The sequence below is a fragment of the Scomber scombrus genome, chromosome 15 (genome assembly GCF_963691925.1).
Source record: "Scomber scombrus chromosome 15, fScoSco1.1, whole genome shotgun sequence".
Lineage (NCBI taxonomy): Eukaryota > Metazoa > Chordata > Actinopteri > Scombriformes > Scombridae > Scomber > Scomber scombrus.
In genome coordinates, this window is record NC_084984.1 from 3,305,646 (window position 1) to 3,366,593 (window position 60,948).

A 60,948-nucleotide genomic window follows, 5' to 3' on the forward strand; every position below is an offset into this window, starting at 1 on the left:
TTAAGGATTTTAATTGAACTTTTTTGTGGAAAAACCACATCAGACACACATTATTATCCAAAGTAGGTTATTTTATATACATATTAAAGCATGTCTGGAGGGACCTTTAATTATTTGAAAGAATATATTCGGATGAAACCCTTTTGCAATCACCAACATTTTAATTAGTGACTTTAATTTAATTATATATTTTTTAACCAGTAACTGTAACAGATTACAATTACATTTATTTTGTAATTTAACTACGTAATGCTGTTACATTTAACTACCCAACACCGTATACTATTGGCAGATTCACGATAAGCTACATATTTGTGCACAGGCATAAATGTTTATATAACAATGGCCAATAAAAAAAGTGTGCACTGGATATAGTTTGGGATGAACATGTGATGCATAGTTTCTAATATCTTTGCATCTGTAAAATCAGATTTATTTGTATATTATTATTAGTAGAGGCCCTATAACTTTGTTATCTATAAATGTGACTAATAATTTTGATATTTAGATTGACTTTTCCTCTCTAAACTGTTTCTCAAACATGCTAACATGATACTGTGGTGTGCTGCATGCTCTTGAACCATTGTTCCACAGCATAAGTGGATTATTAAACTGTTTTCATAGTAATTGTATAGTAACCTTATATTGCAGACTTGTGAAAAGGCCTTCTTGTGAAAGGTCCAAATGTTTTTTTGAGATACAAACAAACAAACAGCATAAATATGATACTTACTAACAGTATACTAGAAAAACAAATGTAAGGCAATGTAAAATAAAAATTGTTTTTTTTTTGTTTGTTTGTTTATGATTTGCTTAATAAATAAAATCAGCTCTTTGCACCATATTTAATTGCATAGCATCATTCTCTTGCATTGTATCGTGTTGAATCAAATTGTGTCGAATTGCAATGCATGACCATAGGGGTGAATCATATTTTTTATTCATTCATTCATTTATTCATTTAATCAATCGTATCATATCGTGTTGGTAGCTGCTTGTGTGTTGCCTGTCACATTTCCACGCGGACATGCGCAGTCGGTGCGGTGTGGGTGGAGAGACGTTTGTTTATTTTCGTGGCCAGCTAACCAGTAAATGTGTTGACGTTAGCTTACAATACATATATACATATATATTTATAGATGTAGCCTAGTGTAATATAAACGAGAACGCGTTTAGCTAATGTGAGAGTGTAATCTCTCACGAGGTAGCTGATTATAAAAGAAGAAGGTCAGCTGATGAATGTTTTAGCATTAGCAGTTAGCCCAGCTAGTCAACATAACAGTAACGCAAGCTAACGATAGATAGCGTAGCAACATTTAGGCAGCTAAAGCCACTCTCTTATCATCGCCTACCACCGGTCCCCATTGCCCTACTGGTTGGAGAAATCACTGTAAGTCCACAAATCAGTGTGTTTGGTTCAGGTTATCAAACATGCATCAGCTAGCGTTAACGTTACGGTGTTATGGTTTAACTGGTGACTGTTTTATATGGTGACTTTCTCACATTGCATTACGTTACAAGAGGTGAATGAGACTTCTGAACACACCATTTATCTTACTAAGTTAACTTAGATATAAACCGATGAATGTGTGTTTTTTTGGAAAGGGTTAAGCTCCAATTTAAATGCTTTAAAGTCACCAGTTAACACGGTCACCAGTTAAACCGAAACATACGGCTGTTATGGTTTAACTGGTGACTGTTTTATCTGGTGACTTTCTCACATTGCATTACGTTACGAGAGGTGAATGAGACTTCTGAACACAATATTTATCTTACTAACTTAACTTAGATATGAAATGATGAATGTGTGTTTTTTTGGGTTAAGGGTTAAGCTCCAATTTAAATGCTCTAAAGTCACCAGTTAACACGGTCACCAGTTAAACCGAAACATACGGCAAGCCCAGTGATGGCTAACGCTAACAGATGGCCACTTAAAATTAGCTCGGTGATGTTAGTTATAGTTAATACCACTTTTACAATGGATGTGTATTAATTTGATCGAATATACATAAGTAATAACAGTTTTCAGTTCAGTGTAGATCATGTTGGGTTGCACACTACTAACGTTATCTGAAGCATGGTGAAGAGAGGACACGCTAGGTTACCTGTGCAGCTCTGGTACCCATCAAAGCTAATGTATGCTGTAAAAAAAAATGCCATTAAAACCCTCACGTTAAGCTTTTTTCTACTTAACGTTCATCTCAATATAATAAACCCACTTGAGTAACATTATTTCATTTTGCATTTTGGACAAGATGTATTGGCCATATTTGTGGATGAGGGTAACTGAGGGGGTTCTGCTTGCATAAATGTGAACTTTATTGCAATGTTTGCCAGTTTTAATGTATATTTATGCTAAAGCAAAAGTTCCTTTTTATGTAAAATGTCATGACAAGCAGGAAAAAAACAAAAAATATAGTATATTAGTTATTGAGAGTTACCTGGGTATCTTAAGGTACAATAAATTGACTTCAAAGAGCGTAATTATGATTAAGCAGGTCTCTGAAATAAGTGATGGTGGTACACAGATGCATTGTAAAATTTTGGTCAGCAACTCATTGTTATGTCTGCTTTAGGTTGTTAAGCTCACATTATATCAACAGTAATTCCACCTTGCCACCTCCTTTCTGTAAAGGCATAGAGGATACAGCTGCAAAGCCTCCCCAAGGTTGAAACCTAAGGAGCAAGATGTCAATCACGAACACTCCCTCAAGTAACGATGCCTGCTTGAGCATTGTGCACAGCCTGATGTGCCACCGGCAGGGAGGGGAGAGCGAAAGCTTTGCTAAGCGAGCCATCGAGAGTCTTGTCAAGAAACTGAAGGAGAAGAAAGACGAGCTGGACTCCCTTATCACAGCCATCACTACAAATGGAGCTCATCCCAGCAAGTGTGTAACCATACAACGAACTTTGGATGGACGCCTACAGGTATAGTATCAGATAAACACCACTGGATTTTGTGTTTTTTGCGTTACACTCCTTGTAATTGTAAGAGAGTTTTTATCGGTGTATCTCATTCAATCTTCTTCTCTGTGCTTTAGGTTGCAGGGCGGAAAGGTTTCCCCCATGTTGTCTATGCCCGGCTGTGGCGGTGGCCTGATCTACACAAGAATGAATTAAAACATGTTAAATATTGCCAGTACGCCTTTGACCTCAAATGTGATAACGTGTGTGTCAACCCATACCACTATGAAAGGGTTGTCTCCCCAGGCATTGGTAAGAATCACTGGTTTGTTGGACTAGAGTAGATCTTTTTGTTTTAGATGATTAAATTCATTATTGGGATTCGACCTACATCAATGTATTTAGTGATTTATGTGTTCCTCTGAATGTTTTCACAGACTTATCAGGACTGACCCTTTCCAGTTCAGGTAAGGATGTGCCACACTTTTTTTTATCTTTTCCATTTTGATGGTTTGGTGGACATAAAACAGTTTAACTTATGTCTGCTGTCTCCTGCTAGGACCACTCATGGTAAAGGATGAATATGACTATGATAACCAGCCATCTCACTCCAGCTCTGAAAGCCACCTGCAGACTATTCAGCATCCCCCGTCAATGCCAGGTCCACCAGAACCCTTCATCAGTCCAGCTCTACTCACCCCGTCTGATGGCACTGGTTCAGCTTCAACCTCTGCTTTTTCTTCCATCAGTGCCGGACCCTCAAGTGAGACACTGCATAAAAGCACAAACCAAAGTGAAACCAAAATGTTATGAAAGTTTTAATTTTGTGTCATTATTTGATTTGGTTTAGGTCATTTTATAATGGCTTTATTTAAAAAAAAAGAAAAAAAGAAAAAAAGGGATTACCTGTCCACAGCGAAATTGTTTGAATTTTGAAGTGGACAAACCTACTTGTAATGCAGTAAACATGTATTTTTAGTATTAAGCTCAGACCAACAAAACAGACTTAACATTGGCAACATAGACAGTATATAAAATGGACGTAACATCCGTGACGTCACCCATTGGTTTGTGGACTGCTGCTTGGAAGCGAATAGTATCGGATCTGAGCAGCGTCATCTTGAAAATTTCCGGTGCATGCTGGGTAAAAAAACCCCCCACGGATTCTACTTATATGGGCATCAGGAGGAGCATGAGGCGCCCTCCTGAACCTGTGAACCAATCAACCTGTCAATCACGACGTAGCCACGCCCTAATGCATACCCTGCTTTATCGTCACATATAAAATCAGGGAGGCCAAAATGTCCCAAATGAACATCATACTGCATTGAAGAAGGCTTTAAACTAGCGATTGAGACCATAAACACATTTTGAAAACGTTTACTGATGTTAGAAATCAAGTGAGAAGTTGGTGAATTCTCCATTGACTTGTATAGAGACGGAAGTCCTTTTGACACCAAAACGGTCGCCCCCTGGTGGCCTTTTGATAGAATGCAGTTTTAAGTTACTTCCACGTTGGCATCATTTCAGAGGACCGGAACTCCCCGCCTGATTGGCACACATTTTGCAACTTTGAATTTATATTTACAGATCCTCCCCCAAACTGGAACAGAAACAGCAGCTTCACCCCTGCAGGGCCTCAACATCAGAACGGGCATCTACAGCATCACCCGCCCATGCCTCACACAGGGCATTACTGTGAGTACATGGAAAACTGCAAAAATCAAGCCTTAAAAAAAAATAGTCCACAAATACTTCTGTGGCTTGAGAACATTATTAACCTGTTGTACAGCACAGAGCTAAGAGTTCACCAGTGAGGGATTAGAGGGATTTTCCCAGATATAAAAATTGATTGAAAAATGGGTAAAAGTGATACCAGCAGCAAAAAAACATCACTGGTTTACTTCAAAATATTTTTTTCCAACAGACTTTCTTATGTTATGAATGCATTATACTTTTCCAGACCAGAACAGAATTTGTAACTGTGGCCAAAGTGAAGACCAGCCATAGATATTAAGTCAACCTCCACCCCTGACAACTCATGGAATTACTAATAGACAATTTGTGGTCATTTATAAATTATATTTTACGTCTTTAATGGCATGGTTCCAAAGTTTCTTTTGCATAATTAATTTTGACATGTTATTGCAGGGCCTGTTACTAATGAAATAGCGTTCCAGCCCCCCATATCCAATCACCCTTGTAAGTATTGACCACATCTTAATGTATCACAAAACTGTAACACAATTTGTGCAAAACAAGTTGACCTGATGTTGCTCGTTGCTTTGTTCCAGCCCCAGAATACTGGTGCTCCATTGCGTACTTTGAGATGGATGTCCAGGTCGGGGAGACGTTTAAGGTGCCATCCACATGTCCGATAGTGACTGTGGATGGCTATGTGGATCCCTCGGGAGGAGATCGTTTCTGTTTGGGCCAGCTGAGCAATGTCCACAGGACAGAGAACATAGAAAGAGCCAGGTACTCAGCCACATGCTTAGAGACATTACAATGATATAGCTCACTGAAGCAATGATTGTTATATGTATGACTTGAGGTATGATAAGCGATTGATAGTCATGGAAAGTGTATTTTATGTCACTCTTGTCTGACTGTGTTAGCTTTTCCCTCTGTCCTCTTTTTTCAGGCTTCACATTGGCAAAGGTGTGCAGCTGGAGTGCAAAGGTGAAGGAGACGTTTGGGTGCGCTGTTTGAGTGATCATGCAGTGTTCGTGCAGAGCTATTACCTGGACCGAGAGGCCGGACGTGCTCCTGGAGATGCAGTTCACAAGATCTACCCCAGTGCTTACATAAAGGTGAGACACAGAACCATGCTCATACAGTGAAAAGCAGAAATGTTTCAAATAATTCAGTCATAAAGCGATTTCATTTCTAAATTAAGGAAGGTGTTGCCATTTTAATATCAATTATGCTCACAGTAGGAGTAACCATAATCACAGTATAATATGTGGAGCATCCCGTTGTTTATTGTATTATATATTCATTTTTGCCATTTAAGTCCAATGCTTGGTGTTCATTCCATACCATGTGCCCTCGCCAGGTGTTTGACTTGCGTCAGTGCCACAGGCAGATGCAGCAGCAGGCAGCAACGGCTCAGGCAGCAGCTGCAGCCCAAGCTGCGGCGGTGGCTGGGAACATTCCCGGGCCTGGCTCTGTGGGAGGCATCGCCCCTGCCATTAGTGAGTGTTCCTACTGCTGCACTTACCCTTCAGCAAGTGTATTATTATTGCTTTTCATTATCATCCTCCAAGGGTATTTTCAGTCCAAATTAATACAAGGGACTTACTTATTCCACTTACTGGCAGCATTGTGAGCGAGAGAATTATAGATGTGCACGGGCAGAAGAAAAGAAACCAGCAGTCAGTGTCAGTTAAACGTGGGATTAATAGTCTAGCTATGCTTCAGCCAAGATGTGCAGCTGTATTATGTTGCAAAATATAAATATTGGTTAGGAATGTGTTGTCAACATATATACAGAAAAAAAATATATTAGACTGCGAGATATGGCTAAAGGGCTGGATGTTGTCCAAAATGTACAAGGACCAGGGTGTGAAAAGTAATAAATTAGCCTTTACATGGCATCAATGTTTCTTTCATTTTTTACAGTGTTGACAGTGAAGCCAGTCAGAAAGGAAGCCGATGTGGCAGTTTGCGTTAATATGATTATAAATCATAAAAGTTTGTGAGATATGTTCGATAATATTTAATAAAAAGTAATTAAAAACAAAAGTAACACAATGTTTAGCAAACAGGAAAATGTAGTTATTGTATAGCCACAAGCATAAAGGCAGGAAGTTGAAGTTATGGCTTTAACAAGCTTAGCCTTCCTTCAGTACTCTGTTACTGTTGCTATACCTCAACTATGGACCTGAATGTATTATGTGACCACTCCAGTGTTAAAACCAATAAAGACATTTCTGAGAAAAAAAAAAAAAAATTCAGGCTTGGCATGCTTATCAATGACTTTCAACGTATATCTGGTATATAAGGGTCAATGACGTATAAGGATTTACAACCGTTGTGTACCTGAAAATTCATATTACAATTTGAAAGTGATTTTAGTGGGTTTTTCAAGATTAATTGGCACTGGCCTTAAAAAAGTCATGTGGTGCGACCATGATTCATCTTGAAATAAATTAATTTACTTAACACGCTTAACATCTTCTTTTTTTTTTTTTTTTTACAAGTTTTCAGTAATATAAAGTGTTTGGAAACAAAGTATTTGCATTTTTTTTAAAACATTTTTGTAAATGATGATCTTTTATTTATATAAGATATTTCAAGATGAATCATGGTCGCACCACATGACTTTTTTTAAGGCCAGTGCCAATTAATCTTGAAAACCCACTAAAATCACTTAATTTTAAATTTATAATATGAATTTTCAGGTACACAATATTCTCAATGTTTGAACTACTGCATTAGATATGCTTGTTTTTATTATTCTAAAATTGAGTTGTTGAAAATCCTTATACGTCATTGACCCTTATATTCTAACTCTTACTGCAACAGTAACTTTGCTAACATGTCTCTGCAAGGTTTGGCCTATACGTAGTTACACATCGATTTAATCGCTGCTGCCTGTAATTCCCCTGAAGGTTTGTCTGCTGCCGCCGGTATTGGGGTTGACGACCTGCGTAGGCTGTGCATCCTGCGGATGAGCTTTGTGAAAGGCTGGGGGCCCGACTACCCACGGCAAAGCATCAAAGAGACACCCTGCTGGATTGAGATCCATTTACACCGAGCTCTGCAACTACTGGATGAAGTTCTGCACACCATGCCCATAGCTGACCCTCAACCTCTTGACTGAGTTTGAAGACATAAACTGTACAAAAAACAAACAAACAAAAACAAACAGACAAAAAACTCTTGACTCTACTTTTAACAGACTACTCCACATATAGGCTTGGAGTTGAAGGAGGACCGCAGGGAAGCCTAGCTGAGAAGGTTGTAGGAGTAGAAACAAGGACATTAAAGGCCGGCAGTATACTCCGAACACACTGCTTTAAAACCCAGCACTATGAGCAGTTCCCACTATACTGAGCGAGACTCCAGGTCTGTGAATTCAGTGTCTGTGACTTCCAAACAAAAGCTGGAGGAACATGCGAGTCCACACGGGAAGGAGTCGTGGTACACTGGAAACATACTGCCAAGAGGATGCACATGAAAAAGGAAGGAATTGCATAACAGCATGAAGTGAAAATCTCAAGTTTGATGGAAGAATACAAAAACACTATGACACTCACATGAATTTAAAAAAAACGTGTCCACACTGAAATTAAAAAGGTGCAAAAAGTGTCTCAATAATTGAACCGTAGTGCTGTGCAAAAAGCATTGCATCATTACAGCAAAGTGTTAAGTGTCAAACCAGAAATTATTCACTGTTGTGTTCTGTGGATCATTTATTCAATATTTCATTTTTTCATGCATAGAGTCCCCACAACCTTTACTTTTCTGAACTATTTCTTATAAATAGGGCAAACTATTTAGCTTAAAAGGCAAAGCTTTGTATTAAAACTGATCATTTACTCTGTCTGACAAAAGAACATTTGATTTCAGTTGGAGTATACTGCCGGTCCAGTCGTCCTTCATCGGCTCTTGGGCGCCGATATGGCTTCATGTAAGTGGAGTTTTTTTCCCCCTTCAATGATCAGGACATTTATGTAAAATCATGTTATTCATTACTCATGTTATTGTAAGGGTGTAATCAATATTTTTCATTTCTCACAGTCCTTGTTTGATGTTTAAAAAAAATTATTATCCCCATTTGAATAGTCATTTTTAATGAGAGGCTGTTATGACTTTATCAAATGATGTTTTCTATGGACGTTTTTCAAACCCCAAAGTTTATTCAAAATATTTTCAAAAAGTAAAAAGTTGACGAGACACATCTGTGTAATATCATTATTTGTAATAGTCATTTCTAAATTAGATGCCCACATAGTGTCCATTAGCACTTTATTAATTTCTTAAAGTATTTTGTCTTGTTTCATACTGTAGTCTCATGTGTGGTTACTTGTATCCATATAATCTCTCTTAGCATAGTTTAAATGTATTTTCTTGCTAATGATGATCTTGGTGAGATCCATAAATCCAAAATTGTGGCTCAAAGTGACACACTGCCCAAAATATATGTTTTGTGGTTAATCCTTTTATTTTAATTTTATACAGATCCCTTCATTTTCAACTAATTTTCTGAAAAAATGTGATAGTAATTTGTAACAGTTAATCTTTTAGGACATTTTACAAAACATTTTGGTGCAATTTGGTACAAATGATAAAATGATAAATGATATATTAGCATATGAGGTGGTTTCTTAAAACTGCTACGAGTAAGCATCTATGAAGAACTTTGGTAACATTTACTTTCCTGCAAAATTTTCTAGGACATTTTTCCACAGTTTCTTAAAAGTAGCTTCAGTGTAATGGCTTAAATCAAATATGCTAATATCTTGTTTGATACTTAAAACCACACAATGAAAACTGGTTTCCTGTCAGTCAAGACTCTAATTAATTTGCAATCTTTTTTTGCAAATTAACAGCTACATATTAATTTAGTTACTAAACCAACTAAGCCCTTTTTAATGTTTTTATATTTCCTTATATTTAAAGAAAAATTGCACCGCCCTTTCTGTAAATGCCTTAAAAATACATTCTGACAAATTACACAATTGACAGAAAATGAGTATAAAATAAAGGGACCTGCAAACTATTTTGTGCATCAGACACTCATACACTGCAGGTTTGAAAGGTTTGTTCAGCTATATTTTGGTAAAATAGTTGTTCTTACTTCATGTAAGATTTACCTACAATTTAACGACCACCTTTCAAACTTACATGGGGCTGAGTTTTTGATACCCAAAGACATCTTTTTGGGTAGAATGTCGCTTTAACATGGCTCACTGCCACCGTTTTTTAAATTTGAGTATTACTTGGATGACACTACTCTGGACAACAGCTGAGCAAAGGAAGCGAGGAATGAACTGTGAGAGGAAGCGTAAGCCATACTGATGCCAAATATACCCTTATATGAAAAGTGAAAAGGTTATCAGATTGCAGTCATTTCAGTGTTTTGTCTCTTGTAAAACTGAATGATTTTTTAGTTTTTGCTCAGCACTCTTTATCAAACAATATTTTTGGTATTTGGAGCTCTGTTTGTTTACTTACAGCTGTTGCAGTATTTTATACTCTTTTTGCTACCTTTACATTAATGAACCACTCTGGTCATGACTGAAAATGATTTTAAAACAATGCTGTACAATTTTCAGGAAATGCAAGCTCATGCTAATCTTTACAATTATGTCATACATTCTGAATCTGAATGATATTGGTGTTTATATGTATGAATATGGTTGAATAAAATTGAATGGGCTAACACTATTGTTTAGCAGCTATTAAATCTTTAAAGTGGAATTTGATTCATGCACAGAAGTTAAGAGAAAGGACGCCGACTTTGAACAAGAAAACGTTTATTACTGCAAAGACAAGTCACAAATTTTAAGAAAACAACACTAAGAAGCTAGCCTGAGCTGAGATCTGAAATATTCAGAAAACCAAACTACATGTGTCTTTAATAGTTTCTATATTCATCAATACGACACACTAAATGATAATGTCTTTATAAATATAAAAGTCCCCCAATTGTCCTCGTTTTTTTATGTAAAATACACAATACAAATCACCCTACACGCATTGTTTGCTTGCCAATTTGAAAAGATACAGTATATGAAGAAAACTTAACGGCACACAGAAAGAAAGTCACATGAAATTTGTGTGTATATATTATATCAGATACTTTACATTATCCAAATAAAAAGAGGAAGAAAAAAAAAAAAATCACACTTTAGCCAACATATCTGATAAAATGTTCACCAAAAGAACAAATCAAATAATTAGGACACAAATAAATATACCTTTTCAGTTTTTGATATATACATATTTTTGTCTAGGGTGAATCAAAAATAAGAAACCTTCCCCAAATGCCTCTGCCAAATGCTTGTGCTTGCATTAGAGCGCGCTACAGATGGCCACGACTCACTAGACTGTCAAATGGCACTTGAAAACATCCAAATACAAATCTCAAACAGGTCACAGCATTCAGAAAATATCATTTGACAAAAGAAACCACGATCATGAGAAAAACAAGTCATAAGAGAGCGATTTTTTACTTACAGTGACTCTCCTTAATTAACCAATAGTTCTATACAATAAAAAGCCGTTTTCAGGTAATCTACCACGTGTAAACTACTAAGTGTTTGTGTCTGTCTGTGGTGTCGCGTCCAGTTAAGAATAAATAGTCCAGTCTAAAAGGACAGATCTGTATGCTTCCTCAGCCCTGGTGTCTTCTCAGTGGCAGCACCTGTGCAATGAAACGTCTGCTCCGATAGTCTCTATCTGTAGCCCACCAGAGACCCAAGAGTCACCCAGGCCGTCTGCTCTGGCCGGGGCGAAATTAAAGGCACTGGAGTCTGCTATGGGTCAGTGAAGCTGCCATGTTTTCCAGGTGAAGAGGCATTTCGTACGCTCCTATGACAAGTTAAGGAATAGCTTATGTTTTTTTTTTTTTCTTTCTTTTTTTAAACGTTTTCTGTTTGGAAATGAGCTCATTTGCAAACAGCTTTTACAAAAAAAAAAAAAAAATCTCAATTTTAAAAGACACTGAGAAATAAAGTACAATTGTGTTGGCAGCATTAACATCAGTCCAGTGTTAACCAGGCAGGCTTTGAGATGCAGAAAGCTAAAACTGTCTGGCACGAAAAGTGTATGTAAAGTAAAAAAAAAAAAAGAAAAGAAAAAAAGACAGTTTCTTGCAGCACATGTAGGCGTGCAAGACCAGAAAGCACATTTGACCCTAAAGCACATAATTAAGATTAAAAGAAAAACATTTTATAAGCCATTTTCACTTAAAAGGCTCAAAAATAATACAAGTTACCATCTACAGTGTTGTAGTTACTTATATGACAAGGGAGCTGAGATTGAAATGTAAAAAAAGAAAAAGAAAAGCTAGAGGAAAGAAAGAAAAAGTATCCTGTAAAACCTTCATTTGTAACCAGTGCACTCTACCCAGATTTACGACGCATTTAAACATTTTAACTTACAAAGAGAACCCCATCACTTTTTACAACTGCATTTTTAAAATTTCAGTGCGCGTTGGGAGTCAGTTAAGAGAGGCGTAGCTCATTTTTCGCAGTCATGTGAACCCAGACTGATGTGAGGGGTCTAGAGAAACTATAAGAAATGATCTAGGGCTTAAGTTTTTGTATCCATCTCTTTTTATTGGATATTTTTTTATTACTTTCTCAGTTTTCTCCCAACTTGCCGTCAACAGTTTTATACCAAGAGTCAGGGATTAAATCTCTCATGCAAATTAATTATGGTCACAGACTGATGTAAACAAGATGCCTCCGATCGTAAACTATCAGCTACTTAAAGTTCATCGACCTTTTCATGCAGACTTTTCAAACTGTCCTTGAACCATGTACAGTAACAGGAAAGCTAGATTTGTGTTTTTAAGTGTGTGTGCTCAATTTCTACAACTCCACACACATCACAAACTAAGGCTAGTTTGTGATGTGTACCGTACGCTGTGGTTTTGGGCTTGTCAGATGCCCCAGAGTGTGATGTGTCCAAAGACCCACTAACCCAAATGACATGCAGTATTTGCACATTCCCACCCTCCTTCACTGTCAAGCACATTTTCTACACAGGCACATACCCTAGATTAAAGAGAAAATGGCAAAAATCCAGTGTACTGCTAGTATCTAAAGGATTTTTTTGACTATTGATATGCCTAAAAAGGACTGATTACAGCAAATACAGTGCCAACCCTTTTTAAAAACAAACCCTTAATCAACCTTCATACATGACTTAGAAAGAAAGAAAAAACTAAAAATCTCCCAGTCCTTCTGTACAGTAGGTCTGCTCTTTGCAGTGGTAGAATTAATGATTCATTATCATTACCCATCATGACATATGCATAAGCATCTAGGCCGAAACGTAACACAATAAATATCAATAAATAAACATTTATGCAGAGAAATGTTGCAGACCATTTGAAAAACAAAAAAAGGGTTTAACAACAAAAAAAATTTTCATGACAAATTTTCCTATTCAGAGGATTAATCTCAATATTCTCCACAACATAGGTTAAAACAGTTCAAGTATAGACGTAGTCTAATGAATCAGAAGTTAGTCCCCATGCCGTCCCCCATTTCACAGTCTATGAACTAATTACATAGGAGCTACCAAAAGAAACAATCACATAGAAACAATCAGGTCAACCACATAAAAAGCAACAAATATATGTAGTGTATCATCATTATATATACTATACATATATATCTATATATCTCTTTGAATATCAGAAAATATCTACTTTTGGTCCACTGTACAAAGATGATCGTTCAACAGGGAACAAAGGATGAAGCAATTTATGGGCTAAAAACGGAAATGAAAATGTAATCAGAGGTGAGAGAAAAGCAAAGCAGATTTTCTCTATCGCGTTGAGATTTGTGCAGTACAGTGGTGTGTGTGCAATAAGGTTTGGACAGACTGTGCTGCACGCGTCAAAAGGGCTGGCACCACTGGTTTGAGGTAGGGTGACTGATGGATGTGTTCCAACACATACACACAAGCACGCAGACACACACACACACACACATAAAAACACAGTGCAGACCAATGCATCCACACATACACACACACACGCATACACACATTTCACCCAATATCGAAGGCTAATGCAAGAATAGGCCTCAAGAGGGCAGAGTGAGGGCAGGAGCAAGGCTAAAGACCGTGATTCTGATAAGTAAGAAGCTTAGTAGAGCTGATCCAGAGAAACAACAACAGGTGTGTCTGTGCCTGCATCCCTTAGTCTCAACACTGATGAGCCAGCCCAAATCCAGCCACGAGTCACCAGAAAGCCAAATCTGTGGCTGGGACAATGCAGAGGGGCTGTGGGCTCTCTACACCACACAGTCAGGACTACAAGGACAGCTGCATTTAAGGATAAGGCACTATGATAAAGCCGAGGTACATTAAATCCCTGACATTCCTTCTGCTCTGCAACATGGCACTGTGGGACAGGAAACAGCTCTTGGGTGGCCCAAATGGCTCACTCTCAGCTTCCTCTTGTTGGTTTGTTTTTGGTCCTTTCACGAACTTAAAAAGTTTTCATTAAGACAGAAACTGCGAAAAACAGGGGAATGTGTCCAGTACGTTGTTTTCAAGATTACAGCTCATCACATTAACCACACTACAGAGCATCTAAAATGAACAAAGGCAAGCGTTATGCACGGAGTGCATAGAAAAGCTAACATTGAGGAAGAGGTTTTGTACAGCCAGTCTTCTCAATCTCATTTCTATTTACAGAAGTAGCAGCACAGATATTACTTTCAGGGTTTCTTTTTCTGTGGCTAAAAGCTATAAGTGGTTTTCAGTGGGTGGCTACCATATCATTTTTTCAAAACAGAACAGACAAAACTGCCCCATGATCCTTTTTCAAATGTCATACATACAGCTACATACAATACTCAAAATATTTTTGTTCAGCCAAAAGTTTATCAGCAGTTCGAATGCATGTTTACATAAATCATACTAAAATAACTGGAGATTTAAACAAATAAAACACAATGATAGCACCATGAGTTTTGGGTAATACCAATTCAAAGTACAGCAAAACTATGTACAATAGGCAAAGCTCTTGAGTCAATCGATGCTCCACTGGGACTAGTGACATGGATTTGAGCTCTGAGACATCAGTAGTTTGAAGAAGTTTAACTTTCCTTCATGATAAACTCCGTCGGTATAGACAGACAGATGCGGTAAGTCATGTCTAACCAGGGAACATTTAACGGGTCAAATTAGTCCTTTTCCTCCACGTCCCTTCCACCAGCTGCCGCATGTTAATAGAGCACAGACTCACGGGATGACACCACATCCAGAATATAAGCAGTCAGACACGGACAGCACATCTCGGCCAAAGTATCATCATTTCAGCACTCCTCCACTGACCAGGCTGGATGGTGTGAGGAGAGCGTGTCCACACCAGTGCAGACAGAGACAATGCATGAAACAGACGGAAACATCTAGACTTACAGAGAGAAAGATATGTGGAGAGTGAGAAGGCGAAAACAGGCCAGACAAGGTCAGACGTGCCCTCAAACAGAGGCGTAGGTGTTTCCTGTGGCGCTGCAGTGGCGGATGGTCGGAGTACCGGCAGAGGGGGTTAGGATGTGCTCGGAGTGGTCTTGCTGGGGCTGGGGCAACGAGTGGAGGACACCTGGCTGGACGACCCCGACGACAGGGTGAGATCCGTCCTCAAGCGCCCCGACCTGAATCACCTGGATCACCTCATGCTCTGACTTCTCCCGTTTAGCAAGAGGTTCCCCGGATTCCTCCGTGTCGTCTTCTAAATCGCTGTCCATCCCACTCGTTTCATCTAGACAGGAAGAAGCCACAAAAACACTGTCACTAAGCCCAAACACACTCCACTGCTCTGGTCTGTGCATGTCAATACTTGGTTATGAGCTGTCATTTTGCTTTTTTCTCTAGCATATATACATTTATGCTTTATACATTTTGCCACATACCTTTATCAATGTTACTGAGAGATAAGGTGTTCAGGCTGTCAAACTGAAAACAGAGACAAAAATCACAGTTAGATGAGCCATTAGTATTTCACATTGTTTCACGGTTTTATAATCAAAATAAGAAACTTCTCTTCTATAAAAAGGCCAAACAGAGATCATTTCATATGACAGAACACATAAGATGCCACAGTTTTACCTCCCCCATGACACCAATGGGTGTCTCTCCAGTAGCTTGGGCCACACGATGCTCGACAAGGTAAAACATGTACTCGTCATACAGCAGGCGGATCAGATGGAAAGAACCAAAGCTGGCAGCACTGCGCAGGGTCAGGTCCCTTATCACCATAGAACTGATGGAAACACACACGCACAAAAAAAACAAACAAAGTAAGTGTCTTTGCTTCTTCAATGATGCAGCACACTCACAGACGTGTTTCTTTGCAGACCTGTAGAAGGACCACTTGAGCAGGAACTGTCGAGCCGCCCGGGGGAAGCTGGGCCGATGCTCGTAGGGCTTGAGCACTTGAGTGACCACGTTGTCCAGCCAGGCTGCCCATTGCTCCAGAGAGCTTTGCTGCTGTAGCGTGGCCTTGAAGTCCTGCTCCAAGTGCTGAACCACTCCCTCCTCACACTGACACACCCATGATGCCTGCTCCTATACACCAACATGAAGACAGAGCAGCAGGTTCACACTTGTACAGTGAAAGTGAAAGTACAGAAATATATCACATGAATCAGAGTACACATATAAAAAGCATCACAGCTGCATCATAGCGAAACACAAAGACCTGTTCTGACCTGTACGTTGGCAAAGTCAACACGGTTGAGATCACTCAGCATCTGGTTGATCTGTGACGTGTTTTGCAACACGGCACGTGCCGCCTGAGCCAGGTGGTTCAGAGATGTGTATCTGCGCAGTGTTTGCGCAAAGGCACTAACAGCGGCAATCTATGAAAAGAATGCACACAGAAGCCCAGGTATTATCTACTTTAACCTTTCAAAACACACAGTAAAACTATATACTCGTGTATTAATTACATGTTTTAGAAACAGTAACAGGCGACTTTTCTTTGCAGCATTTTGCAAAGGTCGACTCGGTATTAAGGCTGTAAGGCTGTTTACCTTAGTCTGGATCATTCTCTGTGAAATGGCATTCATGGCATTATTGAGCCAACCTTCCAGGCTTTTGGCAAAGTTGCGAATGGCTTGAGTCAAGGCACCTAAAAATATAAAAACAAGGAAAACCAAAAACAAAAATTGATGACATAACAAGCATTAACACAGCAAACAAGTAAACATGAGAGGTGTCTATGACTGTGGCTCACTGGGAATGGGTCTCAGGACATCAGGAATGAGGATCTCCACAAGGGACTGGTACATTAGGTGGTCACAGGTGCTCATCCATTTGAGCACAGCCTCGTTTCTGCACAGCGCCAGCAGCTGTGAACGGGGGAGCCGCGCTTCAATCTCACTTATGCTGCTGCAGAATGAACAGAAAGATGCCTTTGAAATCAGATTATCATGAAATGAATTAAGTTGAAACTTTTACAGGTTAAATGTAAGTTTTATGTCTTTTTGGTAAAACAGTAACAGATCTCAGCAAAGAAAACAAATGTATTTTTTCTCTCGCTTGACCTCACCTGTTTTCTGTTACAGTGGCACCCTCTACAGAGTCAGGGGGAGAATAACGCCAGAATGTTTGCCACAGCTTCTCAATTAGACTGAACTGGAGGTTGACAACCACATCCAGGATAGCCTGAGACGAAAGCAGAGAATAAACACAAACAGTGAATTATTTTTCATATTACTTTCTAAAAAGAAAGAGAGAGGTCGGTAGATTATTCAGAGAAACCAGCATATTGTCAAATGTCAATTTTCACTGTGGTGAGAGGTGCAACTTAAATTCTATTCACCTCCACTGTATTGAAGCAGCAGGATAAATATTATACATGGACATCTATAGAGCTTGACCCGTCAACCTCAAACTGTATTGTTAGGCAGCACTAGGAGTGTGTTTCTTTGTAATTTGGGTGAATTCCCCCTTTAAACATAACAACAGTGTAGACACTTTCTAATTTTGTGTGGATGACCTGATCCTTACTTTTCCAGACACTGGGAGACTTGTGATTGAAAACTTCACAAGATAAAGAGAAAATTCTGTTCCAAAATGCCAGCGGCTGGCATTTACGAATCTCTGTCGCTATAAACACACATGACCTTTCCCAAAGTTTTCACACTCTTCTCTCTTTCCACACTTTTCTCATTAAAGGTAGCTTAAATAAGATTAAACAACTAAATTGCCATCATGATAGATGCAGGTAGATTAAGGCATATATACTTATTGAGGGGAAAAACATGGACTAGACTGTAAAGGAGAATGAGAATCTTACAAAAAAAAAAGAAGGGGGAATTGATTTTGTGGGTGGTGAAACAGCTCAGTATGAAAATGTACATATTGATGATGATGTATCAATGAATGCCACAATATTGAAGTGGATTACTTAGCTTTCTTTAAACACTGAGGAGGGACATGACCCCCCCCCCCCCCTGTTCTCCCTGTGTAAGAGTGCTGTGATTAGTTTGGAAATGAAAATAATGCACTTTATCTCACCTCACAGTGCTCTCTGTAAAGAGATTGGAGAGCTTTAACATCCTCTGGGCTGATGTTCTCTGTATTGCTCTGTCCGAGGTCCAGCTCTACAAAGTCAGGGAGTGCCCGCGATGCATCTGTTGGGGTGAAAAGAAACTTACATGGCAACTATGGAATAATCTCAAAAACACCATGTAAATATTAAGTGCATTCCACGTGTTTTGGGTTTTATAGACATTAAAGTTGCTGACCTAGGAACTGCTGGTGGTGCTGGCTCTGTGCAATGACTGTCTGCTCTGCTGCACCAGGATGGTTCTGGCCTCCACCTGAGAAATTCTCCCCAGAGCCAGCATCAAACTTCTGCACTGGCTTGAACCTGAAATCACATGGCTCACTTCATTATCTATAAACACTATGCCTCGGGTCACAGAAAGTACTTTATGTCTGTGTGCATGCCTGGCTGTGTGTGTTTTACCTCTGCTTCTGCTGAACAGGTTGCTGTCTGAGGGCCATATACTGCATGTCTTCTTGAAGTCTATTTAGCGGGGAATCTGGTTTCACACGTATACCATAGTAATGATATTTGGAGTTCCCTCTGCAAGGCAAAAAAAAAAAAGTGAACACACACTAAGCAGGTGAGGTGTACAAAAAAAGTCACACTCATATAAAATTGTTTGAACAGGTTAAAAGAACTTATGAGGCTTTAGTAGATCAGGATTGAGGTAGATGATAACAGTAAGATGAGGACCATGCAAGCATACTGCAATTAGATGAAAAATGACAACTTTTCCTTACTTAACGAAAAGCTCAAAAAAGCTAACCTTGTCCCGAGGCGCCTTGTACGGAGTCCCATGAAGATGGAGCGGATGAGTTTGCCAAAAGAGGCTGCATTTACAGGGTCCAGTTTCTGCTCCTGGCAGTGGCGCAGATAATGATTGTAGAGGGTGGATCGTGGTAGGCTTACGCCCTCTGCTGTCTCATAATTGTCCAACAGCCACTGGAGCTACAGGGGGAACACATGTTTTACTAAAGACATTCAAACGCTGTTGCACGCAACCTGTGTGGAAAGATCTCAGACCGACAGTTTTTAATCTGGATGCTGCAGCATGACAGCTCTGCTAAAGCACTTCTAAAGCAGCCAGTGAATTTAAAGCAATAATAATTAAAACCAGCAACAAAAACGGCAAACACCACTCCAAACTGAAATGTACAGAAAGTTGAGAGGCAGAACAGCAAGAGGGTGAGTTTGGCAAAAGCTAAGGTAAAGCGAAGGCAGGCATTTGTAAAAAGCAACTTACATGGCTGTTGAGCAGCGAGCTTCTCTGACTGGATAAACCCTCAGATTTTTGGAGCGTCTCAATCGCCATTTCAATCTGATAAACCACGAAGCACAGGACAACAAAATGTAAGAGGTGGAAATAAAAAACAAAAGCAGGAAGTGATGTAGAAAACATTAGTAACAAAAAATAAAGCAACTGTAGAAAAAGATCCCAAAGCAAGCACCACTAAACCCAAGCAGAGCAGGTCAACCTGTCGTTTCAGGAACATCTTCGCCTAGTTAAGAAACATACTGCAGGATCAACTTAGTACATCAGTAATGGATAGCTGGCAGACGCCCATCCCTACCAGACACCACTAACACATATCCTTCTTTAACAATTATCATGTACCAACAAAACATGACATAGGGCAACAAAATGCAGCGTTTTTCTGTGTATTTCTAGCAAATTAGCACTGTGCTTTTCAGTGAGATTTAACACTTCACTACTTTAAATACTGATCAAAACTCTATTCAAGTGAGGAGCGTTATACTGAGGTTATTCCTCCGTAGTAAATAATCCAGAATTAGCATCTATGTGGCTGTCAAGTTAGTATAACAGAAAAAAGGTGATTTACAAAGTGAGATATACATTAATTAGAAAATGTGTCATTGTCTCTTATGAAAGGATTGCTGATGTCAAATAAATGACAAGAGTTATTATTATATTTATATTATATTATATATCCCTAGGGGCTGCATCACTGGTTTCAATCAGGTCACCACTTTGATATTTCTTTTCTTTCTTTTTTTTTTTTTCTTTTTAAAAAATCATACTGCTGGAGCCATTTATCTTTTATCAAGCTCATCACTTAGTCTAGACAAGGATAAGCTGTTTTTTTTTTTTTTTTACTTGGGCAGTTAAAATGCACTTAAACCCTTGCACACATTTCTTTTTAACATGAAATGATTTCTCCTTTCGTGTAGTTTTTATTGAATGTTTTAAAATCTCTAGTCTACCATGACTGACATCCTCATAATGTAATGTCAGTCACCCCATCATCTGTATCATTATGGTGAACTGTTTGAAAATGTCTAATGGAACGTTCAGAATGTAGTAAGAGAGCGAGGCTCTTGTGCTGTGTGTGCGGCACTCTGTCCAATGCAGGACTCTGGTGAGGAGGGGGTGAGTCTGTTAAGCTGTTTTGTCTTTGATAAACTCAAGAAGCACATTCCCTGACTATTCCCCCTCTCCTTTATATACTTGTTTCTAAGTTCTTAACTCCATCTTTCTTCTACACCAAAGAGTGGATATAACAGAGAGATGAAATCGGGGGTGGAGACAAAGAAACCCAGCATTACTTGAACATTAAATAATTAGGGTTACAGTGTGAACATTTTTGGCAGTAGTTTGATCACTATAGAGACTTGGGCCAAGCCTACGCAGCACACTGCATACATCAGCAAGGATAATTACCACAGATAAAACAGACTGCCTCATACTAAAGCTGTTTTTCTACTACTATTATTTGACATGAAGTGTGTACAGTGAGTACATACTGAAATCCTGCAAACATGACTGCCACAATAGAGTTTATAAACAGAACTCTGCTAAAGACATGTGTGTCCTACATTTTGGGGTAAAAACTAGTGCGTAGATCAATAAAGTATAGAGACAGACATGGCAAACTAATAGCAGTGTGGTGCTAACAGAGAGGAAGTAGAAGTTACTACAAACTACAGCATAGACTTGGTCAGACGGTCTATCAACACACAAAAGCAGGCAGGCAAAGGCAGGTGAAAAACCCAATTAGTGGGTGCTAAGCCACTTACAGTAGCTGGGGAAGCTCGTGCCGTCTGGGTGGCAGGGTGCGGTCCAGCGTTGTCCATGAGGTAGGCCCCAGAACTGCTGCTGATTACCTGACCCCCTGCCAGGCCCATGCTCATTCCTCCACTGCCCCCTCCTCCGTTGTTGGTCATGCCGTGAGACGTCACCACAGTGGACACTTGTGATGAGCTGCCCTGTGTGTCAAAGTAGCTCCCGCCACTGTTCTGGCTATACAGCTGGGGCTCTGAGTACGAGTAGGTTCTTCTGTTCAGAGGAGAGGTTAGAGGTCAGTCGATGAGCCCAAACTGATCGAGACAATAACACTGAGAGAAAAAAAAACACAGTCTAAAGTTTCAAACAGCTGCACTTTCTCTCTTTAGTCCAAGTATGGTTTCTTAATGATCCAAGATACTTGTTGAGCCCATACGGTTATAATGAAACACGAGAGGGTCTGCTTTCATTGTTATTTCCTGTAAATATCCTCATAATGAAGACAATCAAAAATGTATTAAATTTTTTATACTGTAATCCTCATAAGAATCCTGCTCTGTATGTGCAGTGATTGTTTTCAATGTAACATAAAATACCAGAAATCACAGAAAATAAGACAATACTATTTTTGTGTAATCCTTTAAATGTTCAAACATAATGTTGACACATGCCTGGTACTCTCTGGTAACAGTTTGGTGTATGTATGATTTTGTATTTCTACGTACTTTGATGGTTATTATTATTATTATTGTTATAAAACTAGGTGGTATGAGTGTTTCCCCCAGGTACTGAGGTCACACACACACACACACACACACACACACACACACACACACACACAGTGTTTTTGTGTGTCTCTACATACACTGATTTGTGTGTGTGTGTATCGCAGTAGGACAAACACAGCTTGGGCTTGTTAGTGGTGTGTGTATGTAGCCCTGTTCCTCAGAGCCTGGGGAGCGTCAGCACTTAAAAGACAGGCCTACTTCTGGTCATGTTCAGGTGACTGAGCACAATCAAACACACGACGGCACCCTCATCAGAAAAGAAAAACAAACACAAAAAAACGAACCCAGTCCCACCAACATCATGTGCTTGTGACATGAATGATGGTGTGAAGAGACTTAAGAGGAGGCAGAACAGCCTGCAGAGACGTCATGCTAATATCTGTGAAGGGGTGTAAGAGCGGGCTGCGTAACAGACTGACTCACATGTTGCCATTGGTGTAGACGCCACTGTTTTCCTCCACATACTGCACCTGTGCTGGGTAAACATGCTGAACCTGTTGAACAGTCTGGGCCTGGCGAGACAAATTGAGTCGTAAATTTGTTATTAAGAAATACACCAACAGATACGAATATAAATGAATGCAGGTGCAGCATGCAGACTTGTGCGGGAACATCGAGACTTAACGACAAACACACAGGCTGGATGTACCTGTTGCTGGACAGGCACCTGCTGGGTGGAGCCGGTAGGCTGGACAGGCACAGTGGTCTGAAGAGGGACAGTGGAGGTGGAGTCAGCGCCTGCTTCAGGGGTCTGCATGGCGCCTAATTAACACAAAGAAAACACCAACTTCATGGAGCTGAAAACCAACAACACTCTCAACATACTGGCCACACTGGCAAAGCAGCTTTTTAATTCAGTGACAATAACACAATGTAAATACATCTTGAGCTGACACTTGTATTGTATTAAAGATTGATAACTTACTTTACCAAAGTGTTAATCTATTAATACATTCTTCCTTTAATTAACAACAGTTACTTTTTTAACAGCAAATATGGTGAAATATTCATAAAATCAGAGACATCATCGTGTAATAACTTCACTCGATCTTAAATAAGTTTCCAGAGCAAGCATTTAATAACAAAAAGGCACATTTATCATATTACATGAAAATAAACTCAATAATTATCCACATGATTGGGTTAGCCCAGGACATAAAATATGCCTAAATCAGGTACTAGTCGAGGCACAACAGAAAACACGAGGTTTCATCAGACTTCTATCTGTTTTTCCCAAATCAATGCTACTAAAGCTGCTCTAGAGCAACTGTACCCGAGCACCTGTTTCTGCCTTGTGGTACTCAATGTACTGAGAGCCTCATGCATCAGTGACACATGGTCTTGTCTCCATGTTCACAGCCATAAAAGAAGTTAATATTTAACCAACTCCAAATAGATGCTGCTTTTCGTCGCTCTGTCAGTTCCCACTTTTACAGGTTTAACGTTACCTGAGACAAAGTCCTGGACCAATACTGAGGAAAACACACTGAGTACAGCGGACAAGGTTCCTGAATTTTAAGTTTCATCAGAGATTTCAGAGCATGTTTACGGTGCTTTCTAACACAAGACTGCAGTAAACTATTTTTAAGAGCAGGATAATAGTGAGAAGAGACACTGAGGCTGAACCTGTGTTTGTGTGTTAATAATAGTATGGCTACATCACCCCGTTCGTTCCAGGGGAAGGCCGCCACCTCCTCCCCATCACAGTTTCCATGAACAAGCCTCTCTTGGTTAATTAACCTGGGTTTCCTAACAGCTTCGACTCTCTCCGGGGACAGTCTGCTTCTTCCCTTATCTTCAACATCATACTGGCTTGTTGAAGGCTATCATTTTATTTGTGCTTGGGTGACTAACCTCAAAGTTGGACTACAAAGCTGAGTCAGTCTTTCGTGGCGCGTTGAGTATAAAGATATAGAAAAAAAAAATCTGCATTTTTTTGAAACATACAGGGGCACTGAGATTCATTAACACAAAGCCTTCTCTTATCAGCTTGGCTATTTTAAACACCTCTGGGGGGGGGGGGGGGGGTATGTATATATACTATCGCTGTCAGACATGTCTGCAGGCTGTTGCTAGAGAGGCTGCAGTCTGGCTTCTGGAAAAATAAACCACTATCCAGTTTATATTCTGTGTTTTGACACGTACATTATGACAATCAATCCCTCCCCCCCCCTCCAAAAAAAAAAAGCATAATTAACACGAATAATTAACATACTGCAGCATGCAAGCTACTCATTTACCCTGAAGTGTGAAAGCCACTGGATGCAGGCTACCAAAGGGATAAAAATGTCAAACTGTAGCCATCAGCTCACCACATCCCAACGCTAAAAAAAAATGAATAAAAAAAGGACTGGTCAAGAGAGGAGGAGAGGAGGATGTAGACTTCCACAGTGCAGCTCCAGAGCCAAAGTACATGGCCCCAACTGAGCCCACCTAATCAAGGAAAAGAGCCCCTGCATCACAACACTCTTGTTGCCCCCCCCCCCCAAAAACACACACACACACACACACACTCTCTCTAACACACCTCCTGCCTCACCATTCAGGCACTCCCTTGTGGCCCACTTAAATGCTGTGCTCCACTGAGCAAGTGCAAGCCCTACAAAGACACAGAGGAACAAAAGCCACCAAGGAGGACAACAATTCGCCCTGCGTTTTCTCCCCTCTATTCCTCTACGTTAAGATGCAACACATAGTAAAAGAGTGCAAATGTGTCACAGAATGCACAGAATAATCCTCTGCCTGTCTGATAACCATTTGTGACGACGATGAAAGTGTGATGCTCCAAGTTAAGAAATGAGAGGTGCCGAAGAGTACACCATACGTACAATTTCTCCCTCTCGCACATGTGCAGTAGCCCAAGGCAAGACTGGAGTGTAAGATCAGGCACAGGTACAGCAGGAGAAAGAGGAGAGGGAGATCCAATTGGGGGGCTGAACTGGAGGACATGCAAACAACACAGTTCTGGGGGGGGGGGGGGGGGGGGGTTGACTTCAAAAACATTGCATCAGTATACAAAAATCAAAATGATCAAAGCTAGTGTTCAACATTTAATTAGATTGTATGTCATGACAGGGCCACTGCAACCAGATGTGCCAAAATGTCTTGAAACACAAGTTACCCCCCCCCCCCCCCCCCCCCCCCCTGATATTATTGAAAAAGTGAGCATTTTAAAGTCTCCCCTTTCATCAGCAATATACATTATTGTTGGAAGGCTGGGGCAAATAAACAATAACATGTTGTATTCTGCTAAGCCGTGAAAATGGATGACTGAATAATTGAATTAATCAGCCCCTCTTTAAGTGATTGGAAATGCAACAGGATCCAGGCAGCAGGTGGCATGGTACTATTTCTGCCCTACTGGACTACAGGTAAGTGGTAACATGATCTGATAACTAGCAGTTCCCTACATCCTGTTTAATGTGTGTTTGTGTGTGTGTGTGTGTGTGTGTGTGTGTGTGTGTGTGTGTGTGTGTGTGTGTGTGTGTGTGTGTGTGTGAAAGAGAGAGAGTATATATAGGGGTAATAATCTGTGCATGACCTATTTTGGGTTGTATATCCCAATAGATCAATATATTTATATTATTTTGACTTTGTCTATGTGTAAAAATCAGACCACTGGTATTTTATCCTAATTGGTTTTCAATCAATCAGGCGCTGACAGATACTGTTGATGCCTGTGTGCATATCAGTGGGAGGTATTTCCTGTACAGAGGCCTTACTGCAGGAACAGATAGGACTCATGATTCACAACTCAACATAAGATTTAAAAAAAAAAAGGGAAACAAATTCGAGGGATGACGATGGACAATCAGTGTTTATTCACTGCTTTGTCCTTCTTTATCGGACACAGACACATAGCTGGTCAGAAGTCCCATCACTACTGGTGGTGGTGGTGCACCTGCCCTCCACTCAACTCTCCTCTCTCTCTCTCTCACACACTCACTCTCACACACACACACACACGTTCTCTCCCCAAATGGGAATCAGAGGTCGCAGCTGCACAGGAGACCCAATGGACCCAAAAATAATTGTGATGCAACATTAAGAAACCAAGTCTCTACTTATATGACCCACCCACCCACAGGATTGATGCAAGTTTTTCATTAAATTGTGAGGAGGACAGGACATTATTATTTATTACATTATTATTAAAACAGATGTGACAGAATGTTTTTACTCAATTCATTCAATGTGAATCTAAAACAAACATGACACAATATGAAGATGTTAACTAAGCATCTTCACCTGAACAGCGACATGCTGGATTGGAAACTCTCCTTGTTACCTTTACATGCACACACAGGGAAATACACGCACACTTATAACACACACAAAAATACAACATTTGACAGAGTATTTTTGTCAGTGGTAGATCATTTTGCAGTGTACCTGTATTGCAGAAGGGGTGGATAAACCTTGACGTTTACAAGCCCAGTTTGCAGACTAATGAAATGATTCGGGATAAAATGGGGTAATAACATTAAGGTATTTTAATGTTAGCCGAGCAGGTGTTTTCTCCTCAAAGCTGTCTACTACAAAACTTAGCTTTGTGTTATCAGATAGCTTATCATAGCCATCTAATGCCACAAAGAGGGCAGCTGGAAAGCTAGCGAAGCTATCTTGCTCCCTAAGACAAAAGGGAAAGTAATGGCTTAGCTATTGTCAATAGCAGTTAGTGCATGGAAAGCTAGCTTATAGCATCTTCCACTGCAGATCCACGCTATTGATTTTTGCTTTACCGACAAGATTTTAACCACCCGAAACCCAAACTTGCTAAATCAACGCAACATTAGCCAAAAACAGGGGTACCAACAGGCATTGTAGGAAGGCAACCCTGGCGTTAGCAACTTAGCAACAACAGACACCTGCTCCTGCTCCAGCTGACCAGCTAGCTTCAGTGACTAGCACAGACCTCTGCTACCACTCAGCACAGTAAGTTTAAACAAATACGTGCTAAACCTGCTTTTTTTGCCCGTCAAACTGAACACATCTACCACGAAGCACCCAGTCGGAGAACACAAAGCAATATTTCTAGTTAGCTGAGCATGACCTCTCACAGCTGTGGGTAACGTTACCTACAGTCAACGTTAGCAAGCAGGCTAACACGTTACAAAGAAACACCCTCGCTAGCAAACTACCCCCAGCTATCCACCGAGCCCTCATTCACCAGCAGACAAAACATTAACCGGAGCAGTTAATATCTCCTTTATAAAATAATCCCGTGAAACAAGAAAGGATTTTATTTCAGGCTACAAAAAAAATATATATATGAAAAAATGTATTCAAACCTGAGCTGTGGACTGGTTGATGAATATGAGGATGGTGGAGGAGGTGGTAATGATGGAGCGAGAGGTTGTTGTTGGTGGGTTACAGTCGCCAGGACTACGGTGACTATGGCGCTGCCTCACTGGGCAACAGTTGCTATAAAACTCACCGGGCAGGTGGGAGGAGATTAAAGCGCACTCAATTCAGCATGAACGGAAATAAAATCACATTGATATACGTTAGATTGATAGAAGATAGAATATATGTTAACGGTTGGGCGCACGTGCAATTAGATGTATTAAGAGATGTTAACGGTTGGGCGCACGTGCAATTAGATGTATTAAGACTTTCAGCACGTCACACATGAAAACATGTTAATAAGGTTGAAATAGAGTCAGATTTTTTATTTTTTTATTTTCCAGATGCAAGACAACGCCTTGACCTAAGTCCTACTTTTTGACATATCTCACAGGTGCCTCATTCTAACAATCCAATTTCCCCCCAAATTTCTCAATCAGTTTGTTCCTAATTAATAACCGGGTCAATGACGTATAAGGATTTTCAACAACTCAATTTTATAATAATAAAAACAAGCATATCTAATGCAGTAGTTCAAACATTCAGAATGTTGTGTACCTGAAAATTCATATTATAATGTGAAAGTGATTTTAGTGGGTTTTTCAAGATTAATTGGCACTGGCCTTAAAAAAAGTCATGTGGTGCGACCATGATTCATCTTGAAATATCTTATATAAATAAAAGATCATCATTTACAAAAATTAAAAAAAAAAAATGCAAATACTTTGTTTCCAAACACTTTATATTACTGAAAACTTGTAACAAAAAAAAGATGTGAAGCGTGTTAAGTAAATTAATTTATTTCAAGATGAATCATGGTCGCACCACATGACTTTTTTTAAGGCCAGTGCCAATTAATCTTGAAAAACCCACTAAAATCACTTAATTTATAATTTATAATATGTATCTTCAGGTACACAACATTCTGAATGTTTGAACTACTGCATTAGATATGCTTGTTTTTATTATTCTACAATTGAGTTCTTGAAAATCCTTCTACGTCATTGAACCAACCTCATATCATTGTTTTCTGTGTAAACCCCAGTTAAAATCACCCAATTCTGCCTATGTAGTTTTAGTAGATGAAACTTATTTCTTGAGTGCCTCTACATCCCTGAGAGGTTACACAATCTCAGGCACTCTGTCAGTCATTTTGAAGGTGTAAGAAAAGTGCACTGTATATTTTTTATTTTACACAATATGCAAATTAAGTGTAACTTTCTCCAAATTATAGTAATCTGTTGCTTTTTCAGATGACATTAATCACATAACTCTGCTTTGAGAAGAAGTGAGTTAACATTTTGCTATGATGGTTGTTTATTACAGTAGTTTATTCTTGGGGGCCCCAGTTGGTAGTCTTTGTATGTTAAGTATGCTGATAGGATGAAGGTTAAACAATGCAACTCGGCTAGTTCCTGAGTAATCTCTGACAGTAGCACGCAAGATCCTGACATTCATACACTAGTACTTTTTGAAAAGATTTATATTTTTAATTAGCCAGTTATAGTATTCATTATTATTACCTGGTATTTCTCAGTATATATAGTCAATACTTATGCAAATGTTACACTTTTTTTGTTTGCTTTTTATATCTCATTGCACTGGGACTCTGACGATTCATTACATGCACTTGAAATCGTTGAAATTGTTCTCAAGATGCTGTATGGCCATTACTTTAGCCCTCCATATAAGTTTTATTAACCCTCCTGTTGTCCTTGAGTCAAGGAAGGAAGGGAGGAAGAAGGAAGGAAAGGAGGGAGGGAGGAAGGAAGGATGGGAGGGATGAAGAAGGAAGGGAATGGAGGAGGAAGGAAGAAGGGAGGGAAGAAGAAGGGAAGGGAGGAAGAAGGAAGGTAGGAGGGAGGGAGGAAGGTAGGAGGGAGGGAGGAAGGGAGGAAGGAAGGATGGAAGGGAGGAAGGAAAGGAAGAAGGAAGGAAGGAAGAAGGGAAGGAAGGGAAGAGGAAGGAAGGGAAGGGAGGAGGAAGGAAGGTAGGAGGGAGGGAGGAAGGTAGGAGGGAGGGAGGGAGGGAGGAAGGAAGGATGGAAGGGAGGAAGGAAAGGAAGGAAGGAAGGAAGGAAGAAGGGAAGGAAGGGAAGAGGAAGGAAGGGAAGGGAGGAGGAAGGAAGGTAGGAGGGAGGGAGGAAGGGAGGGAGGAAGGAAGGATGAAAGGGAGGAAGGAAAGGAAGAAGGAAGGAAAGGAAGAAGGAAGGAAGGAAGAAGGGAAGGAAAGGAGGGAAGAGGAAGGAAGAAGGGAAGGAAGGGAGGAGGAAGGAAGGAAGGAAGGAAGGAAGAAGGGAAGGAAAGGAGGGAGGAGGAAGGAAGAAGGGAAGGAAGGGAGGAGGAAGGAAGGGAAGGGAGGAGGAAGGAAGAAGGGAAGGAAGGAGGGAGGGGGAAAGGAAAAGAGAAGGAGGGATGGAGGAAAGAAGGAAGGAAGGAAGGAGGAAGGAAGGAAGGAAAGGAGGAAAGAGAGAGGAACAAAAGAAAGAGAGAAGGAGGGAGGAAGGACAGACGGAAGGAAGGAAGGGAGGAAAGAAGGAACAGTCAAAACAGACGGGGTCAATTTGACCCGGGAGGACGACACAAAGGTTATGAAGTCCTGGTCCAAGACCTTCATAATGTGGTAGTAATTGTGATATTACTTTTATAACACTCCCTGTTCAGCACCCTCCCATCAGGCAGGCTGAGAACCATCCAAGCCAGAACCAACAGAATCAAAAACAGCTTCTTCATTTATTATTGTGTTATTTATCTGTGCATTATCTATTACCTATTATTAATATTACCTTATTAACCTTTATTTATTCCCCCCTTTTATGCTGGTTTTTTGGTGCTACAAACGAAATTTCGTTGTGTTTTTACATGCAATGACAATAAATAAATATCTATATCTAAATATCTATAAATATCTATTTCATATGCATCATAATTATTACTAGGCTATGATGATCATTTTTATTTTTTTGGAAAAATTGACTTTTTTCTGCTGAAGTTGCACATATGCTTGCATTGTAAGATTCAGAAGATGACAAATCTACTTATATTTTGCCCAGAGATAGGTTTAGATATGATTTAATAGATCTGATATTAGCACACCTGAGGTTACAGCCCTGACCTACATCCTGCTGCAAAATGCAAAATCAGCTTGTTTGCTTTGTATCAACCTCAGCTGGGTGTCACCTATTTGTCTTTGTTTGTTTGTTTCTTACTTTCTTTCTTTTTTTCCTTTGTATAGTGTTTCAACTGTTGTTAGAGGCAGAAATAGGTTGTAATCCATCTAGTTTAATTCAGGAAATTTCACAAAAAATCGTGGAAACTTCAATGTTACAACAATCTTAAAAAAGTCTCACTTTTGTCTAAATGTGTTTCAGCCATTTCTGGATGGATGGATGGATGGATGGATGATGGATGGATGGATGGATGGATGGATGGATGGATGGATGGATGGATGATGGATGGATGGATGGATAGATAGATAGATAGATAGATAGATAGATAGATAGATAGATAGATAGATAGATAGATAGATAGATAGATAGATAGATAGATAGATAGATAGATAGATAGATAGATAGATAGATAGATAGATAGATAGATAGATAGATAGATAGATAGATAGATGGATGGATGGATAGGTAGATGGATGGATTAAAATCAAGGCTGACCAAATGCTTGCCACCTGTCAAAAAGCCTATCTGCACAATTCTGATGATAGGAATGTATCAATGCCTTTCGTTGGCCTGTTTTCACCACTGCTGTAAGTATTTGTGTGAATTTATCGCCACAAGTGTTCACAGGCAGTGCCCAGTATGTCTCATTCACCATACCAGATGGCTGGGTATGACAAGGGTGGATGCCATTCTCAGTTGTTCTTCTGTGCTATGTATTTATTGACCATCATATTGGATTTTTTTTGAGCATGATTCTCATCGTCTTACTTTGTTATAAAATAAACCTTTCCTAATGAATGCATCTTTATATCTGAATGATTACACATTTGTATTTGTGACTTGACTGTTGACAACTGCTTCAGGGATTTTGCGGATCAAAATGTGCCTTATTTGAGTCCCAACCTGGTTCGCAAAGTACCCTAAATCTGGGGAAAAACAGTACTTTGTATTAGTTCAAAGTGGACACTGCTGGCGTAGAAAATATTGTTGATAACATTTAAAAAAATATCTTCTCTTACATTTTTGCCACATTACTAAAATTGTGCTTAATGGTAGAAAAAGGGTGTTTGCAAATATCATTGAAATGACTGAAATATAAAGTATGGTACTCATTTGCCACAAGTTAAAATATTGTACCACATAGCCTGAGGAGGACTAAAAACATGCAGAACTTAAAGGGAAACAGTAACCAAAGAAAGACCCTATTGTTAAGAGGCTATAGATACAAAGCTCAACCAACCACCTGTGTCCACTGCGCAGTACTTTTTTTTTTTTGGTTCGCAAACAGATGCTTTTTTGGAAAAGCTGTTGTTGTTGCTAAGCAACTACTGAAACCCCCATCTGAAGCATGACACTCTTTTGCTAAAAGAATTATTTTCAAGTAAAACAGTTTGTCCTTTCAATTGCAAACAAGAAAAATACACTGCTGTGAAAAGTGGTGCCTGCTGGACCTGTACAGGCTTTTCATACTGTTCAGGTACACAGCATTGGTTACTAATTAAACTACATCTGCAATTTACTTTAGCTTATTGCCTCCAGACTTTCAGAATATTAAATTATTTATATCGCTAGCAGAAAGTAGCTACATTGTTGTGCCTTTTAACTTGTTGAGGTTTATGGTATAATAATATAATAATAGACACGCTGAATCAACAAAGATAGCAATGAGAACAATTAAATGAGTTTACTTATGCTTGTGAAAATGTGGTTCATGGTGTGCAAAGCTGCTGCTTTTTAAAAAAGAATCAACATTTTTAGAAATCCATGTTGCTAAGTGGCAACAGCAATTTAATTACCTTTTAGAGGCATAATGTATCAGTATATCAGTGAGAGTCCTTGCACTTGAGTATCAGAACTAAGGTCTCTCACTGAGGCCACTCTTTTATTTTTATTTAGTAGTAGAATTTGTGAAAATGAGCTTCGTGCTCTCTCAATATAAGTGCATGTCCTCTTTATCAATTGCAGATCAATCGCTTTGGAAAAATGACCACGCTTTCATGTCAAAAAAGGTAAACAGACAGCAAATTAGGGTGCAAATAATATATTCAAAAGTTAAAGCCCCAGAGCAGCAATTTTGTGCATTTTAGCCCATATACTACAAATCATGTATACTTGAGGTTGCTGCTGATCATTGTTCAAAGCATGCTTCAGAAGATTTTATCCTTAAAGTCATTTTACCACAATAAAAAAATCAGTTTGCTTATGTGTAGCCCATAGTGAACGTCAAGCCTGCTTTTTTTTACTTGCAGTTGTACTTATGTAATGGATTCAAATGCAACAAATGAAGTAGCTGTCATCACTGTGGTGGTTTACACTTCAAGTGTTGAAGTAAATCTTCAATAGTGCATGAAAATGAATGGCAAAAACAGGTTTAAAAATCTAAAGCTCTATGCAATGCTTTGAAAAATGATCAAATGTAATGTGATTCTGTGTAATTCTACAAAAGGAATTTGTAGAATTTGTAGTACATAAACTAAAACAAGCAAAATCACTGATATGGTCATCAACACAAAACTGCCTCATGCTCTAGGCACAGGAGCAATCATAGCACATTATTATATTCAAACAACAGGTTGTGTCTATGAACATTACAGTGAAATGGTAAGGCTGTCTTGTTACTATAGTTACAAAGTTCTAAGAAAAACCTTAATAAATGATCACTAGCGTACTTTGATTGCAGTGTAGAATATTGTGCAAAATGTCACAAGAAACTACATGAAGTACTTACTATGTGTTATGCACAAGCTGTATAAAAACTGAGGAAGTAAACATTAAAATCCTGTAGGCTCAGTCATTACTTTACATTGATTATGGAGACAGAATCCAAACAATAGAGTCAGATAGTACATTTACAGAGATTTTGTTGAAAAGAGAGGAAAGAAAAACTTGCACTGAGAATATAAGAGTCAATTTGTTCGATTCCATGAAACCTAGACAGCTGCATCTTGGTTTATCAGTCTTTTATTCCTCTGAATGAAGCTGCCGCCAGGTTGCAGTGCCATCTTGTGTTCTTCTTATTGACCATTTTACTTAATGGAATGGGGACACAAAACAGTCCAAAGGAGAGAAACCTGCAATAGGATATCATCACCCCTCTGTATAAATGCAGGCGACCTGGCTTGTGCAGTGGTCCACTACACTGAAACACTCTCCTCCATGGAATTCTTGATTAGAGGCCACATCTTGTGCTTGGACACCAAATCCTGCAGATGAGTGCGTGCACACACACACACGCACACACACACACACACACACACACACACACACACACACACACAGAAACACACACAGAAACACACAGAAACACACAGAAACACATGCACAGCAAGAGTTGTGAAATGCAATGGCAATATAGTGCTCATCCTAGCACAATCTTCTTTTGAATGTATTTTCATTACCTGTAACACAGGAAAGAGCTGTTTGTGAGTCGGCCACCCCACTGGGATTATTGACTGTTGGAGAGAGGCTGTCACCAAAGGCATCAACTTGCATCAGGTGACTTGAGCTGGTCTGTGCCATGATCCCACCATATTGTGGAGGAGAATATAACATCTTTATCTGGCCGGGGAGCTCTACAGAGTAAATGAGAAAGTCTTGCTTTATTCTTATTGTGAAGAACAACTTTATAGCTTTCTTTATCTTTTGTCCTTAAATTATACATTATAGGGTAAAAGCAGCATTACACCCCTTAAATGAAACAAAGTGTTTCTTTCAGTCTTGTCAAACCCTGCCTTTATCTCAGCAGTTCAAACTGACTTGTGTGTTTCTTAGAACCTTGTCAACATCACTGTGCTTGTCAAGTCTTGGGGCGACAAGAGGTTATATCTATTTAAAGATATAGAGTAGAGCTGTCTGATTCCGTCTAACTAGAAAATCACCTGCCACCTGCTACACATCGTAAAGATATACTGCATGATTAATGTGCATGTGAGAAAATCTGTTCAAACAGATTGTCAAACCACCTACACATTTGCTAATAGGCTCTTCAGATATGAAACTTACGCTATAAAGCATCCTCGTAAGAACCTCTCCTTCAGCCATGAGCTGGCCTGTGTACCATAGTGTTAAATACAACTGTATTTACGTCTATGGAAGGAGTATTTTGACAAACCATGACAGCACACAGATGATAGACCTCTGAGTACCTGGGTTGTGATCTGCAAGATCAGGCAGCTGGCTGGGCTGCTTCAGATCTCGGCTGTTCTGCAGCGATGTCCCATTGGGAGGATGTGGGAGGCAGGTGGAAGAGCATGGCACACGCTGGTCCCCAGGGAACAGCTGGTGAGGGGAAGGATCAACAAACCTGAAATATTTCAGACTTAAGTAAATAATCTGCTTGTGGAATTAAGAAAAATAATTATTTTTTATTATTAAAAAACCCCAAAACAAATATGACTTATTTGTAGCCTGTGAATCATGTGCAAACATCCTTGAACATCCTTCTAATGTTTTCCAAAACAACAAAAACTAAGAATGTTAAAAATTCTATAAGCACCAAACAATTTTTTTCAATTGTGAGGCTGGATTTAAAAATACTTTCCACACATGAAAACACCCTAGAAACTAGCGAATAATGCTATAAACTTTAAAAAGCCCTGAAGCCCTTTTTTTGCAGAGCTACTGTACTGAAACACACTCTACAGCTTTGTTGTGTCCATCCTCTATGTATTATTCAATTTATGATATTTTCTTATGGAACAAAAAAAATCACCATCAAAGGTCATCATACTCTCCTTTTAAACCACTTACTGTAGACATTAAAGGCTACAGAAATACATTCAAACTCACAAACTGCATTATCCTTTAAACACTCTTACATGCTATAAAGCAATGCCAACAACTGCATAGTTCCACTTTTATATTTGCCACACAGGTTTCATGTTTCACACAGACAAATGCACTGACAATGGCACAGTCAAGCAGCAAATAAAACATTAATGAATCCACCACCAGGTGATGATGAGGTCATAGTTCTGCATGGTCTGCAGGAAATCTGACACAAACCGTGACAATAAACTGTCATCATGCGATTGTCCTTTGGCTTTACTTGAACATTAAATGTCTTCTCTGATGCAGGTGGGAAAAACAATGCTGCATGTATTTGAAATGATCTTTATCCTTTACAAGAATGCAGCAGAGCTTCCTCTTACAGATCTTTTTGATGCATCCATGTAATGAGGAGAGAATTGCTGCTTTCATGGATTCCTCTGCTTCACTTCCTCAGCATGGTGGCTTCTGGCCCAGCTGATTTAACCCTTTGTCTTCTGCACTGCATAATTCCTGTACAACAATGCAATGAAGCAGTGTACTCTAAGTAGGATGCTTTCCGCTATGAGTCTGAACATTATTTATTTTATATATTATTGAAGGCACATGTCTGGTAGTTTCTGAAAACTAGACACTGCAGTTTCTGCGCAATACTGTAAAAAAGTGCCATCTTAAGTGTTTCTGTGACCATATGATTGATCCTCTGTGCCTGACAATTCATATAAGCAGCAACAGAGTCAACACTCTAGAGGGACTTCTTCTTAACCCTCCTGTCGTCCTCCCGGGTCAAATTGACCCCATCTCTTTTGACTCTTCCTTCCTTCCTTCCTTCCTTCCTTCCTTCCTTCCTTCCTTCCTTCCTTCCTTCCTTCCTTCCTTCCTTCCTTCCTTCCTTCCTTCCTTCCTTCCTCCTCTCCTTAATTCCTTCCCTTTTTCCTCCCTCCCTCCTTACTCATTTCCTTCCTTCCTTCCTTCCTTCCTTCCTTCCTTCCTTCCTTCCTTCCTTCCTTCCTTCCTTCCTTCCTTCCTTCCTTCCTTCCTTCCTTCCTTCCTTCCTTCCTTCCTTCCTTCCTTCCTCCCTCTTTCTTTAATTTTTCTTTCATTCTTCCCTTCCTTCCCTCTTTCTTTGCTCCCTCCTCCTTCCATACTTCTTTCCTCACTTCCTTCCTTCCTTCCTTCCTTCCTTCCTTCCTTCCTTCCTTCCTTACTCCCTCTTTCTTTAATTTTTCTTTCATTCTTCCCTTCCTTCCCTCTTTATTTGCTCCCTCCTCCTTCCATACTTCTTTCCTCACTTCCTTCCTTCCTTCCTTCCTTACTTCCTTCCTCTTTTCCTCCCTCCTAACTCCTTCCTTCCTTCCTTCCTCCTGTCTTTCCTTGACCTGAGGACAACAGGAGGGTTAATGTATGTCAATCTGCACTCCATACACTATGGCCTGTGCAATCATTATTCACTTATAGCATTTTCTAACACAATAATGGAAGTCTAAGCTTGCAATTCATCGTCACCTTTTCCAGTGTATAGATAATATATGAAGACTGCTCCATCTGTAGTGCGTCTAATCGGCCAAAATAAGAAAAGCTTGTTTAATTGAATTGAATATACGTTTTTTTCTCTACAGCTGGGTTGTACCTCAATGTTAACACCTTTGTTGCTCATTGTCAAATTTAAAAAAAAAAAAATCAAGAACATTACTTTCAAAGATCACGTAACTCATTGTGAAATGCAGAGGATTAAGCTAAATCAAAATATTGTTCAGTGGCCATGGCAGCTGACACCCCTGCTGTGAGGTTTTAGCCAAGTAACACATTTACATGTCTACTTGCCAATAACGGGAAAATTAAAGGAGCCAAAGTTTTGCTGACAATATACAAGGACTGAATGGGAACTGAAAGAATCCCAGTAAAGTGTACAGAAAATGGCAACAAGGATTTCACAATTGATTTAACATCTAAAAAAAGTAATTACGGCGTCTCTTTTCTCCCACTGGACTTTAAATGGTATTTTTTAGATTTTATGATTCACTTATTGAATTCCTTAGCCACTCTTGTCGGTGGCTATAGCATCCATTAATACCGGCGGTCGAGACCAATGAGGCAAGGCGAGGTCTGCTTTCACAGGCCGATTGTCTGACCAGAATCCTGCAGCGAATGCTTTGGCCTACTGCTGATATGAGAACAATCACAGCCAGTGAGGAGCCATGAGCATCTGGCTGCTCAGAATGACAGAAATCCTTTATCACATGCTTTGAAGTATATAGATGAAGGGATGATTTCCTATGGCTTGACCAGGCAAATGAGTTTCTGGCCATTTTCGTAAACTGTAAAGCCTCTTCCCAGCCGTAGCAAACACACACACACACACACACACACACACACACACACACACACACACACACACACACACACACACACACACACACACACACACACACACACACACACACACACACACACACACACACACACACACACACACACACACACACACACACACACACACACACACACACACACACACACACACACACTGATAAAAACAAAAAAAAAACCTTTTCTCAGCATTCAAACTAGCACTTTCTTTTTAAACTGATTATTCCTAATTATGAGCTTATAGCCATGAATCCATGACAACTAGTGTTTAAGTTGATTGTGATTGATTGAGGAAAAAAAAGAAAGATTTGTGAAGCATTTACTTTATTCATGGTTTAAAGTTCTAACCGTGCCAATGGGAATACAAACTGAAAAGAAACGACCACTTGGCTTGCTGAGTAAACTTCCAACTGTTGACTCTTATGTTGCTGCACATGTTTAAATTGCACACTATTTCTAAAAGAGTTGCATGAAAAGGGTTAAGCTTTGGTATGTGCGTGCAAACACAGTATGTACTTGGGTCAATAACGTATAAGGATTTTCAACAACTCAATTGTAGAATAATAAAAACAAGCATATCTAATGCAGTAGTTCAAACATTCAGAATGCTGTGTACCTGAAAATTCATATTATACATTTGAAAGTGATTTTAGTGGGTTTTTCAAGATTAATTGGCACTGGCCTTAAAAAAAAGTCATGTGGTGCGACCATGATTCATCTTGAAATACCTTATATAAATAAAAGGTCAACATTTACAAAAAAAAAAAAAAAAAAAATCAAATACTTTGTTTCCAAACACTTTATATTACTGAAAACTTGTAAAAGAAGATGTGAAGCGTGTTAAGTAAATTAATTTATTTCAAAATGAATCATGGTCGCACCACATGACTTTTTTAAGGCCAGTGCCAATTAATCTTGAAAAACCCACTAAAATCACTTAATTTCACATTTATAATATGAATTTTCAGGTACACAACATTCTGAATGTTTGAACTACTGCATTAGATATGCTTGTTTTTATTATTCTACAATTGAGTTGTTGTAAATCCTTATACGTCATTGACCCATGCACAGTACATGACCAACAAGAGGGTTTTAATGACGTAAAAAACAGTTTGAATTCCTTTAATACATTAAAGAATAATAAGGATACAGATACAGACTTTTTTCATCTTTCTGAAACTTTCTCTCACAATCTAAGACCTACAGTCCCCCAGAATAACAGAAAAAAAATCCTCTGTACCTGTAATTATCTTGTAAGGAGCACAACAGAGCCAAGTGCGGATTGCTGGAGGAGTCTTGTCCCTGCAGAGCAGCTGAAGAACAGGGATGACAGACACTTCAGGGCTGTCCACCACAGCCTAAATCTAACGGATAACCTATTATGCGCACGTAGTTGCAGGAAGATGTGTTTACGTATCTAGTTTTTGCATCATATAATACACATACAAAGAGCCAGAGCTGAAAACATACCAGAGTATGACTCATGAGATGATTTGGAGGATGGGTTCAAGTTGTTGTCTATCCTTGCCAGGGGAGAGAGGCTCGGATGCAGAGGGTGAATGGTTAAACACTCTGTCAGTGTGTCCTGGGTCCCATCAGCTGTGGATTTCATCTGGAGAAATGGCACATTGGTAAAGAGATTAGTAATAGGACTCTTGCATTGAATAGATTTTGTCTTGTGCTGATGTTTTTTGATTAGAAAGATATAAAAGGCTTCACCTCGAATACTTTCTGGTTTTAGATGTACTAATAGATTTGAACATTGTCGTAAAAACCTCTTTTATATTAGCTGTAATAATAATAATAAAAATGGTCAAATGGTCATTATTATATAAGGAAGTCAGATTAATTATTTAGCTATTTGCAGGCTGCACAAGAAGCTTTAGGATGCTATACAGTATGGTATACTTTTGCAGTGGTTTTAGTATGAAACAAAGGTATAACACATTCAGAGCGGGTATTTTTCACAAGTTGTGCATGTAGGAAACTTTGTAAAATGTCACTTTTTTTTAGTAACAACCCACCTTCATTGTATCTATGGTGACATGACCCTCAGTAAGAACTAAAGAGACAACGTATGAGAAACAACATAATTATGTGTATTATTTTGTGACCTAGCCTTGTCAGTGTTAACACACAGTAGGTGGATTATAAACTGACAAGCCAGGATATTTTCATCTGACTGCATGCACACTTACAGTAGATGTGAGTTAATGAAGGTAAAAGGTAAATTAGATGTTTCTGCGAACAGTTAAGTTGCAGAGCTTAAGGGAGTGGGATGGAGAGCACATCCACAGTGAATATACACAATACTCTCAGCTAATTAGACAAATGACAACATAATGAAATGAGATATGTGAAATGTGTAAATGTAGATTTCCCCCTTTGTCCATGGTTGTGATGTTCAAGAAGTGATGCTATAGCAAACTTGCAATCATCACAAATGGAGGACAGTTTTATATCTTCGTGTAGAATCAATGTTTCTAAATGTTGTTCTCAAGGAGGAAAAACCATTTGAATTGTGTTTCAGCATGCATTGCAGTTCTTACCTTCTTCCGTAACTGTCGCTCTTTACTAGAGTGGGATTTGACGTGTTTCCTCAAGGAGCTGGGATCAGTGTAACGCTTTACACAGCCTGGCACCTGGCACGCATACGGCTTCTGTACAGCCACAGAAATATGAAAACTTGCAAGAGTCCACAGAAAAAGGCAAAACAAGCTTTGAAATACCATCCATAATTATGTGGGTGCATCGTCTGTGCAAGACTGCCACTCACTGTGTCCAGGTGTGTACGCTGGTGTTTAGCTCTGTCACTTGAGTTGCTGAAGGCCTTGTGGCACCCCGGGTGCTGACACAGATAGGGTTTCTCCCCCGTGTGGCTACGCAGGTGGATCTTCAGATTTTCTAGCCGTGAGAAAGCCTTCTTGCAGCCCTCGAACTGTAACCATGCATATGAACACAGTAGTTAAAGGAGTCTATTGCCACCATGATACTGTAGGCATTACTTCCACTTTTACATTTAAAAACAGTCCTGGGGGGTGGGGGACATTGATTTTTTTTAGGTCCTTTATACGTTGGTGTATCGTATCCATCCATCGTGATATTCAATATAAGTTCGAACATCTCCAACCTGATATACCTGGAGCTATGAGCTTATTAGCTGGAGCTCACCACACACAACAAAGCAGCTGACCTCAGTGTGTGGGAGGGACTGGAAAGAAAAAAACCTTTCAAATAGAAAAATTACTGTCATTAAGTCTGATGTGACACTCAAGCCTAACACTAAGAACTAACTTCTCACTGATAGTTTCATGGTTGGCAGACAAGAAGCTATAAAGCAGCGAAGCCCTGAGAGCGACAGACAGGTGCATTATAGTTTTATGACAATGTTATGCTTGCTATACACGGTTGGAACTGCTGGCTATTGGTAGTAGTGAGGAGATTATTTTATTGCTTGTATACAACCACAATGCTTTTACCATTAGCCAATTCTAATGGTTTACTTTGTAGGTAGAAAAACCCTAAAAGTTATAAAACTAAGCAAAAATATGCAAGAAAATGATATTAAGAGGAGGAAAGACTAATCAGAATTATTGCAGTGTAAAGTCTGACACAATTTAGATGACTGTGCCTTTATATTAGTCAGCATGCTTTTGAATTGAAGGCAAATAATCTACTATTTAATACAAATACTGTACATACATCATACTGTGCTAATACATAATTGGACAGGCAATATATGCAAGAATTAAAGTGTCATCATGTTTAATTATTTGAGACCCCTTGATTGCAAATTGTATATAACACTCCAACATGAATGTGAAGCTGTTATTTTACTATTTCACCAGTTCATATATATATATATATGCATTGTCTTTTTAAAAAAAAATACTTTCATGCTTATATATCATAATTTAAGAAATACGTCTCTGATGGTGGTGAGTGACACCAGCAGGGGTCAGTGTTCATACACACATCACTGTATTGTATTGTCCTTTTTTTGTATTTTCAGTCATTTCATGTTGTTTCACCTTGTCAGCAGTTGGTAGCTATCAATTACAAAAAAGTGACTATTTTTTAATACGTTCACAGAGAATCTTATACAAGACTTTACTATGTTACTTCTTGTGCTTCAGGACAATACCACAGTAATCCAACTCAACAAAAACAGCTCTTTTCTTGCAGTATCATGCAAGCCACGGTGACTTCAGCTAAGATATGTGAATGATCAAAGTCAGGACTTTACTTTCCTTCCTCCTGTACAGGGAGGAAGGAGGAAGGAATGTCCTTACTTAGCCTCATGAGGGACACACACAGACCATGTCCAGTTTTGTTATTCTTCCTCCAACACTGAATTTCTCAAATACTGATACCTCTCAGTCATCACTGCCAAAGCCAATTTTTTTCACTTCCCATTAATGATTCACTGATTGCATTCCTCTGAATTCGACATGTACTGCGGACATACTTGCCATTCTTTCTCATCATGACATAGCTATTTCCTGTCAACATCTACTTAATATCTAAAACTGAACATGAAAATAAAGACTTTCTAGCTAGGCTTTCTTTGCTGCAAACCTAGTGTTACAAATTCAGTGTTATGATCATGTTGTGACTGTTAAATGGATGGTGGTTGGATTCTGGAAATTATATAAATTCATAGGGCCTGCGTTTACCAGCGCTGAATATGAAGAAGTCTTAACATTTAGTGAAAAAAAAACCAACCCCCAGACTAAATTGGAAACCGATCAAATAGTAGATTAGCACAAAATGAGAAAGCAATATCTTCTCATAACCCCCTTCCTACGCATGGCAGTGAATATTCACTTGGGCACACTTTCTGATTCTGTTCTAATGCAGTAAATGCTCTTTCATGAGGAGATACATTTGTAAAGTCAACCAATCCTAAATATAGTATAAAGACAGAGAATTTAACAACAGAAACCTCTGCCAGAGATAAATCGTCTCTCAGCACCAAAGTGCTAAAATACTGCTCGAAAACTCCAGGACAAGCCAGGGGTAACTGTGTAACTCTCTTTTCTCTGTCTCATGAAGCTCTCATAAAGCACGGAGGGCTTTTTTGAGTTGTTGGTGAGGGACGTTTGGGTTGAAAAGAAAGCAGCATGGCTCCTCAGTGTAGATCAGTGTTACAGCCAGCCTCTGACAGGTCCTGGCAGGTACTCATGCCCTGGCTGAACAATGACAGCTGCAGTCTGTGCCAGCGGAGTCTGTCCAGTGCCCAGTCTTACTCTGAGGTCAATTCATTCTGGACTCTGCTCTTCCCTCCTGCAACACTGATATTTCTACCCTCTTTACTCTTTTTTGTTGTTGTACCTGTTTCCTCATACTGTGGGCCAAAATGCTTACAGACAACAAAATAAATAATAAAAAGCTTTAAATAATTAAAACAATAGCACATAGCAAACTGTCAGTGATTGTACAATTACAGTACAGTAAGCTCTTTTTACTTACTATTCAGTACAGAAGACACTACTTGTGAGTGTTCATGAAACCTCAATAATTATGTAGTAATACATGGGTCAATGACGTATAAGGATTTTCAACAACTCAATTTTAGAATAATAAAAACAAGCATATCTAATGCAGTAGTTCAAACATTCAGGATGTTGTGTACCTGAAGATCCATATTATAATGTGAAAGTGATTTTAGTGGGTTTTTCTAGATTAATTGGCACTGGCCTTAAAAAAACGTCATGTGGTGCGACCATGATTCATCTTGAAATATCTTATATAAATAAAAAATCATCATTTACAAAAAAAAAAAAAAAAAATGCAAATACTTTGTTTCCAAACACTTTATATTACTGAAAACTTGTAAAAAAAAAAGAAAAAAAAAAGATGTGAAGCGTGTTAAGTAAATTAATTTATTTCAAGATGAATCATGGTCGCACCACATGACTTTTTTTAAGGCCAGTGCCAATTAATCTTGAAAAACCCACTAAAATCACTTTCACATTTATAATATGAATTTTCAGGTACACAACATTGTGAATGTTTGAACTACTGCATTAGATATGCTTGTTTTTATTATTCTAAAATTGAGTTGTTGTAAATCCTTATACATCATTGACCCAGGAATCATTATGTTTATCAGCAGCCTGATTTCCAGAATAATGACAGAATCCATAATGTGAAAATGTATGTCAGGTGCTGAATCATAATTTCAACCAAACAATTGTAAGTAACAACAGCGCTTAAAATGTTGTCCAACCTGAAATCTTATCAGGCCCAAGGTTTGAATTACAAGCTGCTCATGCTGGGAAATTTAGAGGATTGTGCAAAAAAAAATAAAAATAAAAATGGACTAAAGATTTAATTTTCATTCATTGATCAGAGAATACATACTGAAAGATAATAGATGGAGTACATTTTTGCTTAACATTGCAACTCTCATTCATGCAAATTATTGCTTTACTTGAACGGTTTATATTTTGGGTTCATCATTAATAACCCAAAACAAAAAAAACAATTAATTCAGTCATTGTAACTGACATTAATTGAAAGAACATTTTTTGGCATTTTTCAGTGTGGAATGGTTGTAGAAAACAAATTAATAATACCAAACAGCAAGCCATATCTCATATATAGCTATGTGAGGATAGAGTCCTGGAAAATGGAAATAGCCTACGATGACATCATAATCAACGCACAGTTATTTTGGTTTTGCGAGTTCAAACAACGCTTGTCAAATTTAATATGTTTAAATCAAAGCGACATACTCAAATACACTGACGAGTCAAGTATATGTTAACAGACTGTTGAGTTATCATCAAACAGATTGTGAAATGACAGATACAAGCCTGGGCCTGCCCTGTATGTTCACTGTGTAACAAGAGCTACCTCATTGTTCTGCTGCTGGCTTAACACTTCATTTATCATCAGTTTATTCACCTGCCAATCATTTCCTAGGAATAACTGTGCTCCTCTACACCTTGAGCAGTTGTTTTTAATTCAGCTCTTTCAAGTGACCATCAAGCTTTCTCTCAATATTAAAGTCCTTTTAATCTAATTGTTCTGTGAGATTTCGAAATGTTCCTATCTTGCATTTCCAGCACAACTTTTTTTGACCTTAGAGGGAGTAGAAGTAATCAAATCACTGCAATCTTGACAAAATATTCAGACTTAACCTTAAAGAAAATCCACGTAGAATCAAAATGCCTCATTAAAGACCAGGAAAGACAGACCTAATGTGGTGCCTTTTCCTATTTCTGCTTTAGAATTTGTTTTGTTTTTAGTATAATTACTTTACAACAAAAAGAGACAGATGTCACTTGGTATCATTTCTGTTTTAAGCAATGGGTTACGACCATGTATACTTTCCTCATTATTGAATGGATGCATGGTACACGGACCCATCCAATACGTTCAGCCCCATGGCAACAGAGCTGGTTTCTACTAATAAGTGAGTATTTTAGAACAAAAGGTTGACTACAGGTATGCATGCTGTTAATAATTTACTTGTTGAAAGCAGAAACATGGAGCAGTGGTTTGTCCATTATTCATTTAAATCTAAGTCTTTTCCCAGTGGGACTAACACAGAAGATCTATATCTGTGTTTATACATATATACATAAATATATACAAATATATACAATAATTCAATTGCAACATATCTGAAAGAACTAGATAATCCATCTTTGAGAAATAAGGATACTAGTTCATCAACAATCAGGCCATGGGTAAACGCCAACTGTCTGGCCACAGAAGCGGACCTGTAGAGAACCAGACTATGGGCCATCACCTTCCCAGAACCACGGCCAAGTCTGTCAATCTGTGGCCTGGCAAACCCCCCCTGCTGCTGACAGGCCCAGGCAGTAGCTACTAGAGCACAATGGTGCTATGCCAGATCTAAAGTGCTATGCTTCCTTTGTGTTGATTTAATAACTACATAATTGAGTTAATATCCATGTCAATTATAACAGAGCTCTGCTAATTACTCTATGGCTAAAGTTAAGAGGCAAAGCGAGGCCATATTTCTGATCTAAACCTTGGCCGTAAACACAGAGCACACAAAGGCATTTACACTGAAAATGGCTTTTTTCCCCCCTCGACTGAGGCATGAAAGCCTTCAACTAGACTGAATGAAACACTGAGAAATGACCCCATTGAGCCCCTTGTCATTCATTATGTTCCTGCTTTTGACTCCCAAATGAATAAAACAACATCTGATTGAGAGGGAGCTGTGTTATCTGTCTACTGGAGGCTTCTTTCTGAGAAGTAGAGGAATCAAGTATTATATGAAAATAAATATAGACTTCAGTTGCATGAAAAGAGACACAGTTGTAGTGTGCATGGTGTACCGTGCACTTGTTGGGTTTCTCTCCTGAATGGACCCTCATATGGATAAGAAGCTTGTATCGGGCATTGAAGGGCTTGAAGTTGCGAGGACAGCCCACCCAGTAGCATGTGAAATCTTCAGCCTTCCTTTGGTCCACATGTAGCTTTTCTATGTGCTTTACCAGCTCCTCCTTTTGGTCATAGACTGCACTGCAATCCAACCACCTGCAGCAGTGGGCCCCATAGTCTTCCAGCTCTCCCTCTTCTTCCTCTAACATTGGGATCTGGGGTAAAAAGCTGACCCCGTGCCTGGGAGGAGCCATGGGAGCCTGGGTGAGAGGGTCCTGAGAAGAGGTCTTTATTTTACAGTGATGTCGGGCGAGGTTGATGTGCTGGTGGGAGTGGTAGGGTGGCGGAGGCCCCTGTGGAGTAGCAGCTTCTTGGATAGTAGTCAATGCAGCTGGGTGAAACTGTAGAGATGGCAGCATGTTATTGGCGGTTTGGCTGCAGGTCTCTGAGGTCTTCTCCAGTGCCCCTCCTTCCTCTGGGAGGCACTGCTGCTCCACCACCATGTTAGCCATCTGGCTCTCCAGACCCCCTCCCTCTTCAAGCATCTGCATACGGCCACACTCTGTCTGTGGGGCCAGAGCCTGAGAGAAGCCTGGCATACTGTAGTAATGGGCCAGGGGGATACAGCGGCCTCTCACACCCAGGAAATGACCATAACCTTCAGATTGGACAGGTGAGAGCGTAGGGTGGGAGGGAGAGCTGCGAGAACCATTGATATAAGCCACAAGTGAGGTAGGTGAGGTGCGTATGATGGAGTTGAAATCAATACCCATCACATCTGACAAAGGTGACATGGAGAGAGCTCTCTTCTTAGCACGAGATTGTCTGGGGCTCCCGGCATCAGCTGAAAAAAGGTACGAGGGCAGGGAGGCAGAGGTGCTTGTGCCACCTGATATAGTCGTGCCGGACATGGCTGTGCCAGGAGAAAGGCTGATATGCTCACCGCCCTCGCTAGCCTGGGTGGAGCACTGAGGTAGCCCCAGGGGAGGAAGGACACGGTAGCCATACGGCCAGTCATGTCTGCCACTGAACATTGACTGTGTTTCAAACAGACTGAGAGTAGTGGATGCCAGTGATTCTCTGGACAGTAAGGATCTGAAACAGATTGTTATTATACACTTTAGTAACACTCTTAAGGTTTAGTGAGCTCATCATCACATGCTGTTATTGATATTGCCCACCTGCCATCAGTGTGGGGAACCTGCATGCTCTGTGGATGTGATGGGGGATGAGGCGCTGCAGGCCCTGCAGTACACGGGTGGCCTTTGACAACAGTAATGGGACTACTGGATACTGTCAGGTTAGCACCAGCTGGCTGCCCAAATACTTCTATGGTGGGTCCAGACACAGAGCAACCTGCAACAAAAAGCCTTGAAATTAATAAACAGAATATCCAGGATGGTTATAGAACAACAAACTTTAATCCACATTCCACATATCCAATGACACCAACAAATTTAGTCAGTTTTGAGTAATGTTTATACAGTAGATTGTGGAATTTCCCTCACCAGCCTAAGAGGGCCAGAGACACTTTCTGCTCTGTTAATCACCAATGAGCTGTTCACCTCCTTCCTTTTTTCCTCTGTAGAAAATTTCAGGGACCAGCTTCATGCTTGGTTAATTATCAATAAATAAGAGAACACAGGTCTAACAAGAAGACTGTAAGGGGTGGGAAGAGCACATTGAGAATAAGTGAAGTATGAAGATTGTCTCAATATACACTACTGTTATTATTTAATAGGTTGTGTGCCCTGATGTCTCACTTAAAATGTAGTGAGATTTTGTTATTAACTGGATGTTACATCATGAATACTGTAGTATTAAACTACTGCTCTGGAGAGTAAAGCTCCATTTTGCTCACACACACACTGGGTCGATTAGATATTTGTATCCTTTGTTGACTTTTGTTTTTTACCTTCAAAGCTCTTGTTAGAGGAGCAGCGTCCTGTCTGAATGGTAGCCGTCACTGTTGTGGTTGGAGGATGAAGAGCAGGTACCTGCTGGTGTGGGGTTGGACTCGGCATGGTTAGATGTTTCCCATTGATTAACACCTGTTTGCGGAGACTCAGGGTTGGTAAGACAACATGGCTTTCGCTATGTTTCCCAGAGGCTAAGGAGTTGACAGTCCCTCTTTTCACTTTCTCCACACCTGAGGAGGGACTAAGATTGGCCCGTTGGGGGGAAGACATGGGTATCCTGATGGATTGGGACTGGTGCCCTCTGATCATGCCCAGTGATGGAGACACATTACACGGAGACACCAGGAGCTGACAACCCTTTCCAGTCATGGCTGATGCAGATTCCTCAGAGGCTCTGTGTCCACGAGGAAGTCAATTCAAGTAGTTGTGTTTTTTTCTTTACACAGTCGATGGTAGTCCACAGCTCATAGCTACAGTAGGAGATGATTCAAACACAAGAAAAAGATTAAATAAACAGTTCTCAAACAAGGAGGGCAGCATCAACAAAATATGGAATTGCAAAACAGGAAATGTATTATTAAACCATGCACAGTCTTTGTACTTTGAACCCTAAACCTGTAGAAAAACTCTCAAAGAAAAATAGTGTTTAGTTTTGTTAGTACTAGAATAAAATGATTTCAGGCTTTAAAATATAAATAAATGCTTGCCAACATCTAGGCTACCAACATAGGGGAAAATATAATTTAAAAAAATCACAATACAATACAAGAATTTTGTGTTTTCATTATCATCCATATAAATAGCAGGGACACAAATTAATTAAAAAGTCCTTATAAGTCTATTATCAAACAGTAAAAAAAAAAAAAGTGACCTTTGCAGACAAGTTTTTCATCATACTGCTATTGTCAATGGCATGCTCACTCACCTATTGTTGCTGTTGTTGTTGTTGTCGAATAATACTTTTCCTAAAGTGACATGTCAGGATGAATGGCTCCTTCAGTCCACAGAGCTGTGAATGTAATCTGGAGAACACCAGGAGGATCAACTGTCGTGTTTCTCTCAGAGTTTGTTATGGGTGTGCACTGAGCAGAGAAGTCACGCCTCTGAGGAATCTTTTCAGTTTGAACGTCCCACCTCACTCCTCTGTTTCAAACTTCTTTTCTTCCCCCCCCCCCCCCGATTACCCTTTTGCCCTTGACATGGCTTTAGGAGGTGAATGATGTCATTTCAAACTGACTAAGTAACAATAAAGATTTGGGTTTTTTTTTTGTATCAGGTCTCCTACTGTAGCCTATTATATAATTTGTTCATATATATTTTGTTTGCACAGACGAAAAGTTTATGTCATGAATAAGTTATGTATTCATGAGAATAATATTTTAAAATAACTACTTAGGGTTAGGCCATTTTAAACCCCTATTTCCTTTGTTGTGCCATTTCTTCTTACGCTGGCCTTTCTCCTTTATTTTAAAAAGGGCAGTAATTTAATATGTTGGATTTTTGCATTGGCTTCAGGCTATATGATGTAACTACAGCATTAGAAAAACATCAAATCTGTGGTTGTAAAGTAAAAGACTTTTGGGTAAAAAATAACGACAATGTACCTACAGTGATCCAGGGAGTAAAGACTGTAGGGAGTGAATCCTGCTTCACAGTGGCCTAGCTTTAAGTAATACATGTTAAGTGTACTTTGATTGACTGTACTTAATATATTCACATGAGATTGTAAAAAAGATTTAAAACCTACTCTGAAAAGGAAGGAAAATGCAATAAATCAATTCAAAATTCTGCAATTATTTCACCTAATGACATAATGGGGCTATTTAAATATGTAGACACACTTTCATTTTAAAAAAAAACTGTTAGATAAAGGTTTTTTAAAATTATTTCAGTTCTTTATTCCACTGAACTTTTGAACAAATTCATAATTTCAGCCTTGCTTGAGACTTTGTGTTGTGTGAATTGGCTACCTGCTCTGTTTCCCTCCCTCCCCCCTCCTGCTCCTCCAACCCTCCAACCTCAGCTCAGACCCCATTGTTAAACACTTTTCTCCTGGCTGCTGGAGTGTTTGCTCTGTGGATCCTGCTCCAGGTTGGCATGGAAACCAGCATGTTTATAGGAGGAGGGAAGGTAGCTGTTCTTTGGTAGCATACATGGAGGAGGGGCCCTGCATGCACCACAATCTGTAATAATGAGGAATTTATAGTTTGACAGGCACAATGCACTAGATAGATAAATACATGTGTAAATAGACAATGCGGACCACTGTGTCTTGAGTGATGGATGACTAATTGGATTATACAATCAGTCACAATGACTGCTGAAAATTTGCATTGATCAGAATGGTGGATTGTAGCAGTGTAAGGTGCAGTGACTTCTCATGGCTTAGATGCATTTCACTGTTATCTAAAAAAAAAAAAGGAATTTATTTAGCTTTGCTGTGCTGTTTATAAAAGTTACCTATCAGATTATTTTGTGATATGGATTGTGCTTCGGTCATTTGACTGATCACATGAGATTTCAGATGAGCAATAATAATATAAAGTAGTAGTGACCTCTGGTGGTCTTGCAGGGGTTGCAACAATTAATTAAAACACTCCCAGCCTGTAAAGTAGGATACAAATTCATTCAGTGTTTTCAGTTCATCATAATGTAATTTTCACTGTTACATTCCTAATTATAATCCTCTTTAAAAAACTTTAATTGCTTTCTTTTCTGAAAACAGGAATGTGCAGTAGAATATGAGACTTATCTACACCATCTGTTATTGTGTGTGTGTGTGAAATGTTCCATCTTCTGCCAGCAGGGGATACTATTAGTACATCGATGGGCTGTTTGCAACACAATTAATGGCACTAAAAGAAATCTGATATGGGAAAAAAGATGCAAGAAAAGGACAGGGACTGATGCTTGTGAAGGTTGTGAAGATAAGACTGCTGCTTGTTTTTATGATTATATAAAATACTTGACATCTTCCAGAGATCTTGCTTGCTTCAATCAGTGATCCACCAGTCCCACTGTGTGATTTGGCCTCCTCTTCCTTCGGCTAAGCAAGTCACGGTGTGTTCCCCAATGTCAGAGTGTATCAGGATGGAAGAGCGTCTGGGCTCGAGGCGGAACAACAACACGGATGTAGCCACTCGGAGCAGTGCTTTCATGTATATGGCTAATGCTGGATTACATTAACAGTTTACAACACTTTCAGTCAAATTGAAACATGTCACTTCTGTTTTTTCTTATGCATCCTTTACACAGAAATACAGTATGTTTTAAGGAAATATTTGAGGAAAAAAGGCAGAGAAGGTGCAGAAAAGACTTGAAGAGGTCCAGATGAGACATACAGTAAGTGTTGACCATTTTTGAAGAGCTCCATTTGTAGCAGAATTAATGCACTAATAGACTCTGCACCACTTACAGAATCCATTTCCCCCGACTTGATGACAGCATCAGCACTCCTAGAAGCGGCACAGCATTCATTCTGGTGTCAAGATGAGAAATCATAGGTGATTTCTCTTGAAGTTATATTACAATAGTCACTTAAGGTAATGCATACCCCAGTGGACCTGTGATTAATTAATCTACTTTTGATTTGCTAATGACAGTTCAAGTCAAATACAAGGTTAGTGAAGGCTGGGTCAATCCTTTTAACTGCAGCTGTAAAGAGGAGTGTAGTGAACGTAGTGAGATATCAATTTATTGGTATCATCCCTCATTATAACGGCTTCTATTAGCCTGCGGCACCTCACATACTCTCAGTATATTACTAGACAAATACAGTGTAACGCACACTCATATCTGGGATTGCATTAAATGTTTCCAATAAACATTAAAATCGCTCGTGTTGTTTTGTAGCTAATTATGGTAAATTGATGTTTTGTTAAGACATCTAAGCTAAAAAGCCCATAAACAGTGTGCTCTTGGAGATATAGCATCATGCACTATATATGGGGTATAGTAGGAAGCAGTAGGAAGAAAAGACCCATCTATCCATCTCCACCTGTCAATACCAACACTCAGATGAAGATGAGTGTGAGAGAGATAGGCATCTGAACATCTTCCATCTCCATCCATCAATCTTAGTTGACTTGTCTAATAACCTTTGCAGAGAAGTGATGTGTGATGAAAAAAGAAAGGACAGCAGGGAACACAGGCGCTCATGTCTTCTCCAGGCTCTGTCTTTCTTCCCTTCTCCCGCTGTGTTTTCGAACAGGATGACTAATAAAAGATTGCTGACACAACAGCCCCCCTGTTTAGATCTGCCGTTAAGGCCACGGGCTTGTTCTTAATTTGAGCGCACATTCGGGGTGAAGCCTAAGGGTATGGATGCTGTAAGCTCCCACTTTCCTTTTTTGGGATATTATTAACTCTGCGGCTCAGGAAACACATCGAGGATGATTAGGCTGGAGTACTGGAGCCCAATCGCAGGACTTAATCTGAGTCTGCCAAATCAACAGAGACATTTCCAAAGATTTCAATATAAACACAAAGAATGAAAAGACAAAAAAAATGGACAAAAAATAGATATGGATCAAGAGTGAAAGAGAGTTTAATTTAAGTAACCGAAATCCAATTAAATCTGGGTTCCTCAACCATAGCGTGATGTGGCTCAATGACAAAGCATTAGGCGATAATAATGACCCAACTTAAAATAATAAGCTTTTTTCTACATGTAAAACAGAGAACTTTTTTTCTATATTTATGCACAAGATCTGGAACTTCTTTACATAGCCACATGACCTCTGATGATATCAATACATGATGCTATTCTTACAGTTAGTCAGCATTTGAGACTAACATAAACAGTTTTCATGATGTAAAAATGCTCTTAAATGTGCCTAATGCCTCACTCTGACAGTTTTTTTTATATTTTGTCAAATAGTGTGTCAATGTGGTCTTACACAGTTGCAGTTATCAGAGCTCAGTGGTACATCACATGCCATCATGGGTGCATGTGATACAGTTTCAGGAGGCCTGTTTGAAATTCTTGGTGCCAGTGTGGTGGTGAGAGCCGGCAGGGCGCCTAACATAACCTAAAAGGTCCAGACATAGAGGGGTGTGTGTCATTAGACCCCTGCCCGGAGCCCCCTGGTCAGATCCTCCCAACATCCGTCTTCATTAAAAAGGTTGCTCTCTGAGCAGATGGTCATTAACGGCTCCCCCCTTTTTAGCACCCTCTATGCACTAGGACACTACCTAGAGGACACCAATCATCCCTCAGGAATCCCAGAAAACCTCACCGTAGAAAAAGAAGTGATGCCTGACAAGGCCACCTGGTAATGATCACTCTGGGTCCTCATAAATTACTTTTTGAAACCTTTCAAAAGAACAGCATGAAGTATGGTGATGGCCCATGTAGCAGAATAATCAATATGTAAGACCCTGTGGCATACGACCGAGATGATCAGAGAATCCAAATGGCTCCAAAAAGTCAATGATATCATCAGTGCTTTCCTCTTTTTCCAGTTAAGTGATTTTTGTGGAAAGGTGACAGGATTTCACCAGTCACTTAGCTCCTGTTGCTTCACTGTGATCACTCTATGCTGATCGTAGCAAGACTTTGTCAGGAAATGGCCAATCAAATGTGATGCTTTGTGAGCCTGAACCAAACATGCATCTTATAAACATATAACACAATGTTTGAAAGCTTTATCTCTTGTTTGTCTTTGAGCTAATTCATGAAAATATTACACAACCCAAATATACAGTGAAACTTCAATAAATGGATGAAGAGAAACAGGTCACAGATTTGATTACAAAGTTGTCAGTGGTGATTTGGGAAATTGTAACTCTTGAGGTCCAATATGAGTAATGTCAATGTTAGCTACATTTTAGTCGTGACAGCCTCATCATCAGTATCTCCAGCGGCAGCCACCATGGATCCCAATTACTGCAGTAATCACTCCCTAGCTGAGAGCAGGGTTTCAGACAGGGTAAAGTATTATCCATCTTCATCATATTCATTATCAGGCAGCAGACACAGGTGTCCTGGACACCCACTGCTCCACACGATTAGTGACTGATAGACGGGGGACTGTCGTGCCCACGCCCACATACCAATTTTGAAAAGAAAAAAACCTTCAGAAGAACAAGTTTTTAAACTATGCATAGCACTTTCTGATCGTAAACTACACTTTTCACAATAATAGTTTCATGTCACAGACATCAGGCAGACAATGTACCATGTGTATGTGTGCATGGTCAAAGGTCACACAGCAGGGGCCTTTGTGGCACATCATTTGTTCTCTCCTGATTATTCTCTACTGTCTCTCTAACAAGGAGAGTCACTGTGACAGATGTGTAATATCTCTGAAGGTGACATGGAATGGTGACAGATAGTAGTGGTATGTTTGTCGCCCATACATCCACCTCATACTCAGGCGCACATGGGTTAAAAGGGCAGCTTGCTTCCTGCTGTAGGTATATGGGCACTCCGTGTGCAGACAAAGTCCTGAATGTGTATTGTGCAGACTGTTGTGGGCGCTGTGCGATACTCTCAATGTAACTCAAATAAATCACCTCATTAGCCTGTTCTCTAATGGGTTATTGCAGCACCAGGCTGCCACCCTGTTCCTATAAAAGCTCATGAGATTTCAAAATTCAAAAAATGCTTTTGGGTGGGATCATTTTCTTATCCTCTGACACCTGGTCGAGGTCATTCTATTAGGTGGATTGATTTACATATAAATTGAACATGCAGTATTACGTACCTCCTTAAACTCATCTGTTTCATGACTGTATCCCATTATCTGTCTTGCATACTTCAACAAGCATTTAATTTCCACTTCCATATTGTCTTATGTTTCATTATGTCTCAGTGTTATTTATTAAAATTCATTTAGCTAATAACGCCCACATGCACTGCCCCTTTTCCTGCAATGCACCTATTCTAATGTGTTCTGAGCGACTGTGTGTCCTGAGGTAAAACGGGAAATGTTGAAAATTCACTGGAATATGAAAAGCAATCATATTTTCTGTATCAGTAAGCAGGTCTGTTGTAGCTGGGGGTCATTCTTGCTCTCTGCTGTTGCTTGGGGAGGCATTTTGTAAGAGGCCCCAAGGCTCACCTAGTTAATTAAGTTTTTCTGCTATTAGAACGGTGTAACTTGTGATTTTCCTCCACTACAAAGCTAATTCTCTACAACAACTGAGGGTTTGATAGACATTAGTTCTTTTCTCATTATGATGCCTTGTGCTGTATATATGGAAAAATATGTTAAATCACATACATGGATACATGCCATGAATAGTAAATGAGAAAATACCCTATTAGTAAAATCTAACGTTTAAAAGTGTTTTATAGAAAGTGAAAGAAACTTTGTTAAGCACATAGTTGTCTTGGTGATATGCTATGAAGAGGTGGAAGAGAAGATCCAGATATAGAAATGTGTGGGTGTATGTGTGTGAATGTATCTACTGCAAAGAAATGATTTAAGCAATAACATTGGCTAGGTGAGATACTTTTGAAGAGTGGAAACACAAATTGATTCAAACCTTTATGGAAAATATGGTTGAATGGTTTTCTGCTGCAGCTGTGCTTACAGCAAATACTGCATTTTTTTTTGCAGTTATTTGGCAATTTTTCACATTGTTCAATATTTAGACTCCACAAGGTTAGAATACTTGCAAGAAGCTGTACAAACAAAGTAGGTTTGAGACATTTCAGAATCATATACCTGCAATGGTTTGTAATATAAATTAATAGATTGAGAGCAATGAACCAAAACTATCAACTTAATGAAAGGAGCCCTACAAATTACAGTGATATATATTTTTCTTTGCTATCTGTACCCCCCATAAATAAAATGATGAAAGAAGTCAAATCAAACATATGCAGTAACACTTTTAAAATGAATGCATGTGCATGAACAGTGCTTACTTAAGACTGTGAGGGCGTCTTCATTGAAAGGACTGGAGGCAATAATCTAATTATGTAATTTCATAGATACATGTAACCCTGCATTAATCAATAATTGTTTGTACAAACATAAAATTGCAGTACGATGTACAGCTGAAAATTATCACCCAATTCTGCAACTCTATGGAGCTTTAACCTGGTTATGTTTTGGTGAATGGCATCATTGCTAGCAGTAGCAAGCAACGGTTTCCAGTAGACAAGCTGTGATAAACCCACTGTACACTGCCCAGCGCCAAACGAATGTCAAATATTTAGCAGCTTAAGACCTAGATATTATTTGCAGATGTTGATGATGACAAAAACTGAGCTAAAATGAGAGTGAATAATGAACTGTGGTCAGACACAACTCTCTGTAAGATTATATATGTCATGGCTGTGTGCCTGTCAGTTGTTTTGGAGTTCTTTTGTCCCCTACTTATCATAATTCAATTAATGCAGCATTATAGGAGAGCAAATAATAAATCTCTTGAAACAGAGATGGAAAGAGTAGACATCTTTCTGTCCATGAAAATGACATACAGAAGAGCTGACAAAGTACATTCATGGCAGTGTCCAACATCTGCAGAAAATGAGCTTCTCCAAGGTATGGACAGAGTTCTTGCTAAAGTTAGACAGAAACCAAATCAGTGAAACAATGACCTCAGTACTCCTGAAGTAGCCTCATCCAAAGCATCTGGGGAACACAGTCATAAACCCCTTGCCAAAGCATATGGTCTGTAGATTAGGTGGGCAAACTGCCATTAATTATCTGCATGAGAGCAAAAATACTCCACTCTACTTCAGCACTCAGATTTGAGAAACAACCAAACACCCAATTGGCGACTCACCCTGGACATCTTTTAGAGAAAGAGCAAACTTTTCTGTGCAAAGGTTATTTTTGGGATATTTGCAGAAAGCTCTCGTTTGTGCCCCCATCTGTCATCAAGAGCTTTAGACAACATGCCCCAGGAGTTTATAGGAGTGATCTGATGGCGAATATAACAGCAAAAGAAAGCTTGATACCATAAAAATGTTTCCATCATTTAAATGCTAGACATTTTTCATAGTTCATAAATATTGGAGAAAGACGTGATTGACTATCAGTGCTCAAAAACCACCAGTCACAATGCATTTTGTACCGATCAAATTTCTGTTCAGAGCAGTTTGATGTGGGTATGGCTTCAGGCTTTTGTTGAGTGTGAAAGTGTGGCAGCAGCAATTTCAGTTATAAGTATGTAATCAAAACATTATGTGACTGGCATGCTGTAATTAAGCAATACGTGAGACGATGTAAATGAGTGTACATGGTGTGAATGTGAATGCAGATTCTGCGTACCATGAATGATCTCTGCAATTTGGTCCTATTTATACTTATACTATACATATATTCTAATGACACTTTTCACACGTGTCTACAAAATTATATACCTTGCCATGAGGAAGACCCTCAGGAAAAAAAGTGTTTTGAGACTGCTAATCCATGTATAATCCATGTATACGATGACAAAAAGCTTATACAATGTATAATTTGATGTGGTCCTTGTGCATAACAAAGAAATGCCCTAGTGACCTGGTTCATCCACATTTAACCTTTTTTTAAGCTCTGTGTCTATTTTCCCTACAAAATCAATGATGAGGCAGTTTGATGAGGCATATTGTGAAATGGACTGAGGTCTGGTATCTCCTGACTTCTACAAGTTGCCAGTGTACAGCAAAACCCTTCTTGGTTTAATATAGAAACCATTTCCTCTTACATGTGACATATTGCCATACAAAAAAAATAAAAAAATAAAAATCAACCCAGACCTTTAATGATATAGTCAATTTAGCCTTGACTTCTGTAGCCACCTCTGTTTTATACCCAATGAAGTTTTTTTTTTTTTTTTTTAACTTTCTGTGCCGATACCAGGCGGGGAGTTCTGGTCCTCTGAAATGATGCCAACGCGGAAGTAATTTAAAACTGCATTCTATCAAAAGGCCACCAGGGGGCGACCGTTTCGGTGTCAAAAGGATTTCCGTCTCTATACAAGTCAATGGAGAATTCACCAACTTCTCACTTGATTTCTAACCTCAGTAAACGTTTTCAAAATGTGTTTATGGTCTCAATCGCTAGTTTAAAGCCTTCTTCAATGCAGTATGATGTTCATTTGGGACATTTTGGCCTCCCTGATTTTATATGTGACGATAAAGCAGGGTATGCATTAGGGCGTGGCTACGTCGTGATTGACAGGTTGATTGGTTCACAGGTTCAGGAGGGCGCCTCATGCTCCTCCTGATGCCCATATAAGTAGAATCCGTGGTGTTTTTATTTTTCCCAGCATGCACCTGAAATTTTCAAGATGGCGCTGCCCAGATCCGATACTATTGGCTTCCAAGCAGCAGTCCACAAACCAATGGGTGACGTCACGGATGGTACGTCCATTTCTTATATACAGTCTATGGTCGATACCCCTTTTTATATTAAAAATACTACATGACTAGTGTAGGCATTACAATATTCATTCAGTGCGGAATCTGCATCTAGTTTTAAAAATGAGGGTAACTACCACCAATCAGTCAGTCAGTGGTTTAAGGGAGTGAGCCTCCTACAAAGTGTTTTACTTTTTTGGTTTGACAGTAAGACTGCACTCCACTTGCAACAGTGACTTGAAGATATTCTTTGTGATTTTGTAGTGTCCCAGTTTGATTTATCCCATTATAAATCACTGTGCCACTCTAGTTCATCGTCTTTTGCAGAAGCCAGATGTAGTACTCCTTCTTGCTGTTTAGTGTAACAGTAGGCTGAGGGAAAAAATATTCCCTCAATGCGTAAATTGTGGAAATGAGACATGGCACCTACTGCATTTATTTGAAAATGAGCCTTAAAACAATGATGGTCATGTCACTCTTAAAAGATTTAGAGCACATTTGCATTGTAATGTCTCACAGCAGACAGACACCATTTTTTCACGTGTTTTTGACGAGTCACACTTGGATTCTGGCTCATTATAAATACTGTTCAGATCCCAGATAGGAGCCTCAGACCTACACATTATACACATACAATACTGTCTGTTACATAATACTGTCTCTTTGATCTCGGTGGTACACACCAGATCCTGTGAACTGTGAATGTTAATGTAGAGTAGTGTAAAATGTCAAAGGTGTTTATATACCCCCTCCCACATCTATCTCTGTTCAGCAGAGGAAATATCCACAAAGCTCTTTCAGCAGAATAATGAGAAGCCACAACTATGAGTTAGATCCCTTCCCCTGCAGCAGAGCAGATTTAAACATCTCCACAACCCACCTATAATGGTAAGCTCAGATAGAAGATGTCAGCTGAAGCCTATGACGAGTGTCTGAACACAAGTATAATGATAGATGGACATCCCATTCCGCTATCATGCTTGTTCTGCGAAAGCCAATAATGTCGAGCGCTATTGGCTTTGAGCTTCGCTACAATGAGAAAACTCCCCAGTGCTTTATGAAACTCATACATCAGGGAAAAAAGATGCTAAACTTACTTGGCTGAGCTTGTCTTGTGTTTACATAATGAAATTAATAAGTAAATACAGTAAGAAACACAAAATCACCTGGATGTTCTTGAGAAATACACAAACTGATTATGTTTTTTTTTTAGACATTAGTTGTTAATCTATAATCCACTTGATGGGTAGATGGATTTGCATGCAAAGATATAGATGCAACCACACACACATTTATAGTGTTAGAGCAGTGGCAGGTAGAGCTGTTGATCAGTACCAGGGATGAGAGTAATAGATCCGTTTAGCGTTAATCAATGTCGCTCACAGGCTCATTGAGCAGTGCACTCAGCATCCTGCTTTTGTGTCAGAGAGCCTTTTAATCTAATTGGACATTAAACTCCTGTCATTATTCCTCATGCTGCGAGACTTATTTATGGCTCTCCAGCATGCTTGTCTTTACCTTTTCATTACAGCATGCCAGTCTACATCAGCAAACTCATTAAAGGAAATGAATCAAAGCAGAAAGCTGATGTGTGGCTGAAAAGTGTAATTTAATAAATGTGTGTTAGGCTGCAGTGCTCAGCACATCATTCATGTTGTTTACGGGCTATAATGTGTTAGCAGGTGAGGGCACTTTAATAATAAAGGCTTTTCACAAAGGCAAACATCAGTGCTGCATTTTAATATGTGGATCTGTTGGGAGTGACACGTTTATCAATGCTGAATGCAGTCAGCAGGAATTTTGTGGTGAATGTGGTTCCAGATCACAAAGTTGCAGCTGTAAACTACCTGCTTAGTGCTGAAGGCAAACAGTTGATGAACATAAAGGAATATCTGGCAGCTTCAGAGCCAGATATTGTCCTCAGGAATTAGTGTAGACTAAAAACAGAGATACAAGGAAAGTGAATATCTGAGACATGACTCGTAATGAATGATAATGTGTGTTTGATGATTGTGTAAAAAGTCACCTGTTGATCATGTGAACTTTATAAGATGACAATATGTCAGCTTGTTCGTTTGCCCCCAAAGTGGCCAAAGAATTATTATTGCTGCTTTAACCTTCGTGTCGTCCTCCCGGGTCAAATTGACCCCGTCTGTTTTGACTGTTCCTTCTTTCCTCCCTTCCTTCCTTCCTTCCGTCTGTCCTTCTTCCCTCCCTCCTTCTCTCTTTCTTTCCTTCCTCTCTCTTTCCTCCCTTCCTTCTGTCCTTCCTACCTCCCTCCCTCCTTCTTTCCTTCTTTTCTTCCTTCCTTCCTTCCTTTCCTTCCTCTATTCCTTCTTTCCTCCCTCCTTCTCTCTTTCTTTCCTCCCCCTAGCTTCCTTCCTTCCTTCCTCCCTTCCTCTTTTCCTTTCTCCCTCCCTCCCTCCTCCCTCCCTTCCTCCCTCCCTCCCTCCCTCCTTCCTTCCTTCCTTCCTTCCTTCCTTCCTTCCTTCCTTCCTTCCTTCCTTCCTTCCTCTCTCCTTTCCTTCCTACTTCCTTCCTCCTTTCCTTCCTTCCTTCCTCCCTCCTTTCCTTCCTTCTTCCTCCCTTCCTTCCTTCCTTCCTTCCTCCCTCTTTTCCTTCCTTCTTTCTCCCTTCCTTCCTTCCTCCCTCCTTTCCTCCCTTCTTCCTCCCTCTTTTCCTTCCTTCTTTCTCCCTTCCTTCCTTCCTCCCTCCTTTCTTCCATCCTTCCTTCCTC

At 39.5% G+C, this 60,948-nt stretch overlaps 3 protein-coding genes across 3 annotated transcripts; 1 reads left to right on the plus strand and 2 right to left on the minus strand.

The window, feature by feature from the left end:
* The first annotated feature begins 1,065 nt into the window (after window positions 1-1,065).
* Window positions 1,066-10,311, plus strand: smad4a (SMAD family member 4a). Its single transcript, XM_062434100.1, has 11 exons — window positions 1,066-1,390; window positions 2,636-2,928; window positions 3,042-3,216; window positions 3,342-3,371; window positions 3,464-3,667; window positions 4,495-4,602; window positions 5,056-5,106; window positions 5,199-5,382; window positions 5,549-5,717; window positions 5,963-6,101; window positions 7,521-10,311. Exons 2-11 carry the CDS (start codon window positions 2,689-2,691, stop codon window positions 7,730-7,732), a joined length of 1,512 nt encoding a protein of 503 aa, XP_062290084.1. The 5' UTR covers window positions 1,066-1,390; window positions 2,636-2,688; the 3' UTR covers window positions 7,733-10,311.
* Window positions 10,312-11,833: 1,522 nt separating this feature from the next.
* rfx3 (regulatory factor X, 3 (influences HLA class II expression)) lies at window positions 11,834-27,350 on the minus strand. The gene is made up of 17 exons (XM_062434101.1): window positions 27,259-27,350; window positions 22,617-22,729; window positions 22,391-22,479; window positions 21,194-21,452; window positions 19,401-19,475; window positions 18,924-19,105; window positions 18,578-18,697; window positions 18,354-18,478; window positions 18,124-18,239; window positions 17,153-17,268; window positions 16,838-16,992; window positions 16,635-16,732; window positions 16,311-16,460; window positions 15,959-16,167; window positions 15,709-15,862; window positions 15,513-15,555; window positions 11,834-15,361 (listed from the first exon to the last, which is right to left on the minus strand). Exons 2-17 carry the CDS (start codon window positions 22,722-22,724, stop codon window positions 15,081-15,083), a joined length of 2,280 nt encoding a protein of 759 aa, XP_062290085.1. The 5' UTR covers window positions 22,725-22,729; window positions 27,259-27,350; the 3' UTR covers window positions 11,834-15,080.
* Window positions 27,351-33,569: 6,219 nt separating this feature from the next.
* On the minus strand, window positions 33,570-48,277 carry glis3 (GLIS family zinc finger 3). The gene is made up of 10 exons (XM_062434828.1): window positions 47,905-48,277; window positions 47,171-47,345; window positions 45,944-47,084; window positions 40,399-40,560; window positions 40,172-40,282; window positions 39,093-39,234; window positions 38,863-38,935; window positions 34,628-34,785; window positions 33,881-34,054; window positions 33,570-33,685 (listed from the first exon to the last, which is right to left on the minus strand). Exons 1-10 carry the CDS (start codon window positions 48,275-48,277, stop codon window positions 33,570-33,572), a joined length of 2,625 nt encoding a protein of 874 aa, XP_062290812.1.
* Between the last annotated feature and the right edge of the window lie 12,671 nt (window positions 48,278-60,948).

Excerpts from the sequence above, each read along its gene's own strand:
- smad4a (XM_062434100.1), top strand. The coding sequence starts at position 2,689 with ATGTCAATCACGAACACTCCCTCAAGTAACGATGCCTGCTTGAGCATT. Across the intron at positions 2,929-3,041 it reads CTTTGGATGGACGCCTACAG|GTTGCAGGGCGGAAAGGTTT; the intron begins GTATAGTATCAG and ends TCTGTGCTTTAG. Across the intron at positions 6,102-7,520 it reads AGGCATCGCCCCTGCCATTA|GTTTGTCTGCTGCCGCCGGT; the intron begins GTGAGTGTTCCT and ends ATTCCCCTGAAG.
- rfx3 (XM_062434101.1), bottom strand. The coding sequence starts at position 22,724 with ATGCAGACCCCTGAAGCAGGCGCTGACTCCACCTCCACTGTCCCTCTT. Across the intron at positions 17,269-18,123 it reads TTTACAGAGAGCACTGTGAG|GCTATCCTGGATGTGGTTGT; the intron begins GTGAGATAAAGT and ends CTTTCGTCTCAG. Across the intron at positions 15,556-15,708 it reads CCATTGGTGTCATGGGGGAG|TTTGACAGCCTGAACACCTT; the intron begins GTAAAACTGTGG and ends CTCTGTTTTCAG.
- glis3 (XM_062434828.1), bottom strand. The coding sequence starts at position 48,277 with ATGACTGGAAAGGGTTGTCAGCTCCTGGTGTCTCCGTGTAATGTGTCT. Across the intron at positions 38,936-39,092 it reads ATCTCATGAGTCATACTCTG|CTGCTCTGCAGGGACAAGAC; the intron begins GTATGTTTTCAG and ends CCTGTTCTTCAG. Across the intron at positions 34,055-34,627 it reads TCTTGCAGATCACAACCCAG|AGCTCCCCGGCCAGATAAAG; the intron begins GTACTCAGAGGT and ends TTTACTCTGTAG.